Source organism: Phyllopteryx taeniolatus, unplaced genomic scaffold (genome assembly GCF_024500385.1).
Source record: "Phyllopteryx taeniolatus isolate TA_2022b unplaced genomic scaffold, UOR_Ptae_1.2 contig_28, whole genome shotgun sequence".
Classification (NCBI taxonomy): domain Eukaryota; kingdom Metazoa; phylum Chordata; class Actinopteri; order Syngnathiformes; family Syngnathidae; genus Phyllopteryx; species Phyllopteryx taeniolatus.
In genome coordinates this window covers 596,445-668,533 of record NW_026903206.1, presented here as the reverse complement: position 1 = coordinate 668,533, position 72,089 = coordinate 596,445, and the positions used below count along the sequence as shown (strand labels likewise).

Genomic DNA, 72,089 nt, shown 5'->3' with positions numbered 1-72,089 from the left:
CGCCCCATCCCCACAATACACAGTGTTGATGGTGCACTGCTTTCCCCTCCTGAGACGTCGGATGGTGGACCAGAATTTCCTCAAAGCCGTCCGGAAGTCTTTCTCCATGGCTCCTCCCATGCCCGAGTTTTTGCTTCAGCGACCACCAAAGCTGCATTCCACTTTGCCAGCCGGTACCCATCAGCTGCCTCAGGAGTCCCACAGGCCAAAAAGGCCCGATAGGACTCCTTCTTCAGCTTGACGGCATCCCTCACCATTGGTGTCCACCAACGGGTTCGGGGATTGCCGCCACGACAGGCACCGACCACCGTACAGCCACAGCTCCGGTCGGCCGCCTCAGCAATGGAGGCGCGGAACATGGTCCACTCGGACTCGATGTCCCCCGCCTCCCCCGGAACATGAGCAAAGTTCTGTCGGAGGTGGGTGTTGAAACTCCTTCTGACAGGGGATTCCGCCAGACGTTCCCAGCAAACCCTCACAATACGTTTGGGCCTGCCACGTCGGACTGGCATCTTCCCCCACCATCGGAGCCAACTCACCACCAGGTAGTGATCAGTTGACAGCTCCGCCCCTCTCTTCACCCGAGTGTCCAAGACTTGCGGCCGCAAGTCCGATGACACGACCACAAAGTCGATCATCGAACTGCGACCTAGGGTGTCCTGGTGCCAAGTGCACGTGTGGACACCCTTATGCTTGAACATGGTGTTCGTTATGGACAATCCGTGACGAGCACAGAAGTCCAATAACAGAACACCGCTCGGGTTCTGATCGGGGGGGCCGTTCCTCCCAATCACGCCCTTCCAGGTCTCACTGTCATTGCCCACGTGAGCATTGAAGTCCCCCAGCAGAACGATGGAGTCCCCAGCGGGAGCGCTCTCCAGCACCCTGTCCAAGGACTCCAAAAAGGGTGGGTACTCTGAACTGGTGTTTGGTGCATAGGCACAAATAACAGTCATGACTAGTCCCCCTACCCGAAGGCGTCGGGAGGTTACCCTCTCGTCCACCGGGGTGAACCCCAACGTACAGGCGCCGAGCCAGGGATCAAACATCAATATCTGAATCCTCGGGTTCGGGTTAGAGCGAACGTGGGCAATTCTTTTCACATGAAAACTCTGAAAATTCAAATCCGGCCTAGCCTGTGTGGAGTTTGCATATTCTCCCCGTACCTATTTGTGTACAGAAAATGAATATTCTATAATCTCAATAAATTAGAATAAATGTATGCTAATTTATTCAGTGGTACCTATATGAAATAAAACAGCCTGCCTCAAAGACTCTGCAGCCAGGTTGGCATTGCAAATGAGGATCAGTTCTCAGTTGCCTCACCTGGATAAATAAAGGGTTAGGTTTTAAAGGTATCAAAAACATTTAAAACTTAGACGAAGATATAAAATAAGCCTAACTTGAAAGTTTGAAAGACCAGCATTTTTGTATTGATCCAGTATGTGTCAGTGATGATCAACATCAGCCTCATTTGCTTCAGCTCCCCTGAACTAATAAGTGCGATGGAAACACAAACCACATGGGCCACAGGAACCTTTTGCTACCGGAAGCTCAAAGTTCCTGGGTTGGTTGGTGGAAAAGCCCTCAAGGTTATTTGGGGAGCCAAATGAGATAAGATTAATTGCAAATAATAATAATAGTCAGGTCAACAACAATAAAATGTGAAGTGAAAACGGTTTTTTTTGGGGGGGGGGGGGGGGGGGGTCATCTGGTGGTGCCATACTGAATATATTTTATTTTATTTTGAAGGTGGCTTTTCGCCGCTCGTTGGCGGTAAATTACCGTAATGCCGAGTTTGAACAAAATTAGGGGCGGCTTGCTTGATTTCATTTGGCTCGAGTCGGTGGCCTGTGGCTTTAAATGTTTCTGCCGTAAAGGATCATGGGTAATTCATCTCCTTTCCCTTCTCGCCAGGCGGGAGCAGGGACGATCGTGCGTCAGCCATCCATCCATCCATTTTCTGAGCTGCTTCTCCTTACGAGGGTCGCGGGCGTGCTGGAGCCTATCCCAGCTATCATCGGGCAGGAGGCGGGGTACACCCTGAACTGGTTGCCAGCCAATCGCAGGGCACATACAAATAAACAACCATTTGCACTCACAGTCACACCGCCGGGCAATTTAGAGTCTCCAATTAATGCATGTTTTTGGGATGTGGGAGGAAACCGGAGTGCCCGGAGAAAACCCACGCAGGCACGGGGAGAACATGCAAACTCCACACAGGCGGGGTTGGGGATTGAACCCCGGTCATCAGAACTGTGAGGCTGACGCTCTAACCAGTCGGCTTGACCCCCCGATCACGACTTTAGTGGACGAAAACATCATTCGTGCAATCTTCGTGTCCGGTTGGAGTCATCTCGTGCACGTTGAAGCTGCTCGGCCTAGCTTAGCTTAGTTTAGCTTGCGAACAAAGAGACACGTTTGTGATCAACACTTCGCTAAGCAGAGATCAAGCGTGAGGTAAAGTGTTCTTCTTTCCGCCACCTACTAGTATCTAATGCTAACACTTAAATGGAGTGAAAATAACACACACACACACACTAACTAGTACATTCTGTAAGCTTTTTCTGAGATACTAAAATAATATCATCATACAATTATTTTCTAAATCGTTATTTGTTATTATTATCTTCATCTGGATTCTGGATCCTTTTGTTGAATAATGTCTATCATGTTTCATCATTGTTTCTCCTGAAGTCTAAAATTAGCTGCCTTCTACATCTCTGTTATCTCTTCCAATACATAATTCCGTTTTACAGTTTCCTTTTGTTGACTTTGGTGCTTTGCGTACTGTTTAACTCACAATGTCCAAATCTTAATCTTTGTTTAATTGTTTCGCATGTTCAATTTGCACTTGCTTTTCTCATCCCTCCAACGTAGAGCGGCAACTGTTGTGATCGTCGTGCGAAAATGTGTGCAAGAAGGACAGCAGAGTACGAGGAGGAACTTTGGGGCCCAAAAGAGGAGAAGGAGCCACAACGTCAACTACTGGACGCTGTGTTCAATCTGCAACCTCAAACTGTGCCACGCAGAGCAGGTTGGTTCACTTGTTGCATGCATTCTAATTGTATTGCTATTCCTGTGTTTATTTACAGTCTCCGTTTGATGAAGCATTTAACTCATTCACTGCCAGCCGTTTCCTGAGCAGGGAACCCAAGACAGAATATTGTGTACTATGACGATGTAAACTGCAAAACCACCAAAAGAAAGATCAGACTCTTCTTTCATCAGTAAAAAAAAAACGTTTGTCTATACCTTATATTGTTCTTTAGTAATCAGCAGTCAAATATAGGTGACTTTCAGCCAAATCTGTTTCTGGAGGAAAAAAACTGAGAAAAACAGAGGATCAATGAGGCAGCCTTTTTGTGAAAGCAGAGACAAGCAGAACAATGACTTTGACACCAATATTTTTATTCTTTTGTGAAAACCTCAAACATCTGAAGAGAAAAATAATTATGTTCAGAATTTACATTAGACAAAAATGCATGAACACATGGGGCTCCCATACATGCACTTTCTCCCTCGTAATTCTCCTCCTCTACCTTTTGCTCTATAGTCCAGGTTTTTTTTTTTTTACCTTGCACCTAAAATCTAGATAAATTTTATCCACTCCCGGATTTTATTTTTTGGTGGCAGTGAATGGGATCTTGTGGTTGTCATTGTCCTTGAAACCAGTCCCTATTTCTGCTCAAAGCACAACCTGTGCAGTTTAGAAACATAAATATCAGTATAAAAATACATTGTTGAAATTGCTGTTGTGGGACATGGAGGAAAAAAAAGCTTTCAATTACCTTTTTTTGTCTGCACTGCATACTGGAATGGGAGTCGAACGTCTGCTGGATGCATAACCTGTAAGTTTAAAAAAATACATAGGATTACTAGAGAATGCTTTTTACTGATAACATGTTTTGCAAGGGTAAAAAATGAACAAAACATTTCAGTCACAATCCTAAAAGACATTCGACTCACGGGTCTTGATTTCCTCCAAAATGGACGAGCTGAAATTGGAAAATTCAAATCAGTACTGGCAACAGATGTTACATTGTAATGTGAACTGTCCGTCCAGCCATCCATTTTCAACACCACTTATCCTGGTAAGGATGGCGGGACGCTGGAGCCTATCCCAGCTGACTTTGGGGGAAAGGTGGACACCCTGAACTGGTCGCCAGTAAGTCGCAGGGCAAATATAGACACGGACAACCATTTGCACTCACATTCACGCCGTCACTGAGTGGGAACTGAACCCACGCTGCCCACACCAAAGTCAGGCCTGTCATGTGAATTAGTGGGACTAAATTATAGTTTTTATGTAACAAGGATTGAAGGAGCCTGTTTGCTCACTAAATGTAGTTAACGCTAGCTGCAAACGAGTTACCTTCGTCGGTCTTCATCGGAGGAAGCTCGGGATGAAGCTCGGCTAGCTATCCAGAGGGAGTTCACTATGTGACGATTCCGGATCCCATCCATCCATCCATCCATTTTCTGAGCCGCTTCTCCTCACGAGGGTTGCAGGCGTGCTTGTGCCTATCCCAGCTATCATCGGGCAGGAGGCGGGGTACACTTTGAACTGGTTGCCAGCCAATCGCAGGGCACACATAAACAAACAACCATTCGCACTCACATTCACACCTACGGGCAATTTAGAATTGTCAATTAACCTAGCATGCATGTTTTTGGGATGTGGGAGGAAATCGGAGTGCCCGGAGAAAACCCACGCAGGCACGGGGAGAACATGCAAACTCCACACAGGTGGGGCCGGGGATTGAACCCTGGTCCACAGAACTGTGAGGCAGACGCGCTAACCAGTCGCCCACCGTGCCGCCGATTCCGGATCCCAAGCGCCCGAAAGCATCTATCCATATGTATAGCCCGTCATCCTTTATTCTCTTGCACGATCTAAGGCGTCATTCCTGGCGGTTGCAGGAATATTTTTCTTGCCTTGGCGCAATAAATTTCCAGTCTTCTCTCTTTTCCGCCATTATCTTTGCACTATACACTATGTGTTCTCATTGTCTCTTTTACCCCTACCCCTTCTTCTTCTTCCTCTGAGCAAGGTACGTTCAGCTAAAGGCAGTGGTGCCCTCTACAGTGTGCCATTCATCAGCGCCGTTATCCAGAGGCTTGACGATCACACATAAACTGCACAAGACCCTCCACCGCTCATCCCTGTTAAAAAAAAAAAACCCATTGACGTCTTTAGACGGCATTGGCAGGGAACAGATGGATTCTGAATGACGTCTTTGGACGGCATTGGCAGGGAATGAGTTAAACAACATTTCATTGCAAACACGCACTTGTACAATGAAAAGGTTCTATCATTTCATCATCTATCTCACCCGTTTTTGGTGTGGGCAACAAATAATAGTGGGTACTAACAGTTATTATAAATGGAGTATATATATGGTGTGGTGCAGTTTTGTATGTGTTATTAAACGTAATAATCTGTCAACCAAATGTCTCTCTTTGTTTGCAGCTATCAAGCTAAGCGAGGATACACTATCTTGGGAAGATTCAAAATGCAGTGAGACAAGTTTACCTGGGCACCAATATTTGATGATGTTTTAGTACGGTAAAATAGTGATGGATGTCTGTCAAGCTTTCAATGCAGAACTAATTTGGAAATAAGTATATCTACAGTAGGTGGCATGGTGGACGACTGGTTAGCACATCTGTCTCACAGTTCTGAGGTTTGGGGTTCAAATCCCAGCCTCGCCTGTGTGGAGTTTGCGTGGGTTTCCTCTGGGAACTCCGGTTTCCTCCCACGTCCCCAAAAAATGTGTGGCAGGTTGATTGAAGACTCTAAATTGCTCGCAGGTGTGAATGTGTGTGTGAATGTTTGTTTGTTTCCATATGCTCTGCGATTGGCTGGCGACCAGTTCAGGGTGTACCCTGCCTCTCGCCCTAAGATAGCAGGGATCAGCTCCAGCTACGAAGCCACGCTGTTGTAACACGTACAGAATGTGGTTTGGCATTGTCTTGCTGAAATAAGCAGGGGCGTCCATGAAAAAGACGTTGCTTGGATGGCAGCATATATTTCTCCAAAACCTGTATGTACCTTTCAGCATTAATGGTGCCTTCATAGATGTGTAAGTTACCCATGCCATTGGCACTAACACAGCCCCATGCCATCACAGATGCTGGCTTTTCCAGTCAGGCAATGTTTAGTGACTCAGTGACGCGATGATTAGTGATGCTAGCAAGGTAGCTGGCTAGCCTGGCTAATCACAGTGCAGAGCCGCAGAGATGGCCACGTGACACAGTCTTTTGCCGCGCTGCTGTTTTGTATGTGTTATTGGATGTAATAATCTGGCAACTAGTGACGTTAGCTAGCTAGCTAGCTAGCCTGGCTAATCACAGTGCAGAGCCATGAGGAAGACAGACAAGTGGAGCTTTTTCTGTGTCTGTGCAGTTAGAGCTTGCATGTTTTATTTATTTATTTTTTTTTGGCGGGGGTTTCTTGTTTCATCTTCTTGAGCGGCCTTCCCAAGTAATGTTCCATCCCATCGTCTTGTCAACGTATTGTAGCATCAATGAAGTTGACGGCGACCCAGCATGCCTCACGGCTCAGGTTCTAAGCAGTTCCCCTCTTATTACTTGTTCTATTGTGTACAGTGTAATGTCTCAAGTCTTGAATGTGGGCCGTTAAGGGTGGGGCCTGTTGATTGGCGGTTGTGACATCAGCAAAGATGAAAGGACAAAGGAACATTTCAGCTGGAACGTTGGCTCAAGTTAGTCAATTTGAGTGCAGAGTGACTGAGCGCGAGTTAAGTGAGCTACCCCTCCACGTACTTTGCTGTCGTACTTGCACATATTTCACACAACAATCACAACACTTTATCCTCACACTTGATCTTTGCTTACAAATGTTTTGCAAACACATGTCTCTCTTTGTGTACGGCTAGCAAGCTAAGCTAGGCTAAACTAGCTTGGGAAGATTCAAAATGCATCAAGACAAGTTTACCCGGACCAAGTTTTGATGAATTATGTTTTAGTGTGGTAAAGTAGTGATGGGTGTACTCTGTCAAGCCTTCAATGCAGTATTAATTTGGAAAGAAGTAGATCTGCAGTGGATGTAGTACAGGAACCTGACTTAGACAAACTTTGTTTGGCCTCCATAGTCTGTGTCAACCTGTATTAATTTGGTCTCACATCATATAAAATACTTTTTAGGGTATTTTTTGGAATACATTTTTTTACATTTGAGGAATTTTGCTAATATTTTTGTCACAACAGATATTTATATTTGTACACTATAAAAAGTTTAGTTGCATGCCTGAGTAATCTAGTGTATGTATTCCTCAATCTTTTTTTATTTTACCAGATGCCACTATCAAGAAAATAAAAAGTGCCTTATCGCCCAGCCCTACAGTCTTACTTTTTACCCCAAATGTTTTGAGTTTTATCCCCTTAGATCGATTGAACCATTAATTCAGCCCTATGGGGGGCACAAGTCAGTGCAAACTGTAGGCCGGTCCTAAGCCCGGATAAATGCAGAGGGTTGCGTCAGGAAGGGCATCCAGCTTAAAACCTTGCCAAACAAATATGAGCATTCATCCAAAGAATTCCATACCGGATCGGTCGTGGCCCGGGTTAACAACGTCCGCCAGCGGCGGCGTCAACCTGCGGGGCACCGTTGGAAATTCAGCTACTGTGGGTCGAAGTCGAAGAAGAAGAGGTGGAAAGCGGGTTCTTCGTCAGAAAGAGAAGAGGAACGCACAGAGCCTAGAACTGAATGTGGGGACTTTGAATGTTGGGACTATGACAGGAAAATCTCGGGAGTTGGTTGACATGATGATCAGGAGAAAGGTTGATATATTGTGTGTCCAGGAGACTAGGTGGAAAGGCAGTAAGGGTAGAAGTTTATGGGAAGGGTTTAAATTATTTTACCATGGTGTAGATGGGAAGAGAAATGGAGTCGGGGTTATTTTAAAAGAAGAGTTGGCTAAGAATGTCTTGGAGGTGAAAAGAGTAACAGATCGAGTGATGAGGCCGAAATTTGAAATTGAGGGTGTTATGTGTAATGTGATTAGTGGCTATGCCCCACAGGTAGGATGTGACCTAGAGGGGAAAGAGAAATTCTGGAAGGAGCTAGACGAAGTAGTTCTGAGCATCCCAGACAGAGAGAGAGTCGTAATTGGTGCAGATTGTAATGGACATGTTGGTGAAGGTAATAGGGGTGATGAAGAAGTGATGGGTAAGTACGGCATCCAGGAAAGGAACTTGGAGGGACAGATGGTGGTAGACTTTGCAACAAGGATGCAAATGGCTGTAGTGAACACTTTTTTCAAGAAGAGGCACGAACATAGGGTGACCTACAAGAGCGGAGGGAGAAGCACGCAGGTGGATTACATTTTGTGCAGACAATGTAATCTGAAGGAGGTTACCAACTGTAAGGTAATGGTAGGGGAGAGTGTGGCTACACAGCATAGGATGGTGGTGTGTAAAATGACTCTGGTGGTGGGGAGGAAGATTAGGAAGACAAAGGCAGAGACGAGAACCATGTGATGGAAGCTGAGACAGGACGAGTGTTGTGCAGCTTTTTGGGAAGAGGTGAGACAGGCTCTCGGTGGATGGGAGGAGCTTCCAGAAGACTGGACCACTGCAGCCAAGGTGATCAGAGAGGCAGGCAGGAGAGTACTTGGTGTATCTTCTGGCAGGAAATGAGAGAAGGAGACTTGGTGGTGGAACCCCACAGTACAGGAAATCATACAAGGAAAAAGGTTGGCTAAGAAGAAGTGGGACACCAAGAGGACTGAGGAGATTTTCAATGTATTGAGATGCAACACAGGGCAAAGGTAGAGGTGGCAAAGGCCAAACAAGAGGCATATGATGACATGTATGGTTGGACACTAAAGAAGGAGAAAAGGATCTATCTAGGCTGGCTAGACAGAGGGATAGAGATGGGAAGGATGTGCAGCAGGTTAGGGTGATTAAGGATAGAGATGGAAATATGTTGACTGGTGCCAGCAGTGTGCTCGATAGATGGAAAGAATACTTCGAGGAGTTGATGAATGAGGAAAATGAGAGAGAAGGGAGAGTAGAAGAGGCAAGTGTGGTGGACCAGGAAGTGGCAATGATTAGTAAGGGGGAAGTTAGAAAGGCATTAAAGAGGATGAAAAATTGAAAGGCAGTTGGTCCTGATGACATTCCTGTGGAGGTATGGAAGCATCTAGGAGAGGTGGCTGTGGCGTTTTTGACCAGCTTGTTCAATAGAATTCTAGTGCGTGAGAAGATGCCTGAGGAATGGAGGAAAAGTGTACTGGTGCCCATTTTTAAGAACAAAGGTGATGTGCAGAGCTGTGGCAACTATAGAGGAATAAAGTTAATGAACCACACAATGAAGTTATGGGAAAGAGTACTGGAGGCTAGACTAAGGACGGAAGTGAGTATTTGCGAGCAACAGTATGGTTTCATGCCTAAAAAGAGTACCACAGATGCATTATTTGCCTTGAGGATGTTGATGGAAAAGTACAGAGAAGGTCAGAAGGAGCTACATTGTGTCTTTGTAGATCTAGAGAAAGCCTATGACAGAGTACCCAGAGAGGAACTGTGGTACTGCATGCGGAAGTCTGGAGTGGCAGAGAAGTATGTTAGAATAATACAGGACATGTACGAGGGCAGCAGAACAGTGGTGAGGTGTGCTGTAGGTGTGACAGACGAATTTAAGGTGGGCGTGGGACTGCATCAGGGATCAGCCCTGAGCCTCTTCCTTTTTGCAGTGGTGATGGATAGGCTAACAGATGAGGTTAGACTGGAATCCCTGTGGACCATGATGTTTGCAGATGACATTGTGATCTGCAGTGCAAGCAGGGAGCAGCTGGAAGAACAGTTAGAAAGATGGAGGCATGCACTGGAAAGAAGAGGAATGAAGATTAGCTGAAGTAAAACAGAATATATGTGCATGAATGAGAGGGGTGGTGGGGGGAGAGTGAGGCTACAGGGAGAAGAGATAGCAAAGGTGGAGGACTTTAAATACTTGGGGTCAACCGTCCAGAGCAATGGTGAGTGTGGTCAGGAAGTGAAGAAACGGGTCTAAGCAGGTTGGAACGGGTGGAGGAAGGTCTCAGGAGACAACAGGAAGCAGAGTTGGAGGTGGCGGAAATGAAGATGTTGAGGTTCGCTCTCGGAGTGACCAGGTTGGATAAAATTAGAAATGAGCTCATCAGAGAGACAGCCAAGGTTCGATGTTTTGGAGACAAAGTTAGAGAGAGCAGACTTCAATGGTTTGGACACGTCCAGAGGAGAAATAGTGATTATATTGGTAGAAGGATGATGAGGATGGAGCTGTCAGGCAAGAGAGCTAGAGGAAGACCAAAGAGAAGGTTGATGGATGTCGTGAGGGAAGACATGATGGCAGTTGGTGTTCGAGAGGAGGATGCAGGAGATAGGCTTACATGGAAAAGGATGACGCGCTGTGGCGACCCCTAAAGCCAAGCCAAAAGGAAAAGAAGAAGATCGCTGCACACATTTTTTTTTGCGCATGTCAGGTTAACAATCCTCCGTCATTGGCCAGAATCGGGATACACCCCAAGATTTATTTCATAAATGTTGTACGCTGTTGAAGCTGCTGACAGCAACCCACTCCAAGTAAAATTATCCAGGCTGAATCTATGCGAGAAACCACATAATAATTTCACTTGGAGCATCAGGTTTTCGTTGACTTGGAACTCTACTTGAGTAACTCGGTTAGCATATTACTAAACTTGATATTTCTTCTGACTTGTCATTCTTTCAATAAAACTGTCATTATATGACAGTAAATTAGAAAAGTGCCAAGACATGGTATTGAATAAATTAAACAAAAATGTAATAAAAAGGAACAAGTTGTCTGTATTTTGTCAGTTAAAATTATTCAGAGGGGCTGATTGAAAGTGAGTATACCAAATCAAAATAAAAGCAAATACAAGGAAAGTAAACTGTACAATGTGATATAGTTACACATTTACATTATGTGATATTCCCTCAAATCACAAGTTGAATACAGGGTTCATAACAAGCTATAAACAAATGCAGTGACCACGTACAGTCTCCCTCACAAACGTTTGAAAGAATGATGTTGGGATGAATGCGGTGAGGCTTTGTAAAATTATTTTTCTCTGTACGTTTGTATTTACTTCTGCTCCCCCACCAAAGACACAGAAAAGAGCCTTCTGACTTTCATTGGAAGTTTGGTTAAGAGAGGCTACATGTTGTATACAGACCGCATTTTGTATTTTGACATAAAAACGTATTTAAAAAAACACTGAACACTTCTTGTCACGTCACTGAAAAATGAGAATAGGCAAGTCTTTCCGTGACTGACCAAGGATTAACCCCCCTCCCCCCCCCAAAAAAAATCACAATCTTTATTAATCGTGAACATATACAAGTTTTTTCCTCTGCATTTTACCCATCACATTTGTGGATACAGCAAACACACGCACTTGTTCGTGGCACACGCTCAAGCAGAGGGCAACTTAAAGGTCAGATGACAAAGATGTTATGGGGTCAGTTAAAATTCATATTTGTTATGTAATACATGCACGTAACAGCAAGTTTTCAACCATAGCTGAGCTAAAAACAAGGTTTTTATGACGCATATCGAGTCTTCTCCGAACATACCCGACGCACCGGGGTGTGGTTACTCTATCCACCCCATGGGTTAACAGAAGTGACGTTACAATTGCAAAACACACTATACGCAATGGCGAGCAATATGTTGAGCTATGTGGAGGAGGAGGATTTTGACGTCCAGGAGCACCCAACTCAACTTGGCATCGTCAAAGCGTACATGTTTAAGCCGATCAGACAGTGGTGACGATGAGCAGCCAAGTAGTAGCTGTACAACAGAAAAAGAGAGTGGCCACTGGCTCCATGTGATGCTATGTCAAAAGCATGTCTTTTTATACACTCATGGCTTGAAATAATGCCACCACAACAGTGCCAATATTTTTTAGCACGACTATACCTATTATATATTCATATATGTTTCAGTGACACGGCACAAGCTTTTACATCGGATGCAGTATTCCTATATATTGTGTGCCCCTCGCTCAAGTTGCGTTATAACACGCCGCACAGAAAGTCTTTGCCGTGTGTCTGTTGACTTGTCATACAGGCAAAAGTACAGACAACCGTACTGAAAAGTACTGCGTGGGTCTTTTTTTCCCCTAGTGCATAGTTACCATAATAGAGTCGTAGGTATATACAAGGAAATGCTCACCTCTTGTTTGCGCCGCTTCGCTGCTGCACAGTGGCGGCAGCGAGATTTAGTTCTGTTGCTGCTGGTTGAGGTCCCGATGTCCGTGGGAAAAATAGTTGGCACCGCAGCTAGTTTCAGGTTCTGCCTCTGTATCCAATGCTTCTCAAAACACGCCAGTTCGAAGTGATCAGCACAGTTTGGAATGCTTGCTAGGCACCCATAGCTGAGCACGTTTCTTCCCCTGTCGATTGACTTTGGATATCCACTGGTCACATATTACTTTTTCACTTGGAAAGCCCAAAAAAATAACAAATCTCTTGCCACTGCCTGAACCATTTGTACAACCAAATGCCACACAATAAACCATCGTGACATTGTTAAATCATACGACAATAAATATACAAGGAAGGGAACAACAGCATGGAACAATAGCACACAACGCCGAATGAACAGGATGTTTGGCTTGTGTGACGTCACAGTGCCGGAAAGAGACGAAGACCGGAAGGCGTGGGATGCAAAACGCAGTAGGCGCATTCTGCATCATATTTATTAATTTAACTGATGTATATCTGCTATATAATCACTTCGCAATGGCAGTGGTGGTCTGGAAAAGGGTTCTAGAGTGATCCAGAAACATTTTAAAATCTTTTTCCTCTGACCTTTAAACAGTTCGGAGTATTGGTGTCTTGCTCAAGGACAGCACAACTGTGGGTCCGGGGAATGTTGGGGGTGGGTGGTTCTTGGTACTTCTTGGCCACGGTTGCCGAAATTATGTTTACAAGAGGACACTGTCACAAAGAAACAATACCAAAAAAGTGCCAAAATCGGGAATATGCAGGTGTCCATTGTATTACCTTTATTGTTACTTGTGTTTTTACGAACTTCATTATTTTACACTTTTTCACGTGGTGGTTGTTGTTGACCTGCCCAATTTTATTATTTCCAACATATCAAACTCATCTTGCTTTCATATTAACCTGAGACGATGTGACTCCTGGGATGGACATGTCATGGAAACAATGAGTCCCTGGAACTCATCACGGAATACAGATGCAGTAATCCGGCGCTATATCAAGGTTCTTGCTTCACGGTCCCGCAATATTGCAGAGTTTTATAACAGGTGTTACCCTATTTTTTTATACTGTTTGTCCAATATTTTTATGTTATCTATTGCTCTTGTTCTCTCTCAGTATATTAAATGTGTTTAGGCCTGTCCGAAGATGCAGATTGATCGTACTTTATGCGCCACTGCTAATTTTTGGGCATCTGAGACGCGATACGCACATCAAAGGAGATCCCTGCATAATACACAACATTAGTCCCGAACATGAGAAAAGATTCAGCAAACTATGTGTGTTTGTCTTTTTGTGTCTTGCAGACATCACTGAAGATCTTCGTACTGAGTGGGAGGAGCCAGAGCCCCCTCACATTAAAGAGGAAGTGAAGGACAAAGAGGTCCACCACATCAAAGAGGAAGAGGAGCCCATTTCAATTAAAAAAGAGGAAAAAGAACTGCACCACCACATCAGACAGGAAAAGGAGGAGGACATCACCAAGTTTCCATCGACTGGTGTCCCTTTGAAAAGTGAAGATGAAGGTCAAAGTGTGGAGAGCAGAGGGGTAGAGTCTCTAAGCAGCAGCTCAAGTCAACACATGACAACAGAAGCTGATGGAGACCACTGTGGAGGATCACAAGCAGACGGGCTCTTAGGTCCACTATCAGATTGTGACGTCATGATGTCGTACTCTACTCATGATGATGATGATGGACAGTCTGAAATTGATATGACATTTCAGACTGACAACAAAGGATGGAAATGTTCTCAGTGTGGGAAAACATTTGATAATAAGAGCACTTTTAAACAACATGTGAGAACACACACTGGGGAAAACCCATTTTCCTGCTCAGATTGTGACCAAAGATTCTCTATGAAGGGAAGCTTAAAAATACACACAAGAACACACAATGGTGAGAAACCTTTTTCCTGCACAGTTTGTGGCCAAAGATTTTCTGTGGAGAGATATTTAAAAATACACACAAGAACTCACACTGGTGAGAAACCTTTTTTCTGCACAGTTTGTGGTCAAAGATTTTCCGTGGAGAGATATTTAAAAATACACACAAGAACTCACACTGGTGAGAAACCTTTTTTCTGCACAGTTTGTGGTCAAAGATTTTCTATGAAGGGAGATTTAAAAAGACACACAAGAACCCACACTGGTGAGAAACCTTTTGTCTGCTTAGTTTGTGGTCAAAGATTCACTCGGAAGGGAAGCGTAAAAATACACACCAGAACCCACACTGGTGAGAAACCTTTTTCCTGCACAGTTTGTGGCCGAAGATTCACTCATAAGGGAACCTTGAAAATACACATGAGAATCCACACTGGTGAGAACCCTTTTGTCTGCTTAGAGTGTGGCCAAAGATTCTATAAGAAGGAACACTTAAAAATACACACAAGAACCCATACTGGTGAGAAACCTTTTCACTGCTCAGTGTGTGGTAAAATATTCACTCAGAAGGAAGGTTTAAAAATACACACACGCACCCACACTGGTGAGAAGCCTTTTTCCTGCACAGTTTGTGGCCGAAGATTCACTCATAAGGGAACCTTGAAAATACACATGAGAACCCACACTGGTGAGAACCCTTTTGTCTGCTTAGACTGTGGCCGAAGATTCTATAAGAAGGAACACCTAAAAATACACACAAGAACCCACACTGGTGAGAAACCTTTTCACTGCTCAGTGTGTGGTAAAAGATTCGCGAAGAAGGAAGGTTTAAAAATACACACACGAACCCACACTGGTGAGAAACCTTTTACCTGCTCTGTTTGTGATCAAAGATTCTCTGAGAAGGGAAGCTTGAAAAAACACACGAGAACCCACACTGGTGATAAACCCTTTTCCTGCTCAGTTTGTGGTCAAAGATTCTCTCGAAAGGGACCTTTGACAAGTCACACAAGAACACACACTGGTGTGAAGCCTTTTTCTTGCTCAGTTTGTGGTCAAAGATTCACTCAGAAGGGAACATTGAAAATGCACACCAGGACCCACACTGGTGAGAAACCTTTTTCATGCACAGTTTGCGGTCAAAAATTTCCTGTGAAAAGACATTTAAAAATACACACAAGAACTCACACTGGTGATAAACCTTTTTCCTGCTCAGTTTGTGATCAAAGATTCACTCATAAGGAAACCTTGAAAATCCACACGAGAACCCACACTGGTGAGAAACCCTTTTCCTGCTCAGATTGTGGCCAAAGATTCTCTCAGAAGGAAAACTTAAAAAGACACACAAGAACGCACACTGGTGAGAAAAATTTTTCCTGCTCAGATTGTGGCCAAAGATTCTCTCAGAAGCAACACTTAAAAAGACACACAAGAACACACACTGGTGAGAAACCTTTTTCTTGCTCCGATTGTGGTCAAAGATTCTCTCAGAAGCAACACTTAAAAAGACACACAAGAACGCACACTGGTGAGAAACCTTTTTCCTGCTCAGTTTGTGGTCAAAGATTTTCTGTGAAGGGAGATTTAAAAAGACACACAAGAACCCACACTGGTGAGAAACCTTTTTCCTGCTCAGTTTGTGGCCAAAGATTTTCTGTAAAGGGAGATTTAAAAAGACACACAAGAACCCACACTGGTGAGAAACCTTTTTCCTGCTCAGTTTGTGGGCAAAGATTCTCTTATAAGTATCAGGCTAAGACGCACAAGTGTGCTGGTGAGAATAGAAGTGATCAAGATTCTTTTAATGAAAATGTAAATGTTGAATCTAAAAAGTAATTATTATGTTACTGCTTAACAAAATCTACATTCTTGTATTCTGTGTACCAGCTTTTATTGTTATCTAGCTTCTTGTTGTCCATATATTTTCTAAAAGCCCCGCGAGTGTGAAGAATTAACATTGGTGCCAAAATACTTTCAAGGGACTAGTTAATGGTCTGAACATGGGAACTTATACTATCGTGCTGGACTCATAAATGATGTCTGCAGAAAAAATTCCCTCCAAAATAGATTCTGTAGTAATTTTAGAATCCTTTACTGATGAAATATTTGATTTTCAGCCAGATGTTGGCCCGCCCACATGTCAGCCTGTCACAGCCTGACACGTAACAAGCAAGAGCCGATGACATTTCCTCATTGAACTTCTATGTTTTCCATGGTGTAATTTTTGCCCATATTGAAAGTCTGGGACAATAATGATAATAAGAAGACAATAATGAGCGAAGATAGTGATCGTAAAAAATGTTTGGAAATTTTGTTGTTTAAAAAAATTAAATGCTTCCTCGAGGAAAGACGACAACCACGTCATCCCACGTCAAGTAATGCTTGCAGATTTATTTACTCATACGTCAGCTCAATTTTGAGTTGAACAAATGTACATGTGCGTATGTAAGTATAGATCAAATGTATGTATTGATCACAAAGACGGCATTTTGTGGACTTTGGCTGGCTGTCGTACCGTCAGATGACCCATGACGACGGTCTCCCGCCCGAACGTGTTACGTCATGTCCCGAAACTGCAGCTGATCTGATTTGATCTTATCCGATCCATAAAATCTAAAAAATTGGACTGATTGTTGGAATATTTTCAGAGGTTGAAGCTGCCAAGAGTAAAGATGTCCGCATAAATTTGGGTGATGATTGTTGACAGTTTTTGGATATTAATCTGCTTTTATTGTGTTCATGCATGAGGCCTGCAAGGATGTGGCACTCGCCTGCTCTGTTTGTATGATGATCAGCAAATTAAATTAGTGATTCAACATAATTTTGGGGTACTAGCTGTTGTTCATGTGGTGCAATGCTATATGACCGCAATTAAAGATATAATACCAGCTTGAACAAAGCGGTGTTTGCAAACTCAAGCAAGCTGTATTTTTTTTTCTTTTTTAAATTTCCTGAAAATTTGTCATTTTGAAGGTGACGGGATTGCACCTGACAGCTACGATGTTTAAAATATGACCAATTACTGCCATTTCATCGGTTAGTACATTGCTTTTTCCCCACACCAGCTATGCCAGTACTTTCCAATCTTCGATTTTGGTGGTGAGAAAGGGGCGTTCCAAGGAGAATTCGTTATTCACCAATTGCTCCAAAATGTATTGATATTGGAAATGACTGCCAATTTAATTTTCTTGAGCAAAAAATACATAAAACAAACTTGTTTGTGAACTTTGGAGCATTAAGAACCATACTTCCTTTTAGCAATGCATGCATTTTGTCCAATGTTTTCGTGATTACAATATCAAATAAGTGAATGATTGATTGACATAAGACTGGAAAGAAAATTTGACTTTTGGTGGTAAACTAACGTTTATTTGTGATCTTTAATAAAATACACTTCTTAAAACAGTGAGTGTGACTCAATTTGCTTGTATGTCAAATCCATTTCCCCCATTAAAAATAATTGAATGTCTTTAATCCATTGGGAACCTTCCAAAAACAAAATGCTCTCAACTTAAAGCAAATGCGGCCCAAGCGACGAGGCCTAAGTGGAAAAACTGCAAAGCTGGGGCACTGTGGAGGATCACAAGCAGACGGCCTCTTAGCTCCACTCCCAGATAGTGACGACATGACATCACACTCTCCTTGCTCTGATGACGATGATGATGATAAAAAGTCCAAAGCTGTTATGACATGTCACACTGACGATGGAAATGTTTTCAGTGTGGGAAAACATTCGTTTGTAAGAGCAAACGACACATGAGAAGACACTGGAGAGAAAGCTTTTGCTTGTTCAGTTTGTGGTCAAAGATTCTCTTCTAAGTATTGGCCTAATAAACACAAGGTGTGCTGGTGGAAATCGCAGTGATCAAGAAGCTTTCTTTGAAATTGTTAGTTTAATATCAAAAGTAAAGAATATCATACGGATTTACAAAAATCTATATTTGCGTATTTTATCTTCCACATTCATCATCGTGTTGTCTGTCTTTTCTAAAAACCTCCCGTGACGAATGTTCCAAATGAGCACTGGTACCAAAATCCACAAAGTAATGCATGTCTTGTTTTCCAATAATTTAGTGATGTCCATATCAAATAAATGAATGATTGATTGAACTCGACTGCCAAGAAGCAGTGACCTTTCGCGGTAAACTCGAAACTGTGCGGTGTATGTGATCATAATAAAATATGCTTCCAACAGTAAGAGGAACTCAATTTACTTGTATCTCAAATCCATTTTCTCCACTGAAAAGAGCTGAAATGCTTTTAGAGTGGCACGAAGCCAAAAAATGGCATGTAAATTCGACACACCACAGAGAAGGATAATGTTTACAAGCCTGCCAAATTTGAATGAATAAAACAAATTGCTAAGAATATAAAATCAGGCTTCAAAATTTGAATAAACCTCTCAGCTCAACGACGCTGTGGGCGTGTCGAATGGATGCGCCAAAGGAATTAAGTTTTACTTCCAAAGGGGTCACGATAACTTATCCCACAAAGCAATAAAGTTCTAGTTTTACACATAGGATGCAACACTACTGCCCCATAAAACACTCATATCTAATGTGCCATCAGAATCCGAATCTTTATTTGCCAAGTATGTCAAAAACACACAAGGAATTTGTCTCCGATACTTGCTCGAGTACGACAACAGACAGTCAATTGACAGAGAATACTTTTGAGACATTGTTCTCTGTATATAATGATTTCCTTTCCTCGTCATGTTTGCAGCTCGTGCTTTGTCTTGTTTGTCTTCTTTTCCTATATTATTTAGTTATCCTTTCACTCTCTTCTTTTTTTTTAGTTTGTCACTCCCCTCTAAAAACCTTGTTGTCTTTAACTGGACTGTGATTCTCAATAAATATCTATCAAAATACATGTACACAAGCAAAATTTAGTAAGTGTTGGACTTATCTTACCCAACATTATAAAAAATAGACACAAAAGGAATGAAGACACTGGTTTCTTTTTCTCATGAGGAGGGCGTATGGGAGATTGTTCAGATCACAGTCTCTGAACACGCTCTAACCAATCTCTCCCGTCGCTCCTGCATATATTTGAAAATAGGAGGGTTTTTCCCAGACATAATGTTCTAAACAATAAGACACAACACAAAACATTGGACCAACACCTGTCACGTCCCCGACCACATCCGATCACGTCCTTGGTCCAGGCGCCCTTCCATCGGATGATGCTGAGTCATCTTTTTGAAAACGAGACATCTAAAATCGTCCATAATACTAATGCAAGCTAAGCAAATGAATGATAACTTCCATCCATCCATCCATTTTCTGAGCCACTTCTCCTCACTAGGGTCGCGGGCGTGCTGGAGCCTATCCCAGCTGTCATCGGGCAGGAGGCGGGGTACACCCTGAACTGGTTGCCAGCCAATCGCAGGGCACATACGAACAAACAACCATTCGCACTCACAGTCATGCCTACGGGCAATTTAGAGTCTCCAATTAATGCATGTTTTTGGGATGTGGGAGGAAACCGGAGTACCCGGAGAAAACCCACGCAGGCACGGGGAGAACATGCAAACTCCACACAGGCGGGGCCAGGGATTGAACCAGGGTCCTCAGAACTGTGAGGCTGACGCTCTAACCAGTCGGCCACCATGCCGCTGAATGATAACTTCTAAAATATATTTAACATTTCCCTCCTGTTTATCATGTATTTGCACAAATTCTCATACCATCCCACAGTCACTTCATTTCGATTTTTAACTGTAGAATAATTTTTATGAAACAAATACATTTACACTCAGAGTAAACTTGTCATACATGAATGTTGTAGTTTAAACATCGTAATCATCTGCATCAGGAAACAAATCAGTTAAAGCAAAATCATCATTTTCATCATTATCATCATACAGTAATGGATACATCAGCTCCATACGGTTCTTCATGTGGGTTATGGCTGTGGTGATTAATTTACTGATTAATGCCCGAATGCATGGGATACAACAACATCCACACAATGTCAGAATGGCTGCAAAAACAGCAATTGATATCAATATTGGTGAAATTAGGGTTTTATATTTACCAAAAACGTCCATTCAGCTGTCCCACAAGGAGTGTTGATTGAGGGTCCGTAGACCATCGATGGCTCTGGTCAAGCTGCCATCTGAAGCAGTATTGTTTGTTCTCATAACATACCGCAAACACCTCCCTCTCTTGCGAGGAGCATGTCGACAGCTATGCGGCCTTGGAACGTCCTTGAGCTGCTCGTGCACAGCTTCCAACCCACTCTGAGTCCAATTTCCTAATCTCTGTACATTGAAGTGGATATAGTTTATCCCATCAACATTTTTATTAATCGTACACCAACAGCATATGAAGTATTCAAATCCTCCTGCAACTTGGTCAGCTAATTTGTATTGATTAGGAACCCCACGAGGAACACCATGTATGTTTTATGTTGGATAATTTTGCCTCTGCCAGGATAAATCTCTTTTTTGTCAAGTATGTCCAAAACACACAAGGAATTTGTCTCCGGTAGTTGGAGCCGCTCTAGTACAACAGACAGTCAATTTACAGAACACTTTGGAGACATAAAGACATTGACAAAAAACAATTGTGCAAAAAGATGCAGTCCTCTAGCAGCAGTTTGAATGACTAATATCGCAATAGTCCGGTGCAATGACCGTTGTGCAAAGGGCGCTGAGACTTCAAGGAGTGTATGCGGTTTAAAGTGACGAGTAGTGCGATAATCTGGGACAATGGTTGTGCAGATGTTGCAGATGCTCCTCAATCAGTGTGCAAACGGAGCAGATGCTAATCTGGCATGAGTGGCCAGTATATGCAAATACTGCAGCATGGCGGGACAACTACAGCGAGTGCACGAGTAATACATAATTGGCCCCACAGAAATGTGACAACAAACTCAAGTCAAAAAATTGCCAGCTTGTTGTAATGGAATAATACAATTTTGTGATAATTGTGCCGAAACTATGCGCAACAAAGGCCTGGGACCCATGCAAACAACACAATCTTTTCTCGCTACATTTGCTGCTTGTTCCATCAATAGTAACCAATTGTTATTTTGTCCTGAAACTCCTGTGACAACAAGGAACCAATCATCAGTAGTTATGTTGTTAATCATTAAAATTTGTCCACCTTTCTTTGAAGTTTTCAATGGCATTTCTGGTTTAACACGGTTCCTATAACACAATACTACTTGGAAGTGGGGATCTTTTCCGCCAGAATAGGCCCACAAGCTCACTATCAAACACATTGGGTGACTTGATTTGTATTTCAATATTAAATTATGGGCCGTTTTGCTTAGGTTAAACTTCTTTCTGTTCTTTTGCTGTTTTTTTTTTTTTGACCAACTGGACCAATCATAACCTGTTTCACCAATAAGGTGTTCCCATTCAAAGCCTGTAGTAGCATACCAGTCATATCCAAATCCCCAATTCTGCCCATTCTCTTGAGCATCATTGGTGAGGAATTAGGATTAAAGCAGCTTGATTTTGGGGGGCACAAAATATTAAACCGTTTTGCCGCGTTTGGAGGCCATGCCCACAGTTCTGATCATCAACTGTACTCCTTTTGATACGAGTTAATGATTAAAAAATTTTTATTATTGGGTTCGTCATATTGGTCCAGTTGGTAGGTGATTTTCTATCTAAAAAATTGGTTGTATCATTTAGGGTGGGACGTCCCATGTACCACAAAAACAAAACCAACACCATAGTAGCCAAAGCTGCTACGTACAAATCATATCTTAATATAAAATACTGTCAACTTTGTATTCTTTCCTAACAGGTCAAGCCTATAGAGTGACAGTTTAAACTTTAGTCTTGGCAAATCAACTGCTTGTGATTCAAATCACATTTCATGCCGCTTGGAGTCAAATCGAGACAAACAATTCTCAAAATCTCGTAATTGCGCTTGTAAAGTTGACACATTGACACAGACATCAAGGCATACATTTGGAATAATTCTGCAGAGTTCGTCAAATACCAAGACAGACATTTATCCTTGGTTAAACATCACATGAGAGTTCACGGGTTACAGTTCCTTTCAACGCCAGCGGGTGTCGCCCTGTTCCAGCATGCGTTCCTATTCAGAGACAGGTGGTCCGGTGGGGGCCTTTGATGCTTGGAAGTTCAGACTTGGAGGGTAGATGTCAATTAGTTTAGGGTCCACGAGGTGTCTCATTGGGGAAGTCTCACAGCAGGGCTTCGAAGAATGCCGTTTATCGAGCCGTGGGGAGTCACTGTGTCACCTCAGTTTGCGGGAAGCATGTCCGCCACACACGTCATCCCACATGAAGTCATTGTTGCAGATTCATTTCCTTATACAGTACATCAGCTCAATTTCGAATTGATTGCACCACAGATGTATAGTATATGTGTGTGTATATATATATATGTACATGTAGATCACAAAGGCGTTTCTGTCGGTGGCATTTTGTGACAGACGTGGACTTTGGGCGGCTGTCATAACTTCGGCTTACGCATGACGAGGGTCGGAACGCGTTACGTCGCTTAATATCCCAAAACTGCAGCTGATCTGATTTGATGTCATCCATAAAATCTAAAAAAATTGACTGATTGTTGTCATATTTTCAGAGTAAAGATGTCCGCATACATTTTGGTGATGTCATAGTATACATGCGATGTCATAGTATACATGCGAGGAAAAAGCGGCGTTCCAAACGGAATTAGTTATGTACCAATTGCTCCAAAACATTTGGATATTATTGGAAATGCCTGCCAGGCGGCACGGTGGCCGACTGGTTAGAGCGTCAGCCTCACAGTTCTGAGGACCAGGGTTCAATCCCCGGCCCCGCCTGTGTGGAGTTTGCATGTTCTCCCCGTGCCTGTGTGGGTTTTCTCCAGGCACTCCGGTTTCCTCCCACATCCCAAAAACATGCATTAATTGGAGACTCTAAATTGCCCGTAGGTGTGACTGTGAGTGCGAATGGTTGTTTGTTTGTATGTGCCCTGCGATTGGCTGGCAACCAGTTCAGGACGTACCCCGCCTCCTGCCCGATGACAGCTGGGATAGGCTCCAGCACGTCCGCGACCCGAGTGAGGAGAAGTGGCTCAGAAAATGGATGGATGGATGGATGACTGCCAGTTTAATTTTCTTGAGCAAAACATACATAAAATGAACTTGTTTGTGAAATATGGACCATGAGGACCCATACTTCTTTAAAGCAATGCATACATTTTGTCCAATGTTTTAGTGATGTCAATATCAAATAAGTGAATGATTGATTGAAATAAGACTATAAAGAAACTTTGACATTTGGTGGTGAACTGTAAAGTGTATTTGTAATCCTTATTAAAATACATTCATTTAAACAGTGACGGTGACTGAATTTGCTTGTATTTCAAATCCATTTCCACCATTAAAAAGAATGGAAATGTCTTTAATCCATTGGAAACCCACCAAAAACAAAATGCTCTAACTTAAAGCAAGAAATGGACGTGCTTGCTTGTGGACTCTTGGGATTTTTTTTGTCAAAAAAGGCATTGAAAGCATTGTTCTATGATTGCTTTGTAATTCCGATTGTCTTTGAATTGAATTTTTATATTGTTGTGAACTTTAAAGGGACATTTGTATGGTCGATTTGAAGTGTCGCTACAGATTTCGCAATGTGATTTTGGTTAATTTCATAAACCTACAATTTCGCTTGAGCCAGAAAATTGAGCAAATAATAGGTTTATTATCCAAAATTAGACAAAACGACCAGTCAATAAAATAAAACAGAAATAAAATAGGAAAAAGTGATTGAACTTAAAACCTTTTGTCTCAGTCCTTAAGTCAACAATAAGGTGTAATATAACAGGAAACGTTTTTTTTAAGGTGGATATGCCAAATGATGTGCCCAAAATTATATGTTAACTGTCGTTTTGTCCACTGTCTTGTTTGTTGATATAAGTAAACTGCCGGCTTCATGTTCAATCTGCTTCGACTCTGGCACTTATCGAATCTAGAGCTAGCCCAGTAGCTTATCTCCCTCTGCCCAACAGCACATGTGCTGCAATTGGCAAGTGTGCTGGTGAGAATCACAGTGATCAAGAAGCTTGCATTGAAAATGTCAATGTTTAATGTAAAAAATAATGACTATCATACGGATTTACAAAAATCTACATTCATGTAATTTATTGACTGCGTTTATCTTTATGTTGTTTTTGTCTTTTCTAAAAGCCTCCTGTGGACAAATGTTAAGAATTATTTTCCAATAATTTATCGATGTCCATATCAAATAAATGAAGGCTTGATGGAACTAGACTGTAACGAAGCATTGACTTTTCATGGTAAACTGTAAAGTGTACAGTACATGTGATCCATAATAAAATACGCCTCTTCGAACAGTGAGAGTGACTCAATTTACTTGTATCTCAAATCCACTTTCCCCATTGAAAAGAAGTAAAATGCCTTTAAAGTGGCACTAAGCAGGCTTAAAAAATGGCATGTAAATTCGACACACCACAGGGAATAGTAATGTTAACAAGCCTGCCAAATTTGAATGAATAAAACAAATCGCTAAGTATATGAAATCAGGGTTCAAAGCTTGAATAATAAGGAGCACCTCTCATCTCTCAGACGCTGTAGGTGTGTCGAATGGATGAGCCAAAAGGAATTAATTATACTGCGGGGGTGATAACTTCCATTTCCATTTTCAACACCGCTTATCCTGGTTAGGGTCGCAGAACGCTGGAGGCCATCCCAGCTGACTACGGGCGAAAGGCGGACTACACCCTGAACTGGTCGCCAGTCAGTCACAGGGCACACAGAGACAGGGACAACCATTCGCACTCGCATTCACACTGTCACTGAGTGGGAACTGAACCCACGCTGCCTGCACCAAAGTCAGGCGAGTGTACCACTACACCATCAGTGACGAGTGACAACTTATACAATATAAAATCATGTGAGGAGGCTCAACTTTAAAAAATTAATGCTTATTGACTGTAATCATTAAAATAAGCACACAAGTCAACTTAATCTCGTTGTTAGTGATATAATGTCACAGCCGAACACGGCACCTGACAACAGCGGGACGGTAGGAGGAAGCCCGGGTAGTTAGACAGTCGGCAATGCCCCATTCACTAGTATCAAGTTACCCACGAAGTCATGTTGTCTCTGTTGAAAGTTTGCAAAACTATATGACGTATCCATAAGCGTCTTCAAAATGTCAATGCATCGCTTGTTTATTTGCAAATTTTTTGGGAGCTTAAATAACAGCACTAAGCTGTTCTGTAAAATCGAGGCATCCGGCAAAGACACATCATCGGGGCGGAGCCATCGTTAGCTTGCTAACTGCATGCTAGAGTGGTAAATGGGCCTTGTTATGGAAGCTAAGCGCAGCTAACTCACAACTGAGCAGCACAGCCAAACGAAACAACGTAATTAGCTATTATTAAATTATTTTATTTATATATATATATATATATATATATATATATATATATATATATATATATATATATATACAAGTCTGAACTCCCAATATATATATATTATATTATATATATATATATATATATATATATATATATATATATATATATATGATATAATTTTATATTATTTATTATAAATCATTACACAACATTATTATTTTTATTTCTATTACTTTTTATGTTTCAGAAAAGAAGAGCCATGATCCCCTACATCAGGGATGGGCAAACGTTTTCACTCAGGGGCCACATTGACTTTTAAAATTTGACAGGCCAGATGCTTACATATAAAAAATAAACAACAACAAAAAGGCATTGTAGTGTGAATACTTAGATTTACTTTTAATGGGAACAGTGTTGTTTTGTTGATCACCTTTTTTTTGCCAGTGCATCAAAGTCTGCTGTTAGTTTTGTTGTGGCAATTGTCAGAACGCATCTGAGGTGTTCGTCACTCAGCTGGGATCTGTAGGATGTTTTGTTGGGGTTCATCACACTAAAAGTCTGTTCACACACATATGTAGAGCCAAAAACCACCAGCATCCTCTGTGCCATCTTCTGGATTTTTGGAAATTTGTCTGCGCTTCATGAAGCATAAAACCCATCCAGTTTGGGAGTTGAACTTCCCTTTTAAGACAGTATCAGATTGGAGATCAATCCGTTCCATCTGCAGCTCCCGTGGCGTTGTTTCACCGGTCTTGTGTGACTGAATCTTGGATGGCAGTTTGTCAGATAAAGTTGTTTTGCTGAGCCTGCAAGCTTGATTTTAACCGCTGAGCCGTAGCCATCAGTTCCTGCGTTGATTGGCTGTTAGCATAATCAGCATGCTTGGTAGAAAACTGAAGGCTGATGTTATATTCCTCTAAAACTGCAATGCTTTCTTAACAAATTAGACATACAGCCTTTGACTGGACTTGAGTGAAAAAGTATTTAGTAGTCCATTCTATATTAAAGACACGGCACTCAGTCGACTTTTCCTTTCTTTGGCCCACTCATGGTTGAAGAAGGGTTCAGAACAGTAGCAGAGTAAAAACAGACAAGCCAAAGTCAAGTCAATGTATCACTGTATCTGCATCAAACTCCTGCACCAGAAGCAGAGGTCTAGGTGGATGAAGTCCCTGGGACTGATGTCCAGACAAACGAGACACAGATTGTGTCGTTCCATGAAGAGATTCAAACATTAAACACTGAATTGTTCAACTCCTGGGCCCGAACCTGCCTCTCGATTGAGTGGGTGGGGTCCTCAGCCCCCGTGGTGCATGCAAAGCAATTACAGGACACTTCTGATGGTCATTGTGCATGCAAAACGATGTCAATTCACTTGCAAGTGTCCGCAGACACCTGGGACTTATTTGCTGGGTGTGGGGCCACTCACTCATTGGGACAAATAACTTGTGACTATGCAAATTTATTGGGTATCCTCTCACTCACACTGGTCCAATAGACATTTACAATTTACATATCCACTCCCACCACACTTCAGTTGTACAGCCGGGTTCACGACCCTTGTCCTGCATGCTTCCCCTCCTGTCCTTGTCCTGTTCCATCTTGTCCTGTCCTTCCCTCACAACAATCATATCTAATGTGTCGTTGTTCTAGGTACTGTAGATAATGATTTACTATCCCCATCTTGTTTACAGCTCGTGCTTTGTCTTTTGTTGTCTTCTTTTCTTACTCCCTTCAAGAAACGTTCTGTTCGACTTTGATTCAAAATAAATACCCATTAAAATACTAAGAAACCACAGCGGTAGCTTGAAAAGTCTACTGTGACACAGTAAAACTGTTCCGGCATAAAAGGGATATAGATCCTCCTTTCTGCTTGACCAAACAGCCGCACAAAAAAAAGAAAGAAAAAGCACTCATGCTAAATCAAAGTAATGCATCTGTTTGCAGGGAAGCTGCCAGCCGGCAATTTTCATGTAACCCGAAAAAAACTGCATTTGACTTTTTGGAACGTAAATCATGGCGTAATCAATCACCTGAAAACATTAAAACAAAAAACAGAGACAAGGACAAAAGGAACAAAGCAACGATTACCATCTACCATCCTGCAGACCTCAACCTCCACCGTCAGGCCCGGAACGAAGGAGAATAATTTTAAAATAAAATTGCTTCCATTTCCGGTTTCAGCGTTATCGTCCTTAATGTACAGCACTGCATACTTCATTTATACACTTCTTTCATTCCTGGGTTAAGCATGTTATTCTTTTATGTATTATTCACTGAATACTTTATTTAAAAAGTGAAACCTGGTAGATTAACTCTTTAGGATGAAACGTATTTCAAGAAAAAAAATTCTGATGCTGATATAAAAACGAACAACAGGCGCATCAAGATAAGAGTTCAGCATCATCCCATATCGGTTAATTACCAACAGAAAGCTCTGCGATTCCTCATTAAGTTTAATATACTTTGATAATTGTCAGATTTACTTTTCGACAGAAATGTTTGTTTTGCATTTCAGCAATGAGACACACAAATAAAGTATTCTCTTCTCTCTGGTGCATCATAGAACAGTATGCAAACCTATTTTTTTCTTGGTATTTAGTTACCTTTTGAAACTTAAATTTAGAAGTGATGGGTCAAATGTTTCAATTTCCTCAGCAACTACTAAAGAATGTGTTGAACACAGGCATGTTTTGCCACTCAGTCCGAGTGGCACCTCAATGAGGTGGCGTGTTCCAGTGGGAATGTGACATCAGTGCATACCCTCGATACTAACGAGGAGTCCCTTGTACTGCATTCACCGAGTGTCGAGCGCGTCAATTCACCTGAATGCATGGCAATGCCAGCTCGCGAGCCAGTTTGCTGGTTCTGCGAACACATAGGATGAGCGTAACAGTTTCAGTTGTGTAGTGGTTGTTATGTTCGCCAAACACGCGTAAGGTCCCTCTTTGGAAATGAGGATGATGGGCTATTTTGTTTTCCCGCAAAGAAGAGCCCCACCAAAAGCTAAAGAGCACATGAACTCAACTCCCCGTCAGGGAATTGAACCCAAGTCTTCCGTGTGACAGGCTTATATACTGTCCACTGTACTAACAAGGAGTCTTTCAGATAGGAAGTTAGTACTAACAAGGAGTGCACCTCGCAGACCATGCATTTGTTATCCAAATAATTTTTGCAAAATTGTGAAATACTTCGTCCTTATGTATCGCAAGCATCTTTGACTCTTGTTGACTCTGTGATTTACAATTTCAGCAATTAAGAGATACTTACATATTATTTGATATGTGAACAAATGAGCAGGTTTACTTTGATAAAATAAAGCATAAACCCTCCAAGTGGATGTGTGTGTTATTTATGGCATTTTCTTGAACGGGTTGCTTTTATGTATTAATAACAAAACTCTTGCTCTCTATTCCAGCTATCTTCGGGTGGGAGGCAGGGTACACCCTGAACCGGTCGCCAGCCAATCGCAGGGCAGATAGAAACAAACAACCATTCGCACTCACATTCACACAAATGGGCAATTTAGAGTCTTGAATCAACCGACCACGCATGTTTTTGGGATGTGGGAGGAAACTGGAGTGCCTGGAGAAAACCCACGCCGGCACAGGTAGAACATGCAAACTCCACACAGGCGGGGCCGGGGATTGAACCTGGGTCCTTAGAACTGTGAGGCTGACGCCCTAACCAGTCGGCCACCGTGCCAAATGTAAACCCTATTGTAGCCAACCTTGACATGAAAAATGTGGAAAGGAGGGCTGAAATCATTTCAGCCATCCATCCATCCATTTTCTACTGCTTATCTGAGGTCAGGTCGCAGGGGCAGTTTAGCAGGGACGCCCAGACTTCCCTCTCCCCAGCCACTTCATCCATCTCTTCCGGGGGGATCCCGAGGCGTTCCCTGGCCAGCCGAAGGATGCAGTCTCTCCAGCGTGTCCTGGGTCGTCCCCGGGGTCTCCTCCCGGTGGGATGTGCCTGGAACACCTCACCAGGGAGGAGTCCGGGAGGTATCCGAATCAGATGCCCCAGCCATCTCATCTGGCTCCTCTCGATGTGAAGGAGCAGCGGCTCAACTCTGAGATCCTCCCGGATGACCGAGCTTCTCACCCTATCTCTAAGGGAGAGCCCGGACACCCTGAGGAGGAAACTCATTTCGGCCGCTTGCATCTGGGATCTTGTTCTTTCGGTCACGACCATGGGTGAGGGTAGGAACGTAGATTGACTGGTAAATCGAGAGCTTCGCCTTTCGTCTTAGCTCTTTCTTTACCACAACAATAGAAGTTGTTGGCTTAAATGATTCAAGTATCTTGTATCATTTAAGCCAACAACTTCAATTCGTTGGCTGAGAGAATAATCGTCTTATGCCTAGATCAAACAAAAGGATTTTAGCCCCAATATTGGCCCGATTACCTATCGCAGCCGATTTCCCAGATCGGGTCCCGACATATGTCGGAAATGACAAAACGTCTTGTTGTGTGACATAAGCCACGACAAACGATTTGGCCCTACGACGCCAAAATGATGTCTGGCAAATTTGATTTTTTTTTTATATCTTCCGTGTAGTCACTAATGGTGTAGTGGTACACCCGCTGACTTTGGTGCAGGCAGCGTGAGTTCAGTTCCCACGGTATGAATGTGACTGCGAATGGTTGTCAGTGTCTATATGTGCCCTGCGACTGACTGGCGACCAGTTCAGGGTGTAGTCTGCCTTTCGCCCGAAGTCATTTGGGATAGGCTCCGGCGCCCTACGACCCTAACCAGGATAAGCGGTGTTGAAAATGGATGGATGGATATCTTTCGTGTAGTGTGACATGTCAAGGACAACTCTCCGACAGCGCAACTTGACGGAGACCAGTAGTATTGCGTCTTGTGACCGGCACATCGCCTCCCGTGCTTGCCGTTGTCAACATACTTGTGCACCGTTGTTAACATTTATTCTCACGCACAAACCAATGTTTACCGAAGCTTTCGAGTATGATTCGACGGAACGCCGGTATGTTTACGTGCACCCGTATGTGCTTGCGCTTGCTATGGTACATAACGTTTTGTTGCCTGCTTGCGAGCCGTATCGTATGAAAAGTATGTGAACATACCTCAAGCAATCCTTCAATGAACATTCTCTCCCAAGCACCAGTGACGAACACGTTTTTCCTCATTTTGTCCCCCCACAGTCACTCACATGCACACGCACACACATAAACAAGACATTGGTGTGGCGCATTGTTGTTGTCGCCACCATCGTAATGAGTGTGTCCCGTCGCGTTGACTGGTGACACGTTTTCTGCTTCCACCTCTCGGACAGTGTTTGATTTGACAAGATAGAGCCCACTGATGGTAAAAGACGGGATAGGGTGCTATCGGAATAAATGTCGAGCAGTGTTGCCACTGTCTGCCCCAGAAAGTTTGATGGCAGTAGTCTGACATAGTGTCATCGGGAAAGACCAAATGTGTCTTGTTGCCTGATCCAGCCATGAGACAACCCGAACCGCCCTGTTGCACATACCAACTACAATGACCATAGAGCAGAGTGGTACAGCGGAAGCGTGCTGGGCCAATAACCCAGAGGTCGATGGATCGAAACCATTCTCTGCTATATGGAGCTCGTTCTCTGTTATCGTGTGTCTGCTCATAGGATGTTGTGGAGCTGCTATCAATTAACGTCTTACTCTTCGTGAGAAATATTGTGCAATTAAGACTTGTCAACTCATTGGCTGAGGCCCACGGGTATTGACCCTTTCCTCAATTCACTTCGTACTGACAAAAAAAATTCGTCCTTTATTCACTGTTCTGTCAATTTAAAATCACTGTGTAAGTACCCATAAAGTTGGCACGACAGTTCAGCGTGAAAGACAAAGGTAATGACATTAAGGCAAACACTTTCGGGCAAGCTAATATTTTACGGCGACAAACAGTCCAAACAGAACGGCAAAGAGCTCGACTTTTTTGTGGCCAAAAATATCTATTATCCCAAACGCCTTGTCGGAGCCAATGACAATAGTTAAGACATTCACTATATTGACAAGGAACTGGCAGTGGTGGGATTTGAACCCACGCCTCCTGAGAGACTTGAGCCTTAATCCAGCGCCTCAGCCACACTACCAGAAAAGCCCACCTTTGTAAGTGGAATTTTATTGGGAGCCCGACCAAGGAAGTAAAGGGATCCCCGGCATTCCCAATCCTAGCCAACCTTGACATGAAAAATGTGGAACGCAGAGCTTTGAAATCATTAAAGCTAACAACTGCAATTCATTGGTTGAGAGAATAATGTTCTTATGTCTCGATCAAACAAAAGGATTTTAGCCCCGATATTGGCCCGATTAGCTATCGCAGCCGATTTTCCAGATCGGGTCCCGACATATGTCAGGAACGACAAAACTTCTTGTAGTGTGACATAAGCCACAAACAGTTTGGCCCTACGACAATGAAGTCTGGCAAATTGAATTTTTTTTGGATATCTTCTGTGCAGTGTGACATATCAACAACAACTCTCCGACAGCGCAACTTGACGGAGACCAGTAGGATTGCGTATTCTGATCGGCGCATCGTACTTGCCGTTGTCAACATACTTGCGCGCCGTTGTTAACACTGATTCTCACGCACAAACCAATGTTTCTCAAAGCTTTAGGGCATGACTCCACGGAACGCCGGCATGTTTACGTACAACCAAACGATTGTGGTTGCTAGGGTACATAAAATTTGGTTGCCTGCTTGCGAGCCGTATCGTATGAAAAGTATGTGAACATACCTCAAGCAATCCTTCAATGAACGTTCTCTCCCGAGCACCAGTAACGAAGTTTTCCTCATTTTGTCCCCCCACAGTCACTCACACGCACACACAGAAACAAGACACTGGTGCGGCGCATTGTTGTTGTCGTCACCATCGTAACAAGTGTGTCCTGTCGCGTTGACCTGTGACACGTTTTCTTCTTCCACCTCTCGGACAGTGTTTAATTTGACAAGATAAAGCCCAGTGATGGTAAAAAACGGGATAGGGTGCTATCAGAATAAATGTTGAGTAGTGTTGCCACTCTCTGCCCGAGAAATGGCAAGATTTGATGGCAGTAGTCTGACATAGTGTCATCAGAATCAGAATCAGAATCATCTTTATTTGCCAAGTATGTCCAAAAAAACACACAAGGAATTTGTCTCCGGTAGTTGGAGCCGCTCTAGTACGACAACAGACAGTCAGTTGACAGAGAACACTTTTGAGACATAACGACATTGACTAAAAAAACAGTCACTGAGCAATAAAGGGTTGCTATTTGTCTGGTCATGCCGGTACATTTTTTATTTTTTTTGACAATTGTGCAAAAGATGCAGAGTCCTCTAGCACTTAGGGCAGTTCGAATGACTAATATTGCAATAGTCTGGTGCAGTGACCATTGTGCAAAGGGCGCCGAGACTTCAAGGAGTGTATGCAGTTTAAAGTGACGAGTAGTGCGATAATCTGGGACAATGTTGATTGTGCAAATGTTGCAGATACTCCTCAATCAGTGTGCAAATGGAGCAGATGCTACTCTGGCATGAGTGGCCAGTATATGCAAATAGTGCAGCATGGCGAGACAACTACAGTGAGTGCACGAGTAATACATAATTGGCCCCACAGAAATGTGACAACGAACTCAAGTCAAAAAATTGCCAGCATGTTGTAATGGAATTGTAGTAGGTTAGGTGTTTAAGAAGTTGATCGCAAGAGGGAAGCTGTTGGAATGTCTGCTAGTTCTAGTTTGCATTGATCGGTAGCGCCTACCTGAGGGAAGGAGCTGGAAGAGCTGGTGACCGGGATGTGGGGGGTCCGAGAGGATTTTGCACGCTCTTGTCTTAGTTCTGGCAGCGTGCAAGTCCTCAAGGGTGGGTAAGTGGGTACCGACAATTCTTTCAGCAGTTTTTATTGTCCGTTGCAGTCGGAGTTTGTCCTTTTTTGTAGCAGCACCAAACCAGACTGTGATGGAAGAACACAGGACTGATTCGATGACCGCTGTGTAGAACTGCCTCAGCAGCTCCTGTGGCAGGCCATGCTTACTCAGAAGCCGCAGGAAGTACATCTTCTGCTGGGCCTTTTTGAGGACGGAGTTGATGTTGGTCGCCCACTTCAGGTCCTGAGATATTGTAATTCCTAGGAACTTGAAGGTCTCGACGGTTGACACAAGGCAGCTGGACAACGTGAGGGGCAGCTGTGGCGAAGGATGCCTCCTGAAGTCCACTATCATCTCTACAGTATTGAGCGTGTTCAGTTCCAGCGTGTTCAGACAACTGGAACAGCCCTGTTGCTGGCGGCTGCCTGATATTTGGGAGACGGTAAAAGAGTACATACCAACTACAATGACTAGAGAGGAGAGTGGCGCAGCAGAAGCGTGCTTGGCCCATAACGCAGAGGTCGATGGATCGAAACCATCCTCTGCTATATGGAGCTCGTTCTCTGTTATTGTATGTCTAAGACTTGTCAACTCATTGGCTGAGGCCCACGGGTAGTGACCCTTTCCTCAATTCACTTTCTTACTGAAAAAAACAAAATCCCACCAAAAGCTAAAGACCACATGAACTCAACTCCCAGTCAGGGAATCAAAACCCGGTCTTCCACGTGACAGGCGGAGATACTGTCCACTATACTAATGAGGAATCTCTTGCCCGACCTTCACCTAGTGTCAAGCACACGTCAATGAACCTGAACGTATCGGCAATGGCAGCAAGCGAGGCGTTTGTCTGGTCCTTCAAACAGATGGCACGAAAGCAACCGTTTCAGTCGTGAAGTGGTTGTTACGTTCGCCAAACATGTTTTAGGTCCCTCTTTGGAAACGAGGTTGATGGGCTTTTTTGTTTTTCCACAAAGAGCCCCACGAAAAGCTGAAAAGCACAGGAGGTCAACTCCCCGTCGGGGAATCGAACCCCGGTTCTCCGTGAGACAGGCAGAGATACTTTCCACTAAACTAACACAGATGGATTTTGATACTCTCCCCGGATGAGGAGACTCACATTATTCATGTCCGCTCGCAGCGGTTACTGCAGAATGAACTTTATGGCAAGGCTGAGAAATGTGAGTTCCACAAGGCGTTTGTTTCTTTTCTGGGTTACATGCTGGCTCAAGGTGAAGTCAAGATGGACCCTTGCAAAGTCGATGCCGTGATTAATTGGCCTACTCCCACGTCACGCAAAGATGTACAAAGGTTCTTAGGGTTCGCAAACTTCTACCGAAAATTCATCAGAAATTTCAGTTCAATAGCCTCACCTTTGCATGATCTTACCTCGCCACACAGACCCTTTGTGTGGAACCCGGTTTGTCAGTCAGCTTTACAGAAACTAAAATCGAGCTTTACCTCCGCTCCCATCCTTTGTGGTAGAAGTTGATGCGTCTGATGCCGGTATAGGAGTAGTGCTCTCCCAGAAATGTGTCAAGGATGGTAAGTTACATCCTTGTGCTTATCTCTCCAAAAAACTGACTCCAGCTGAGAGAAATTCTGACATAGGTGACCGTGAACTGCTGGCGGTCAAGGTGGCTTTGGTGGAGTGGAGACACTGACTAGAGGGGGCACATACTCCGTTTTTAGTATGGACCAATCACAAGAACCTGGAATATCTTAAAACTGCTAAGAGATTATAAGCGAGGCAGGCTTGATGGGCTCTGTTCTTCACTAGATTCAATTTCACATTATCCTACCGACCTGGTTCTAAAAATGGTAAGCCAGATGCTTTATCGCACATTTTCTGCGCAGAGAATTCTTTGTCCAACCCTAAAACCATTTTGCCCAAGTCATGTTGCGTTTCTGCTTTTGTTTGGGACATTGAGACTGTGGTAAAGGAGGCTCTGAAGAACACTCTTAGCCCTGAAAATTGCCCTGAAGACAGGCTTTATGTGGTTCCAACCTTAAGGGGAAGAGTCATTCACTGGGCTCACACTAACCGGACTGTATGTCACCCAGGCATTGACTCAATCTGTAGTCGAACAGCGCTTTTGGTGGCCCAATGTTAGAAGGGATGTTACCATATATGTCAACGCTTGCCAGGTATGTGCTGCTAATGAGTCCTCTCGCAAACGTTCTTCTGGGGAGTTGCAACCCCTGCCAATACCACAACGTCCTTGGTCAGACATTTCCATAGACTTTGTAACAGGATTACCGGCCTCTAAAGGAAATACCACCATTCTCACAGTTGTGGACAGGTTCTCTAAGATGGCACACTTCATTGCACTCCCGAAACTCCCCTCAGCTAAAGACACTGCCGAGTTAATGATACACCAGGTGTTCAAGTTCCATGGTTTCCCCAAGAATGTGGTGTCTGATCGGGGTCCCCAATTCATTTCACAATTTTGGAAGGAGTTTTGCCATCTCGTAGGTGCTACCGTCAGTCTGTCATCTGGGTTTCACCCTGAAACCAACGGACAGACCGAGAGGCTGAACCAGGACCTGGAGACTGGGCGCCGATGTCTCGCTTCACAGGAGCCACAATTCTCTCACAATTCCCTCCCCTCTGCATCCACTGGTCTATCGCCTTTTCATGTTGTGCATGGTTACCAACCATCTATTTTCTGCCGTAGGCCCAGAGTCCACAGTTCCAGCAGCATTGACCTTGGTGAGATGCTGCAGGAGGACCTGGGAGTGAGCCTGCCAGGGACGGTCCTACAAAACCGCAGCTGACCGTAGGAGGACACCGGCCCCGACCTACAAAGTGGGTCAGAGAGTTTGGCTCTCCACCAAGCATATTCCACTCCGGGTGGAGTCCTGGAAGCTCGCTCCCAGGTTCGTTGGGCCCTTCCCCAACACAAAGATCATCAACCCTGTCACCGTGATGCTTAGGCTCCCAAGGTTGATGCGGGTCCACCCTGCTTTTCACGTCAGCCTGCTCAAGCCAGCCCGGGAGTCCGCTCTGGTCCCGCCTTCCAGGCCCCGTCCTCCCCCTTGGTTCGTGGATGGGGGCCCTGTCTTCACTGTGAGGCGGCTGTTGTCGTCTCGTCGGAGGGGGTTTCAATATCTGGTGGACTGGGAGGGCTACGGGCCTGAGGAACGTTCATGGGTGCCGTCTGCATTTATCGTGGCTGACTCGCTCATTTGGGACTTCCAGTTGCGCATCCACGGGCTCTGGGGCCATCTGGGGCCTGCCGTTAAGGGGGGGTACTGTCATGGGTGTGTGTCCCGGTTTTTGTCTTCCCCCTGTTTCATACACACCTGCTCCTGAGAGCATATTCCCCACCTGTGCCTCCTTTACCCTAATTACCCCTTGCATTTAACCTCGTGTCTAATTCTTTCTCGTCGCCAGTTCGTTGTACCTTGTCATCGCGTTCCATCATTCCTTGTTTCCACGTCAAAGACTCACAGTAAGACTAGACCCTGTTCCGATTATCGACCTTGCCTTTTTGCCTCACGTTTTTGGATACTGTTGCCTTTCTTGGATTGCCTGCCTGTGTTCCGACCTCTGCCTGTACATTAAACCTCTTTTTGAAACTGTCCATTTGTTTTGGAGTCGTGCATTTTTGAGTCCTATCCTCTGTTCCGTTCATGACAGTCAAAGGTTTCAGCAGCCAACTGAGAGCAGAGATCATCAAAAGTGTCCTCGGATATGCCAAAATTGTTCATCCACTGGGTCGGAACTACGGCTTCCCACCATTTTGTTGCTCTAAGGTGCTTCGGGGAACACCCCCCGATCAGTCGTAAGTGCGTATCCAAAACACAAAACGGTAAAGAAAAATTAAACTGTCAAAACTATTCAAAGAGCAAACTATTGATACTTGTTGTTTCATGCATGTTATTATTTTACACTTGTTCACATTTTATTGTTAATGTTGACCTGCCTATTTTTATTATATCCAATAAACCTTAACTCAACTGACTGTCCTAATAAACTTAAATATGAATATAAACCATATGACACAACATTTAAGTCAAACATGACAATTGACGTGACCAAACCATGTGTGTTTGTCTTCTTGTGTCTTGCAGACATCAGTAAAGATCTTGGTCCTGAGGGGCAGAAGCTAGAGCCCCCTCACATTAAAGAGGAAGTGGAGGATGAAGAGGTCCACTGCATCAAAGAGGAAGAGAAATTGGAGCCCACTCCCATTAAAAAAGAGGATGAGGAAGAGCGCCATCACATCAAACATGAAGTGGAGGAGTACATCACCAAGTTTGCAGCGACTGGTGTCCCTTTGAAGAGTGAAGATGAAGGTCAAAGAGCAGAGGGGCGGAGCCTCCAAGCAACAGCTCAAGTCAACACATGACAACAGAAGCTGATGGAGACCACTGTGGAGGATCACAAGCAAATGGACTCTTAGCTCCACTATCAGATAGTGACGACATGACGTCACACCCTCCTCACGCTGATGATGATGATGGACAGATTAAAGGTGATCTGACATGTCACACTGAAAACAAACGACGGAAATGTTCTCAGTGTGGGAAAATATTTGCTTAGCTTGCATTAGTATTATGGACGATTTTAGATGTCTCGCCTTCAAAAAGATGACTCAGCATCATCCGATGGAAGGGCGCCCGGACCAAGGACGTGATCGGATGTGGTCGGGGACGTGACAGGTGTTGGTCCAATGTTTTGTGTTGTGTCTTATTGTTTAGAACATTATGTCTGGGAAAAACCCTCCTATTTTCAAATAAATGCAGGAGCGACGGGAGAGATTGTTTAGAGCGTGTTGAGAGGCTGTGATCTGAACAATCTACCATACGCCCCCCTCATGAGAAAAAGAAACCAGTGTCTTCATTCCTTTTGTGTCTATTTTTTATAATTGTTGGGTAAGACAAATCCAACATTAAATTGGTCCTTCGAGCTGGATGTCAACACACCCGAGGATTCCAGTTGTGGAGCCGACTTCCAGTTAAGAGACCGTGGCCACGGCAAGTAAGACCCTTTACGGGACTGGTCTTCGTCCTCCTCAACTGGGATCTGAAGGTTGACGACAATCCACAGGATTGAAGACGACTGGTGAGTTAAATTTTAAAAAAATTTTTAGGAAAAAGGACGGCGGAGTCCGACATATTCCGCGAGGACGGCGGAGTCCTGTACATACTTAAATTCCGTGTTTAATAAACCTTGTGTAATACTAGTCACTGGCAAGTAATGGAGGGACGGCGCAGTCCGACAAATTCCGCGAGGACGCCGGAGTCCTGTACGTACTTAAATACCGTGTTTAATGAATAAAGAAACTAGGAAAGTTTCGTGGCGTCGTAGTTAAATTCCGTATAGGACGGCGGAGTCCTCTAATGAGCTGTTGACAGACGTAGTTAAATTCCGTATAGGACGGCGGAGTCCTCTGACGACCCAGTGTGAATGAAAACTGTTTGAATGAGAGTGTAAATGGGAAATGGGAAACCACTAGGTTTTTCATTCCATACCAAAACAGTGGGAAAGTAAACGGTGGACTTTTGTGGATGCAAAGGCAAGAATTCTCCACTCGAAAGAGTTGAAGTGAGAATTACCACAGAAAGTAAATTTGAATCACCGTCCTACTGAAAAGAAACAGTGTTCTAGACTACCCTAGTTAGTATTACACTGAACCAAATTCTTTCAAATGGTGAAAGGAAGTAGTAAAATAAAAAACAGGAATACACTGCAGTGTAAAGGTTGGAGGTTCATTAAATTAAATTTAAAAGAAAAAAAAAACAGGATCCTGATAAAATTTAATATTTAGAGACAGGGATAACCGAACACGGCTTTAATGGTTGGTTAAATACACAAAAAATAGCCGCGTTACAGGAATCAAATTATATAAAAAATAAAAGACAAACCACCGTTAAACGTGGGAAAGGCCCTATTGTATGCAGCCTTGCAGTTTATCACAAAAATAGAAGATAAAAAAAAAGAATGTGATGAGCTGCAGTAATACAGAGAGCAGCATGCGTACCAAACCCACGCACATTGTTAAATTCATTAAGACCAGACGCTACTGTGTTTACAGTAGTGGACATAGGTAATGCATTCTTTTCAGTACCAATAGAAAATAACAGTCAATTTTGGTTTGCATTCACATTTGAGAAAAAAAAAATATATACATTTACTAGATTACCGCAAGGTTACTGTGAAAGTCCAACTATTTATTCACAAGTTATGACAACACACGTCTTCTGCCATCTACAGATGGAGAGACATGCAAAGATTCATTGACCTTACTGCATCATCTAACAGAAGAGGGACATAAAGTTAACAAAAATAAATTGCAATGATGTAAAAGGCAAGTCAAATATCTAGGCCATAATTTAAGTATAGGAGGAAAGACTATATTAGAAGACAGGAAAGCTATAGTCTTAAAAAAATCCTAAACCACAGACGAAGAAACATATAATAATCATTTTTAGGTCTGACAAATTATTGTAGAGCATGGATTCCAAACTATGCAGAAATTGTTGCACCATTGTCAAAATTAATGTATGAAAACAACCTTAAAATTACATCACCTGTTTAATGGAGTACAGAGGCAGAAAAGGCCTTCTGTGACATTAAACAACATTTGGTGTCGAGTGCTGCGCTAGGCCTTCCAAATTTAATGATAAAACATTCATTCAAATGGTAGATTGTAAAAGCTATTGCATGACCTCCGTACTTACACAACAATACGGTGATAAGCTAAGACCAATAGCTTATTTTTCAACTAAATTGGACAACGTAACGTGTGCATTACCACATTGTGTCAGAGCATTTGTGGCAGCCTTGACGGCAGTAGAGAGCAGTTCACCCTTAAGGTCCCACATACAGTTTCTGCTCTCCTATGGCAAACCAATATGGCGTTTTTATCACCGGCAAGACATTTATCTTGCATTGCCATCTTGCTGTCACAACCACATTTGACTATTGAGCGATGCACAACCTTAAATCCAGCCACACTAATACCCTTACTTAATGAAGGCACGCAGCATGATTATAGGGAATTGGCTGAACAAGCTGCTGAATTAGTAGCATTAACCGAGGCATGCAAACTAATGATAAATAAAGATGGTACAATCTATACTGATAGCCAATATGAGTATTCCACAACAAAAACGCAATTATTGGGAAAAACAAAGTGAAAAACTACAAAATGAAATTTACATTAGCACAGGAAAAAAACTATTCAAATGGGCTGCTATATTGAGCCATGCTGTGTCACATGTCTCAACCGGAGGGATGGTGGCACAGATAGATTGACACTTTACAGCCCTAAAAAATAGCAGAAAGAAACACGTGGGTTCATTTAACACACTGTAAAAGAGTCATTTCAGCTGAGTACTCAAATAGGGAAGGTGAGCAAAAGTCTGATAACGGAGCGGGAGCAGATGTGTAGATTCTGAAAACGCTTGCTGGTCAGTGAAGAAAAAAGACACCAACCCGTTTAGTGAGAACTCAGCAGAAAGGCACACCCACGTTGGTTATGAGATTCGATAAGTTGTTACGTAGCAACTTTGGCTACTATGGTGTTGGTTTTGTTTTTGTGGTACATGGGACGTCCCACCCTCAATGATAAAACCCATTTTTAGATAGAAAATCACCTACCAACTGGACCAATATGACGAACCCAATAATAAAAAATTTTTGAATCATTAACTTGTATCAAAAGGAGTACAGCTGATGATCAAAATTGTGGGCATAGCCTCCAAATGCGGCAAAACGGTTTAATATTTTGTGCCCCCCAAAATCAAGCTGCTTTAATTATAATTCCATATGCGGCTCTCACCAATGATCCTCAAAAGAATGGGCAGAATTGGGGATTTGGATATGACTGGTATGCAACTATAGGCTTTGGATGCGAACACCTCATTGGTGAAACAGGTTATGATTGGTCCAGTTGGTCAAAAAGAACAGCAAAAGAACATAGAAAGAAGTTTAACCTAAGCAAAACGGCCCATAGTTTAATATTGAAATACAAATCAAGTCACCCAATGTGTTTGATAGTGAGCTTGTGGGCCTATTCTGGTGGAAAAGATCCCCACTTCCAAGTAGTATTGTGTTATAGGAACCGTGTTAAACCAAAAATGCCATTGAAAGCTTCAAAGAAAGGTGGACAAATTTTAATGGTTAACAACATAACTACTGATGATTGGTTCCTTGTTGTCACAGGAGTTTCAGGACAAAATAACAATTGGTTACTATTGATGGAACAAGCAGCAAATGTAGCGAGAATAGATTGTGTTGTTTGCATGGGTCCCAGGCCTTTGTTGCGCATAGTTCCGGCATAATTATCACAAGATTGTATTATTCCATTTGCACACTGATTGAGGAGCATCTGCAACATTTGCACAACCATTGTCCCAGATTGTCGCACTACTCGTCACTTTAAACCGCATACACTCCTTGAAGTCTCAGCACCCTTTGCACAACGGTCATTGCACCGGACTATTGCGATATTAGTCATTCAAACTGCTGCTAGAGGACTGCATCTTTTTGCACAATTGTTTTTTGTCAATGTCTTGTTGTTTCCAAAGTGTTCTGTAAATTGACTGTCTGTTGTACTAGAGCAGCTCCAACTACCGGAGACAAATTCCTTGTGTGTTTTGGACATACTTGAAAAAAAAGAGATTTATCCTGGCAGAGGCAAAATTATTCAACATAAAACATACATCGACGCCATAGGTGTTCCTCGTGGGGTTCCTAATCAATACAAATTAGCTGACCAAGTTGCAGGAGGATTTGAATACTTCATATGCTGTTGGTGTACGATTAATAAAAATGTTGATGGGATAAACTATATCCACTTCAATGTACAGAGATTAGGAAATTGGAGTGGGTTGGAAGCTGTGCACGAGCAGCTCAAGGACGTTCCAAGGCAGCATAGCTGTCGACATGCTCCTCGCAAGAGAGGGAGGTGTTTGCGGTATGTTATGAGAACAAACAATACTGCTTCAGATGGCAGCTTGACCAGAGCCATCGATGGTCTACGGACCCTCAATCAACACTCCTTGTGGGACAGCTGAATGGACGTTTTTGGTAAATATAAAACCCTAATTTCACCAATATTGATATCAATTGCTGTTTTTGCAGCCATTCTGACATTGTGTGGATGTTGTTGTATCCCATTCATTCGGGCATTAATCAGTAAATTAATCACCACAGCCATAACCCACATGGAACCGTATGGAGCAGATTTATCCTTTATTGGAGGTTGATAATGGCGGCCCGGTGGACGACTGGTTAGAGCATCAGCCTCACAGTTCTGAGGACCCGGGTTCAATCCCTGGCCTCGCCTGTGTGGAGTTTGCATGTTCTCCCCGTGCCTGCGTGGGTTTTCTCCGGGCACTCCGGTTTCCTCCCACATCCCAAAAACATGCATTAATTGGAGACTCTAAAATTGCCCGTAGGCCTGACTATGAGTGCGAATGGTTGTTTGTTTCTATGTGCCCTGCGATTGGCTGGCAACCAGTTCAGGGTGTACCCCGCCTCCTGCCCGATGATAGCTGGGATAGGTTCCAGCACGCCCGCGACCCTAGTGAGGAGAAGCGGCTCAGAAAATGGATGGATGGATGGATGGAGGTTGATAATAATGACGATGATGATGATGTTGTTTTACCTGATTTGTTTCCTGATGCAGGTGATTACGATGTTTAAACTACAACATTCATGTATGACAAGTTTACTCTGAGTGTAAATGTATTTGTTTCATAAAAATGATTCTACAGTTAAAAATTGAAATGAAGTGACTGTAAGATGATATGAGAATTTGTGCAAATACATGATAAACAGGAGGGAAATGTTAAATATATTCTAGAAGTTATCATTTATTTGCTTAGCTTGCATTAGTATTATGGACGATTTTAGATGTCTCGCCTTCAAAAAGATGACTCAGCATCATCCGATGGAAGGGCGCCTGGACCAAGGACGTGATCGGATGTGGTCGGGGACGTGACAGGTGTTGGTCCAATGTTTTGTGTTGTGTCTTATTGTTTAGAACATTATGTCTGGGAAAAACCCTCCTATTTTCAAAAAAATGCAGGAGCGACGGGAGAGATTGTTTAGAGCGTTTTGAGAGGCTGTGATCTGATCAATCTCCCATACGCCCTCCTCATGAGAAAAAGAAACCAGTGTCTTCATTCCTTTTGTGTCGATTTTTTATAATGTTGGGTAAGATAAATCCAACAGAAACCATTTACCTGCTCAGTTTGCGGTCAAAGATTCTCTCGTAAGTATCCGTCTAAAACACACAAGTGTGCAGTGAGAAAAGCAGTGATGAAGAAGCTTTAAATGAAAAACTAAAATTTTAATTTCAAAGGAAATTTCTATCATACTGATTTACAACAATTTACAATCTTGTATTCGGTCTACCATCTTTTATTTTTTCAATCTTTTCATTTTCTTTGTATCTTCTAAAAGCTTCCTGTGGACAAATGTTGAGAATTATTACTGGTGCCAAAATACTTTTGTCTAATGTTTTAAAATGAGCAAATGATTGATCGAACTAGATTGTGATTAGATGTTTGACTTTTGGTGAAACGGTTGAAAAGTGTCAATGGGATCCTTAATATAAAAACAATTCTTCAAACAGTGAGAGTCACTCAATTGTCTTGCATGTCAAAGACATTTTTCCCTTTGAAAAGAATTGAAATGCCTTTAATCCATTCAAAACCCTCCCAAAACAAATGCTGGCAACACAAAGCAAAAAATTGGCACAAGCAACAAGGCCGCAGTGGAAAACCCGCTAAGCTGGGGCACTGGTAAGTCAAGGTAGTGTTGTACTTGGCTGACTTTAACTACAATAAAAAAATTCTGCATATTAAATAATGGAGTGAGACTTTGGAACAGATTGAGCATGGAACTGAAACAAAGTCCCCCCCCCATACACCAAATAAAAAACAAATGCCAACAAATGACCTCGACAAAATATGAGTAAATGTATCACCAGGACTGTCCAGTTTGCAGGAATTTATTTCACAGTCACACTGGTTGAATTTTTGACTAAAGATTTACTGAATCGTTTTCCAAACACTCCAATATCATCCTTGAATTGAATCAGAAACCATGAATCATGATACTATGTAATAAAAATAGTATATAAAAATAAGTCAGGAGATTATCTCAAATGCTAACAGTTAGGATGGTATTTGAAGTTGGAATGGTAAATGAATGATGTGATAGTGTTCAATGTGGGAATTGTTGGAGGCCCATTAATTCTCAATGGAAGTTTATCCGTAGGTTTTGGGGAATTGCGTCATGATGGTAATGCAGAATTTAAAATAAATAAGGTCTGATTAAAGAATGGCCGAGACGAAATAGCATTTCTTATTATTATTAAAAAAAAGCTTATAAACATTTAAAACAAAGAGAAAAAAATTAACGTACAATTAAAACAGCGCACGTTCTACTGTTTCCTCTTGTTGACATAATCTCATAGGATAATCTTTTAAAACATAATCAGTCTGGCGTTTGATGTCCTCGGTCGGGACAGGGCAAAACTGGGACAAAAACAATCTGATTGTCTTTGTGTGTACCAGGCCTAACATGATCTTTTCTTCACCTCAAGTATTGTCTTCATTTCCCAAATTCTCTCTTCATTGAAACGATCTTCTCTTGCTAAATGGAGGACACCGACCTATACCTCCTCGTTTTTATTTACAATTTAATAAAAACTCAATTTAGATGGTGCTGGACCACCATCGCAAACGTCCGCCTGTTCTGCCCACATGGTTCGTTTGAACTGCCCCGTTATTACCCACAGCCCCCCGTCAGGCCTGTCGTACTCCAAATTGGGAAGGGCGATTTTGAAAAAGACTCCGCTGATACAAGCTCAATTAACAAAGACAACTTTATTGGTTAAGCAATATACAGTATCCACCAACAACTGCGGCAAGTGAGAGAGTCCCATTCAATATTGGTGGCTCCCAAATCTGGAGGGACACCATGCCTTCTTCTAACGCCGTCATGCGGTCAGCTCCTTCCTGAGTCCTAATATGGCCGACTATCTTCTCATAATCTTTGAAGCTCCTGAGGTTACGATCACTGTGTGAAAGGTATCCATTATTTAATATGTTTAAATTTGAATTTATTTTACTTTATTTTATTATTATTTATTATTTTATTTTTTTATTTATTAATTGTATTTACTTTATTTATCAAGGCAAGGTGATTGAGAACAGATTCTCATTTGCAAGGCTGACCTGGGAGCAGACAGTATAGTTAAACAAAGCAAAATAAAAGCAAATACAAATACATAGATGAGAAACTGTCGAGTGTGATAGAGTTACATAATATATTACATTACAAAACGTATGTCCATTTTATTCAGGATCACATAGTATGCAGTTTTTCATCTTACCCAAAGAGAAAAAAGTTTTTAAAAAAAGTGAAAGTCGATTTCAATGAATCATTTGCTTGTTTGAAATGAATATCACAAAGACATTGGACAAAGCAATGTTTTAGCACAAGTGCTAATTCTCAACACTTGTTAACAGGAAGGTACACTGAATATAGATTTCAAATAAGAGCCAAAGTCGTTTGTTTTAAGATTAAACATCATGCCAATGTGAATATTCTCTTTCATCAGGTCCAGGGCTTCACATGAACTTTTTGCTCACCAGCCACTGCGGCTCGTGGCTTCGCAGAGTTACTAGCCACTCACTATTTTCACAAGACACAATTTTGTGTTGGATAGATATTAAAATTTTCTGAGACTATGATTTTTGGGTTTTCATTATTAGTAAGCCATTATCACCAGCTTGCAAAAAATAAGGGCTTGTAATACCTTTATTTTACATGAGTTTCACTTTCTGAAATGAATGACCAAAAAAATAACTATATCAAGATTTTATTTTTTATTTTTTTTAGATGTTCCTTTAAGACCCGAAATATCTCAATTAATCGAGACCTCAACCGTCAATGACTTTACCGCTCCCTTTTTCCATTTTATTTAAACAATCGATCATCCATAGAGGTTGAAAAAAGTAGTTATTTTTGACAAAGTAAGGAAGAGAAATTACGGTTTGTTTGTTTTTAATTTAAAGAGTGAAAGTAAATTGTCGACAGTAAGATAAAAATCTTTACACACACCTAAAAGTCTTCTCAAGTACAGTAAAGAATGTAATCCCCACTCCACTGCTGGGGTTAGTTTCCAGACCCCCATCTCTCATGTGGGTGGTTCTAGCTCAGTAGGAAGAGCGGGTCATCCATCCGAAGGGTCGCTGGTTCAGATCCTGCTGTCCGCATGTCGAAGTGTCCTTGGGTAAGACTGAACCCTAATTTGCTTCCAGTGGGCCTGGCAGCACCTTACACGGCAGCAGCCGCCCATTGGTGAGTTAATGTGGGTGAATTTTGTAAAGCGCTTTGGGTACTGTGATGTTGTAGAAAAAGCGCTATACAAGTGCAGTCCAAAACTGTGCACGAGCTAGCCAGGAGTTGACCCTAGAATCTTCTGATCTGTAGTCACATGCGTTATTATTAATATTAATCAACATTGAAGACAGATTACCATTTCAACTGCTTTTACGATCACATCTTGTGTGGTGATGAAATGCGACACTCATGTCACTCTCCACTTTATCAAATTTTTTTATTTTATAAATGATGAGCTCATCAGAGGACAGCCAAGGTTTGATGTTTTGGAGACAAAGTTAGAGAGAGCAGACTTTGATGGTTTGGACACTTCCAGAGGATAAATAGTGAGTATATTGGGAGAAGGATGATGAGGATGGAGCTGCCAGGCAAGAGAGCTCGAGGAAGACCAAAGAGAAGGTTGATGGATGTCGTGAGGGAAGACATGAGTGCAGTTGGTGTTCGAGAGGAGGATGCAGGAGATAGGCTTACATGGAAAAGGATGACGCGCTGTGGCGACCCCTAAAGGGACAAGCCCAAAGGAAAAGAAGAGGCGCGCATGCGCACACACACACACCCACACACACATGCGCGCGCTCACACACACACACCCTTGGGACTCGTTCACTGGGTGTGGGGCCACTCACTTATTTAAGACAAATAACTTGTGAATATGCAAATTGCTTGTGTATCCCCTCACTTATACTCTCGTCCTGTAGACTTTTATAATTTACATAATTCATGCCACCACACTGCAGTTGTACAGCCGGGTTCACGACCCTGGTCCTACAAGCTTCTTCTCCTGTCCTTGTCCTGTCCTATCTTGTCCTGTCCTTCCCTCACAGAGTGTAGCGCTACAGCCTCAAGCAACACCCATATTTAATGTTTCATTTCCTCCATTCTGCTTGACCTAACAGCCGAAAAGGACAAAAAAAAGGAGAAAAAAAGAGAGGAGGATTACATGGAAAAGGATGACATGCTGTGGCAACCCCTAATGGGACATGCCCAAAATGAAAGATCATCTCATCAAAACACTATGACAAGAAAATATTAATTTTGAGAATGAGTCATATCAACCATATTTGCCATTCTATTGTATGATTTTGTAGCAAATATGTATAAAAGTTTTCTAAAGGTTTTTTTTTTTTTTTACCCCAGAGGAAGTCCATCCATTTTCTGGACCGCTTATCCTCACAAGGGTCGCGGGCCTGCTGGAGCCGATCCCAGCTATCATCGGGCAGGAGGCGGGGTACACCCTGAACTGGTTGCCAGCCAATCGCAGGGCACACACAAACAAACAACCAGTCACACTCACATTCACACCTACAGGGAATTTAGAATCTCCAATTCATGCATGTTTTTGGGATGTGGGAGGAAACCGGAGTGCCTGGAGAAAACCCACACAGGCACGGGCACGGGGAGAACATGCAAACTCCACACAGGCGGGGTCGGGGATTGAACCCCGCTCCTCAGAACTGTGAGGCCGACGCGCTAACCAGTCGGCCACCGTGCCCAGTTAAGCTCATCAGACTTTATTTTAGAAATTTAGAAATTTTAGAAAATCAGCCTTTGAAATTACTTGTTTAACATGTACATCGGTTGCACATGATTAAAATGTGGTAAACATTTGTATTTTCTCCTCTTCTCCTCACTTAACTAATGTTTGTAAAACCAACACAAAGGAATCATTAATTTTATGTTTTATTTGTCAGCGTATGTTACACCTATTCATTATGTAAAGGGAAAGTAATTTAGGCATGTCCAGGCTCCATGACCTCAAATGTGTCTCTAAATTGATTTCTCAATGTTAATTTCTATTGAAGGTATTACATAGCATTAAAGTAATTTCATTATGTCCCTGCACTCCCAAAAAAGAACTTTGAATGTATTAAATTTGAACATGTACATCGGTTGCACATGATTAAAATGTGGTAAACTTACGTCATTTTCAAAAAGAGGGGGAAATTACATCATTTACCACATTTTAATCAAGTGCAACCGATGTTCAAATTCAGTAAATTAAAACAACTTTCTATTCAGTATTGTACCCCGTTTAGCTCTGTAAATATATTTTTAAATTTGCTTTCCCAAAATGTGTTGAAGCCACACATTATAACTCAACTGATTTGGACGAAACTGAGAAATAAAACTTATGTATTTATTTTAATATTTAACCTTGAAACATCTTTTAAATTCCAGTTTGAAACTGAGAAACGGTGCAAATAAGTACAATTGTCTGCTACTTCACAGGTTACATTGACAGTAATAAAATAAATATGAAAGAGGTCAGTAGAAAGTCATACAAATCAAATCCATCCATCCATCCATTTTCTGAGCCGCTTCTCCTCACTAGGGTCGCAGGCGTGCTGGAGCCTATCCCAGCTATCATCGGGCAGGAGGCGGGGTACACCCTGAACTGGTTGCCAGCCAATCGCAGGGCACATACAAACAAACAACCATTTGCACTCACATTCACACCTACGGGCAATTTAGAGTTTTCAATTAACCTACCATGCATGTTTTGGTGATTTGGGAGGAAACCGGAGTGCCCGGAGAAAACCCACGCAGGCACAGGGAGAACATGTAAACTCCACACAGGCGGGGCCGGGGATTGAACCCCGGTCCTCAGAATTGTGAGGCAGACGCTCTAACCAGTCGTACACCGTGCCGCCACAAAAAGAAATGATTACAAAATTAAACGATCTACAAAATACAAGTCGCAGTACCAATTTCTACTTAACTCACAAACGGCAACTTCATGTAAAAAATTCAAGAAACATTTAACATTTTTCTGTTGGCAGCACATTTACGACTCCGAGAACAGGAGCAGACTGTTCTTCAGTCCAAGTGCTCTGTTGAAGAGTTTACGCCCATCCATGTCCATAATAATCTTTTGCACGACCTCAAAGGTGTCACGTAGGTCACTGGGATATCTGAGATTGAGCACATAAATGAGTCCAAAAAGCATAGCAACGGCTAGTGCTACATTACAGTATGTAGGTTTTGCAAAACCTTGATGACTTCAAGGACAACTCCAGCATGCAGTCATCACTTGAGGCATGTTCTTTGAGGACATAAATGCCCATTGTCGAATGAATTCTGCTTACTTTTTTGACTTTCTTCTACATTCACAATTTTCATTCAATTCACACCGTTCTAATTTCGACACATTCCCAAAATTAACGCCAAATGTGCTTGCATTTTTCCCATTCAAAAACTCTCATCAAAACACTATGACAAGACAATATAAATACAAATATTCTGTTTGAGAATGAGTCATATCAACCTTATTTGCCATTCTATGGTTGTAGGATTTTGTGGCAAACATGTATAAAAGTTTTCCAAAGGTTTTTTTTTTCTTCCCCAGTGGAACTCCTCAGCCTTTATTCTAGACTATTGTAATTAAAAGTCTTTATTCTATCTCGGCTTCATTGCAACAAATAGCCTTTATGTTAGGCTTAAAGTGATTGCACATCAAAAAGAAAACAGGAGGAAAATTCTAATTCAAGTTTCAAGTTCACAAATTTGTATTTACACAGGTCATCTACTTTGCCTCACTCTTCTCCGATGAACATGACATTTAACCACAATTTAAGCGAAGACTGAAAAAAAAAGTCCGTTGAATTTACTTATTTTGAACATGTACATCAGTTGCACATGATGAAAATGTGGTAGTTTCATCATGTCCAGGCTCCATGACCTTAAATGTGTCTCTAAATTGATTTCTCAATGTTCATTTTTATTGACGGTATTACATAGCATTAAAGCAATTTCAGTATGTCCCTGCACTCCCAAAAAAGAACTGAATGTATTTAATTTGAACATGTACATCGGTTGCACATAATTAAAATGTGGTAAACTTACGTCATTTTCAAAAAGAGGGGAAAATTACATCATTTACCACATTTTAATCAAGTGCAACCGATGTTCAAATTAAGTAAATTAAAACAGCTTTTTATTCAGTATAGTACCCCGTTTAGCTCTGTAAATATATTTTTAAATTTGCTTTCCAAAAATGTATTGAAGCCACACATATTATAACTGATATGGACTAAACTGAGAAACAAAACATTTTAATATTTAACCTTGAAACAACATCTTTAAAATTCCAGTTTGAAACTGAGAAACGGCGCAAATAAGTACAATTGTCTGCTACTTCACAGGTTAAATTGACAGTAATAAAATAAATATGAAAGAGGTCAGTAGAAAATTATACATCAAATATGAAATTTTTTTTTTTATAAATTATACAATTACACAAACCATACAATTATTACAAAATTAAACGATCTAAAAAATACAAGTCGCAGTGGCAATTTCGACTTAACTCACAAACGGCAACTTCATGTAAAAAATTCAAGAAACATTTAACATGTTTTTCTGTTGGCAGCACATTTACAACTCCGAGAACAGGAGCAGACTGTTCTTCAGTCCAAGTGCTCTGTTGAAGAGTTTACGCCCATCCATGTCCATAATAATCTATTGCACGACCTCAAAGGTGTCACGGAGGTCACTGGGATATCTGAGATTGAGCACATAAATGAGTCCAAAAAGCATAGCAACGGCTAGTGCTACACGACAGTATGTAGGTTTTGCAAAACCTTGATGACTTCAAGGACAACTCCAGCATGCAGCCATCATTTGAGGCATCTTCTTAATGGACATAAATGCCCATTGTTGTGTCTTCTTCTTCTTCTTCTTTTCCTTTCGGCTTGTCCCGTTAGGGGTCGCCACAGCGCGTCATCCTTTTCCATGAGAGCCTATCTTCTGCATCCTCCTCTCGAACACCAACTGCCATCATGTCTTCCCTCACGACATCCATCAACCTTCTCTTTGGTCTTCCTCTAGCTCTCTTGCCTGGCAGCTCCATCCTAATCATCCTTCTACCAATATACTCACTCTCTCTCCTCTGGACGTGTCCAAACCATTGAAGTCTGCTCTCTCTAACTTTGTCTCCAAAACATCGAACCTTGGCTGTCCCTCTGATGAGCTCATTTCTAATTTTATCCAACCTGGTCACTCCGAGAGCGAACCTCAACATCTTCATTTCCGCCACCTCCAGCTCTGCTTCCTGTTTTCTCTTCAGTGCCACTGTCTCTAATCCATACATCATGGCTGGCCTCACCACTGTTTTATAAACTTTGCCCTTCATCCTAGCAGAGACTCTTCTGTCACATAACACACCTGACACCTTCCTCCACCCGTTCCAACCTGCTTGGACCCGTTTCTTCACTTCCTGACCACACTCACCATTGCTCTGGACGGTCGACCCCAAGTATTTAAAGTCCTCTACCCTTGCCATCTCTTCTCCCTGTAGCCTCATTCTTCCCCCACCACCCATCTCATTCATGCACATATATTCTGTTTTACTTCGGCTAATTTTTATTCCTCTTCTTTCCAGTGCATGCCTCCATCTTTCTAACTGTTCCTCCAGCTGCTCCCTGCTTTCACTGCAGATCACAATGTCATCTGCAAACATCATGGTCCACGGGGATTCCAGTCTAACCTCATCTGTCAGCCTATCCATCACCACTGCAAAAAGGAAGGGGCTCAGGGCTGATCCCTGATGCAGTCCCACGTCCACCTTAAATTCTTCTGTCACACCGACAGCACACCTCACCGCTGTTCTGCTGCCCTCGTACATGTCCTGTATTATTCTAACATACTTCTCTGCCACTCCAGACTTCCGCATGCAGTACCACAGTTCCTCTCTGGGTACTCTGTCATAGGCTTTCTCTAGATCTACAAAGACACAATGTAGCTCCTTCTGACCTTCTCTGTACTTTTCCATCAACATCCTCAAGGCAAATAATGCATCTGTGGTACTCTTTCTAGGCATGAAACCATACTGTTGCTCGCAAATACTCACTTCTGTCCTGAGTCTAGCCTCCACTACTCTTTCCCATAACTTCATTGTGTGGCTCATCAACTTTATTCCTCTATAGTTGCCACAGCTCTGCACATCACCTTTGTTCTTAAAAATGGGCACCAGTACACTTTTCCTCCATTCCTCAGGCATCTTCTCAAGCACTAGAATTCTATTGAACAAGCTGGTCAAAAACTCCACAGCCACCTCTCCTAGATGCTTCCATACCTCCACAGGAATGTCATCAGGACCAACTGCCTTTCCATTTTTCATTCTCTTTAATGCCTTTCTAACTTCCCCCTTACTAATCATTGCCACTTCCTGGTCCACCACACTTGCCTCTTCTACTCTCCCTTCTCTATCATTTTCCTCATTCATCAACTCCTCGAAGTATTCTTTCCATCTACCTAGCACACTGCTGGCACCAGTCAACATATTTCCATCTCTATCCTTAATCACCCTAACCTGCTGCACATCCTTCCCATCTCTATCCCTCTGTCTGGCCAGCCTGTATAGATCCTTTTCTCCTTCTTTAGTGTCCAACCTGCCATACATGTCATCATATGCCTCTTGTTTTGCCTTTCCCACCTCTACCTTTGCCCTGTGTCGCATCTCAATGTATTCCTTTCGCCTCTCCTCGGTCCTCTCAGTGTCCCACTTCTTCTTAGCTAACCGTTTTCCTTGTATGATTTCCTGTACTGTGAGGTTCCACCACCAAGTCTCCTTCTCTCCTTTCCTGCCAGAAGATACACCAAGTACTCTCCTGCCTGCTTCTTTGATCACCTTGGCTGCAGTGGTCCAGTCTTCTGGAAGCTCTTCCCGTCCACCGAGAGCCTGTATCACCTCTTCCCGAAAAGCTGCACAACACTCGTCCTGTCTCAGCTTCCACCACATGGTTCTCTTCTCTGCCTTTGTCTTCCTAATTTTCCTCCCCACCACCAGAGTCATCTTACACACCACCATCCTATGCTGTCTAGCCACACTCTCCCCTACCACTACCTTACAGTTGGTAACCTCCTTCAGATTACATCGTCTGCACAAGATGTAATCCACCTGTGTGCTTCTACCTCCGCTCTTGTAGGTCACCCTATGTTCGTGTCTCTTCTGGAAAAAAGTGTTCACTACAGCCATTTGCATCCTTGTTGCAAAGTCTACCACCATCTGTCCCTCCTTCCAGAATTTCTCTTTCACCTCTAGGTCACATCCTACCTGTGGGGCATAGCCACTAATCACATTACACCTAACACCCTCAATTTCAAATTTCAGCCTCATCACTCGATCTGATACTCTTTTCACCTCCAAGACATTCTTAGCCAACTCTTCTTTTAAAATAACCCCGACTCCATTTCTCTTCCCATCTACACCATGGTAAAATAATTTAAACCCTGCCCCTAAACTTCTAGCGATACTGCCTTTCCACCTGGTCTCCTGGACACACAATATATCAACCTTTCTCCTAATCATCATGTCAACCAACTCCCGAGATTTTCCTGTCATAGTCCCAACATTCAAAGTCCCCACATTCAGTTCTAGGCTCTGTGTTTTCCTCTTCTCTTTCTGCCGAAGAACCCGCTTTCCACCTCTTCTTCTTCTTCTTCTTTGACTTCGACTTCGACCCACAGTAGCTGAATTTCCAACAGCGCCCTGCAGGTTGACGGCGCCGGTGGCGGACGTTGTTAACTCGGGCCACGACCGATCCGGTATGGAATTCTTTGGATGAACGCTCATATTTGTTTGGCAAGGTTTTAAGCCGGATGCCCTTCCTGACGCAACCCTCTGCATTTATCCGGGCTTGGGACCGGCCTACAGTTTGCACTGACTTGTGCCCCCCATAGGGCTGCATTGCCCATTGTTGTGTCTTCAATGGCAAAAAAGAAACAAAGTCAAGAAAAATTATTACCAACCAAAGCCGAATGAATTCTGCTTACCTTTTTGACGTTCTTCTACATTCACAATTTTCACACGATTCACACCATTCTAATTTCGACACATTCCAAAAATTCACGCCAAATGTGCTTGCATTTTTCTCACTCCAAAAACTTTGTGGAATTTTTGGAAAACTCAGTTTTCATCACTAAAATCCCAATGCATTGCGGGAAGGCTGTGTGAAAGCGAGGGCTGTCAGGTCCTTGTTTCAGCACGTGACGGCTCCATCACCGCTGGAACGCTGGCCGTCCGGCTGCCCTCCAGTCTCCAGCCTCTCAATCCTGATTCCCCTTCACTGACAGAACGATTCACGGTGTCCGCGCAGGAGACTGGGATTCGATTCCCCCACGGTGAGAAGGCTTTTGTCAGCTGGTGAAGCTGTTTTACATGACAGATTTATAATAATAATTTAAAGAAAAGGCCTTGTTCACACCCAGTTTTAAACCAGGGACCTTTCACATGTGAGGTGCACATGATCACCACTAAACTACAGTAACTTCCACTCCACTTGAAATTTACGTGACCAGCAAACCACGTACAACTGCTCTCACGAGAGAGAGACAAAAAAAAATAACGTGTTTCCACCCGGTCTCAAACCAGGGACCTTTCACGTGTTAAGCGAACGTGATAACCACTACACTATGAAAACTGTTGGGATTGTAGTGCCCAAGAGTGGACATGGAGTGAATGACAGACCGGGCCAGCGTACAATTGAATATTTTCAAATGATAAGTCATACTAAATCCACATAAAAAAAAAAAAAGTAAATCGCAGATATATTTGTGGATCTGACAAACATGTAAATCGCAGATATATTTGTGTAAATAATTTTGAGACAAATCTCTCCCCTTAGTTTTTCATGTATGATTAAAAAAGAAAAAGAAAAAAAAGCTTTGTTTCTACCCATGGACCTTTTTCATATGAAGGGAACATGATAGCCACTACACTACAAAACTGCTACTTATGCCGCATTCACACAGGATGCTACAGCGACTTGTCGCTGTGCGTCACTCGTGGCCGTTTGATCGTGGGTGGTCATCGCGCACGCAGCCTACCAGAGAAGAGGGGAGGGGCCTTACCTGTTGGAGGTGTAAACAACAGAAGAACAACCACACATCCTCATTATGCAATAGTGATGGGCACGGCAGTTCTTTTGAGTGTACTGAATCATTCAAAGCATCCATCCATCCATCCATTTTCTGAGCCGCTTCTCCTCACTAGGGTCGCGGGCGTGCTGGAGCCTATCCCAGCTGTCATCGGGCAGGAGGCGGGGTACACCCTGGACTGGTTGCCAGCCAATCGCAGGGCACATAGAAACAAACAACCATTCACACTCACAGTCATGCCTACGGGCAATTTAGGGTCGCCAATTAATGCATGTTTTTGGGATGTGGGAGGAAACTGGAGTGCCCGGAGAAAACCCACGCAGGCACGGGGAGAACATGCAAACTCCACACAGGCGGGGTCGGGGATTGAACCCGGGTCCTCAGAACTGTGAGGCTGACGCTCTAACCAGTCGTCCACCGTGCCGTCATTCAAAGCAGTTCTTTAAAAAGATTCGTTCACCGAATCGTGCAGTTCATTTACAGAGAATCATTCAAGTGCTTCCTCATTCCGTTAATGATCCATCCCTGAGGTTCATGTTCACTCAACACGTTCACCGAAGGACGATGCGTTGTTGTTGTCACGTATTGTAAACGAGGAAAGGCGGGTAGATTTTTAAAAAACAAACAAACAAAAACCTTCACCTACCTATCTGTCTCGGCAAGCTCTCGAACACCCGGCTTCGGTTGTGACTCATGAACATGTGTGCAGCGAGCTCAGCTACCGAACATCCTTCCGCATAACGGTAACTGTGTTTCTTGCTTTAGTAACAATGGCATTTATCCTCAAATATGGGGAATGCCTGTCTCTTCTTTTAATGCCACACATAGTTATACATGTGTAGTGTTTTTGGTAATTATTTTTGCGACGTGATGGTGTTATTGGGAGGTGGATTAGATCATTGAAGAACGAGGTCCCAAACTCACAGCCCGCCACTGGAATTTTGTCAAGATAACCACTCCGTTGTGTCATGACCTTACTACCAAAAGCTTATGATACAAGCAAAACGACTCCGGTTGGTGTGTGTATTGTGACGCTTATAGTCGAACCACATCTGTGCACGTCCTGTTAATGCACCAGGATTTTGAATACTGTAACGACTTTAAAACAGTCAATTATGCTGGTGCACTTTGGGTAGGATTGTTTGAATACAGTTGCCATATTGCTTCATAAGCAATCCTTTTCTGGCCACTGCATTAAGAAAGCCAGTTTCTCTGCTAAATTTTATGTTTTGAAGCAGTATGTTAGGTCTTTGTGGCGTATAGCTTTAGTTTCAACTTCATGTGAATGCACAGAAAGATGCGATTTGGTGTCATTACATGTTAGCAACACACAACAACAGAATGAAGAATAACCACATGTAACGAGCTCTCGATGGTAAACCAGTATAAAGTTGTAGCTTTCGGTCTAAACTGTCAACTCTTTTCAGCTGGGATGCAAGATGTACATTTTTTGTGTAAAGTCTACCAAGTTCTTCTTAAACTTGTTGGTTTTCAAAATTCAGTTCTGCTATTTTTTCCTGCAAAGATCATGACAGTTAGTTTGCATTGGATTCTTTTGTAAAAGTTTAAGCGCAGTATCAGAATGTTTCCTTTAAACACTGTACACTTTTAAAATGCTCTGCTCTTGTCATTCATATCTTGTATACTGCACAGTTTTTTGTTTAGCATGGTCATCCCTATTTACGGATGGCGCGTCTGGACTGCTTTTGTCATTGTTTTTTGCGCCGAATATGGAAATTATTCAGTAGAATAGAATAGATTTGAATCAAAACTTTATTCGTCTGACACCAGAGCATGACAGAAATTTGTCTTTGACAGGTCTCATACATTAAAAAGGGGCAAGACAACAGCACACAGGAAGAATAGGTACAGTTGAACAAAATACAAATAAATAAAACACGTACTTTGATACTTAAAGGACAAGGAAAAGGACCCAGAGCAGATCATTATATTTAGATTTAATAGCAGCTATATTATACTGCTTCCCATGGGCCCACCACCTGTGGGAGGGGCCATAGGGGTCAGGTGCATTGTGAGCTGGGCATTGACCAAAGGTAGGGACCTTGGCAATTCGATCCCCGGCAACAGAAGCTGGCTCTAGGGACGTGGAACGTCACCTCTCTGCCAGGGTAGGAGCTGGTGTGCGAGGTCGAGAAGTTCCGACTAGATCTAGTCGGACTCGCTTCCACACACAGCTTGGGCTGTGGTACCAGTCCTCTTGAGAGGGGATGGACTCTCTTCCACTCTGGAGTTGCCCACGGTGAGAGGCGCCGAGCAGGTGTGAGTATACTTATTGCCCCCCGGCGCGGCGCCTTTACATTGGGGTTCACCCCGGTGGACGAGAGGGTAGCCTCCATCCACCTTCGGGTGGGGAGACGTGTCCTGACTATTGTTTGTGCCTATGCACTAAACAGCAGTTCAGAGTACCCACCCTTTTTGGAGTCCTTGGAGGGGGTGCAGGAGAGCGCTCCCGCTCGGGACTCCCTCGTTCTGCTGGGGGACTTCAATGCTCACGTGGGCAATGACAGTGAGACCTGGAGGGGAGTGATTGGGAGGAACGCCCCCCCGATCAGAACCCGAGTGGTGTCCATAACAAACACCATGTTCAAGCATAAGGGTGTCCACACGTGCACTTGGCACCAGGACACCCTAGGTCGCAGTTTGATGATCGACTTTGTGGTCGTGTCATCGGACTTGCGGCCGCATGTCTTGGACACTCGGGTGAAGAGCGGGGCGGAGCTGTCGACTGATTACCACCTGGTGATGAGTTGGCTCAGATGGTGGGGAAGATGCCGGTCCGACGTGGCAGGCCCAAACGTATTGTGAGGATCTGCTGGGAACGTCTGGCAGAATCCCCTGTCAGAAAGAGTTTCAACTCCCACCACCAGCAGACCTTCACCCACATCTCGGGGAACGCGGGGGACATTGAGTCCGAGTGGACCATGTTCCGCGCCTCTATTGCCGGAGCTGTGGCCGTAAGGTAGTCGGTGCCTGTCGTGGTGGCAATCCCCGAACCCGTTGGTGGACATCAACAGTGAGGGATGCCGTCAAGCTGAAGAAGGAGTCCTATCGGGCCTTTTTGGCCTGTGGGACTCCTCCGGCAGCTGATGGGTACTGGCTGGCCAAGCGGAATGCAGCTTTGCTGGTTGCTGAGGCAAAAACCCAGGCATGGGAGGAGTTCGGTGAGGCCATGGAGAACGACGTCCGGATGGCGTAGAGGAAATTCTGGTCCACCATTCGGCGTCTCAGGAGGGGGAAGCAGAGCACCATCTACACTGTGTATAGTGGGGATGGGGCGCTGCTGACCTCGACTCGGGAAGTTGTGAGTCGGTGGGGAGAATACTTCGAAGACCTCCTCAATTCCACCCACATGCCTTCCCATGAGGAAGCAGAGTCTGGGGTCTCTGAGGCGGGCTCTCCTATCTCTGGGGTTGAGGTCACCGAAGTGGTTAAAAAGCTCCTCGGTGGCAAGGCCCCAGGGGTGGATGAGATTCGCCCGGAGTTCCAAAAGGCTCTGGACGTTGTCGGGCTGTCCTGGTTGACATGCCTCTGCGACATCACATGGACATCGGGGACAGTGCCTTTGGATTGGCAGACGGTGGTCCTTCTTTTTAAGAAGGGGGACCGGAGGGCGTGTTCCAACTACAGGGGGAATCACACTCCTGAGCCTCCCTGGTAAGGTCTATTCAGGGGTGCTGGAGAGGAGGGTCTCAGGAGAGTCGAATCTCAGATTCAGGAGGAGCATTGTGGTTTTCGCCTTGGCCCTGTAACAGTGGACCAGCTCTTCACCCTCGGCAGGGTCCTCGAGGGTGCATGTAGTTCACCCAACCAGTCTACATGTGAACTTGGAGAAGGCGTTCGACCATGTCCCTCGGGGAGTCCTGTAGGGGGTGCTTCGAGAGTATGGGGTACCGAACCCCCTGATACGGGCTGTTCGGTCCCTGTACGAGCGCTGTTAGAGTTTGGTTCGCATATCCGGCAGTAAGTCGGAATCGTTTCCGGTGAAGGTTGGACTCCGCCAAGGATGCCCTTTGTCACCGATTCTGTTCATAACGTTTATGTACAGAATTTCAAGTCGCAGCCGAGGTGTAGAGGGGTCCGGTTTGGTGGCCTCAGTATTGCATCTCTGCTTTTTGCAGATGATGTGGTTCTGTTGGCTTCATCAGGCTGTGATCACCAACTCTCACTGGAGCGGTTCGCAGCAGAATGTGAAGCAGCTGGGATGAGAATCAGCACCTCCAAATCTGAGACCATGGTCCTCAGTCGGAAAAGGGTGGAGTGCACTCTCCAGGTTGGGGATGAGATCCTTCCCCAGGAAGAGAAGTTAAAATATCTTGGGGTCTTGTTCACGAGTGAGGGAAGAATGGAACGGGAGATCGACAGGCGGATCGGTACAGCGTCTGCAGTAATGCGGACTTTGTATTGGTCCATTGTGGTGAAAAGGGAGCTAAGTCGAAAGGCGAAGCTCTCGATTTACCGGTCAATCTACATTCCTACCCTCACCTATGGTCACGAGCTGTGAGTCGTGACCGAAAGAACAAGATCCCAGATACAAGCGGCCGAAATGAGTTTCCTCCGCAGGGTGTCCAGGCTCTCTCTTACAGAGGTTGAGAAGCTCGGTCATCCAGGAGGGGCTCAGAGTAGAGCCGCTGCTCCTCCGCATTGAGAGGAGCCAGATGAGGTGGCTCGGGCATCTGTTTAGGATGCCTCCAGGACGCCTCCCTGGGGAGGTCTTCCGGGCATGTCCCACCGGGAGACACCGGGGACGCCCCAGGAGAGGCTGGAGAGACTATATCTCTGGGCTGGCCTGGGAACGCCTCGGGATCCCCTTGGAAGAGCTGGAGGAAGTGGCTGTGGAGAGGGAAGTCTGGGCTTCCCTGCTAAAGCTACTGCCCCTGTGACCCGACCTTGGAAAAGCGGAAGAAAATAGATGGATGGAAAATCCCCTCACATTCAAAATGATAACCTTTCAGGAAATAATAATAAAAAATACAGCTTGTTGTAATGTACTGAAAAATGGTGAATTTAATAGGATGTCATCATTAAAGTTATACAAACTAAGCTAAAAAGCTAAGCTCAACGGTTTATAACCAGTGTGGATTCTTGTGTGTGTTTCTAAGCTTCCCTTTACAGAGAATCTTTGATCACAAACTGAGCAGGCAAAAGGTTTCTCACCAGTGTGGGTTCTTGTGTGTCTTTTTAAATCTGTCTTCTGAGAAAATGTTTTAGCACAAACTGTGCAGGAAAAAGGTTTCTCACCAGTGTGGGTACTTGTGTGTTTTTTTAAATCTCCCTTCTGAGTGAATCTTTTACCACAAATTGAGCAGGAAAAAGGCTTCTCACCAGTGTGGGTTCTTGTGTGTATATTTAAGCTTCCCTTCACAGAGAATCTTTGACTACAAACTGAGCAGGAAAATGGTTTCTCACCAGTGTGGGTCCTTGTGTGTATTTTTAAGCTTCCCTTCACAGAGAATCTTTGACCACAAACTGAGCAGGAAAAAGGTTTCTCACCAGTGTGGGTTCTTGTGTGTATTTTTAAGATTCCCTTCACATAGAATCTTTTACCACACACTGAGCAGGAAAAAGGTTTCTCACCAGTGTGGGTTCTTGTGTGTCTTTTTAAATACGTCTTGCGGGTAAATGTTTGACCGCAAACTGTGCAGGAAAAAGGTTTCTCGCCAGTGTGGGTTCTTGTGTGTATTTTTAAGCTTTCCTTCACAGAGAATCTTTGACCACAAACTGTGCAAGAAAAAGGTTTCTCACCAGTGTGGGTTTTTGTGTGTTTTTTCAAGTTTCCCTTTTCAGAGAATCTTTGATCACAAACTGAGCAGGAAAAAGGTTTTTCACCAGTGTGGGTTCTTGTGTGTATTTTGAACTTTCCCTTTTCAGAGAATCCTTGACCACAAACTGAGCAGGAAAAAGGTTTCTCACCAGTGTGGGTTCTTGTGTGTCTTCTTAAATCTGTCTTCCGAATAAATGTTTTACCACAAACTGTGCAGGAAAAAGGTTTCTCACCAGTGTGGGTTCTTGTGTGTTTTTTTAAGTTTCCATTTTCAGAGAATCTTTGACCACAAACTGTGCAGGAAAAAGGTTTCTCACCAGTGTGGGTTCTTGTGTGTTTTTTCAAGTTTCCCTTTTCAGAGAATCTTTGACCGCAAACTATGCACGAAAAAGGTTTCTCACCAGTGTGTGTTCTCATGTGTTCTTTTAAAATGCTCTTATAACCAAATGTTTTCCAACACTGAGAACATTTCCATCGTTTGTTGTCAGTGTGACATGTCATATCACCTTCCATCTGGTCATCATCATCATCATCATCATCATCATAGTCAGAAGAGTGTGACGTCATGTCGTCACTATCTGATAGTGGAGGTAAGAGTCCGTCTGCTTCTGATCCTCCATAGTGGTCTCCATCACCTTCTGTTGTCATGTGTTGACTTGAGCTGCTGCTCGGAGGCTCCGCGCCTCCGCTCTCCTCACTTGGACCTTCATCTTCACTCTTCAAAGGGACACCAGTCGCTGGAAACTTGGTGATATCCTCCTCTTCCTCTTCCTGTTTGATGTAGGGGGGCGCTTCTTCCTTCTCTTTCTTAATCGAAATGGTCTCCACTTCCTCTTTAATGTGAGGGGGCTCTGGCTCCTGCCGCTCAGTACGAAGATCTTCAGTGATGTCTGCAAGACACAAGACAAACACGCATGGTTTGGTAAATCTTTTCTCATGTTGTGAGTTTAATGTTGTGTGTTACAGTTTAGATATATATTTAGGGTAATGTGAAAGACAGATGAGTTTTATATATTGGAAATAATAAAATTGGGCAGGTCAACAACAATAAAATGTGAAAAAGTAATGTAAAATAATAAAGTTCATAAAAACAAGTATCAATAAAGGTAATACTGCATACTCCCGGGTTGGCATTTGCAAATTATTCTGTATAGGTTTTTTTATGTAACAGTGGCCTCCTGTAAACATCAGCAGCAGTGAATACAAAAATATACATCCATCCATCCATCCATTTTCTGAGCCGCTTCTCCTCACTAGGGTCGCGGGCGTGCTGGAGCCTATCCCAGCTGTCATCGGGCAGGAGGCGGGGTACACCCTGAACTGGTTGCCAGCCAATCGCAGGGCACATAGGAACAAACAACCATTCGCACTCACAGTCATGCCTACGGGCAATTTAGGGTCACCAATTAATGCATGTTTTTGGGATGTGGGAGGAAACTGGAGTGCCTGGAGAAAACCCACGCAGGCACGGGGAAAACATGCAAACTCCACACAGGCGGGGCCGGGGATTGAACCCGGGTCCTCAGAACTGTGAGGCTGACGCTCTAACCAGTCATCCACGGTGCCGCTCAAAAATATACAGTTCAAAATAATTTTACAAAGCCTCACCGCATTCATCCCAACCGCCGTTTAAAAAGTATGTGAAGGATACTGTACATGATTGCGGCACCTGTTTTTAGCTTGTTATGAACCCTTTATTCAACATGTACTTTTATGGAATGTCATATATTTTGTAAAATAATGACAACTTTTTTTATTTCAGTTTTGATATTTATTCACTGCGATTGGCTGGCAACCAGTTCAGGGTGTACCCCGCCCGCCTCCTGCCAGATGATGGCTGGGATAAGCTCCAGCAAGCCCGCGACCCTAGTGAGGAGAAGCGGCTCAGAAAATGGATGGCTGTTTATTCAAAGCACATCTGCCTCACAGTTCTGAGGACCGGGGTTCAAATCCCGGCCCCGCCTGTGTGGAGTTTGCATGTTCTCCACGTGCCTGCGTGGGTTTTCTCCCGGCACTCCGGTTTACTCCCACATCCCAAAAACATGCATACATTGAAGACTAAATTGCCCGTCAGTATGAAGGTGAGTGTGAATGGCTGTTTGTTTCTATGTGCCCTGCGATTGGCTGGCGACCAGTTCAGTGTGTACCCCGCCTTTTGCCCGAAGATAGCTGGGATAGGCTCTAGCACGCCCGTGACCCTAGTGAGGATAAGCGGAACGGAAGATGAATGAATGAATGAATATTCAAGACCATGTCTTGGCACTATAATCGCTATTCTCACATACAACAGTGTAGTCACAGTTTTATTTACAGAATAACATGTTTGAAGAAATATCATGTTGAGTGATATTTTAAGCAAGTTACTTGAGTAGTTTTTGAAGTCAACGAAAACATGATACTTCAATGAAATTAAAGTGGTTTCTCACATAGATTAATTGAGGATAATTTTACTTGGAGTGGGTTGTTGCAACACCCTCGACAGCAAAAACATTTGTATGATAAGTCTAGGGGTGTATCCCTATTTTGGCTGATGAGGGAGGATTGTTTACCTGATGTGCAAAAAATTTGCTCATTGCAGTAACATTGCTCGATCGATTTACTGTAGTAGTAGTCGTCGTCGTGGTGGTGGTAGTCGTAGTAGCAGTGGTATCAGTCGGACTCATGATAGTAGCAATCGAAGTAGTAGTTATTGTAATCGTAGTGATGGTGGTGATAGACGTCGTGGGAGTAGTAGTTGTGATATTGGTGTTAGTATTGGTGGTGGTGTAGTGATTGTGAAACATGTTGGAAGGGTTGTTGTTAAAAAAAAAAATAATCAACCGTTGAAATGTTTCCTTGAGGCAAGAAGCTATAGCCACTTCCTGCCACATGACATGCGTTAAGTCACTTTATGCCAAAAAATGCCGGCCGATCACCAAAATGTATAAAGCACATTCCTATTTATGTTCACATACACCTTCTGAAAATATTAGGCCTATAGCTTTCAATTAGTTTCGTATTCGAGTAGCCTACTAAAATTGTTATTAAATAATCTGGTATTCAGATCAAATTTTGCTTAGTTAAAAGCGCAATTATGAATATACAAGAAAGAAAATAAGCCATTTCACCGAAAAATGAACAACCATTTTTGGAAAATCAACTTTTCTTTCTGAAATTCACCTTGGGCAGAAAACTTTCATTTCTAGAAATATTTTCAGTGAGGCAATTTCAAACAAAATAAATATATCCTTCCATCCATCCATCCATCCATCCATCCATTTTCTGTACCGCTTTATCCTCACAAGGGTTGTGGGGGCGTGCTGGTGGCTATCCCAGCTATCTTCGGGCAAATGGCTATCCCAGCTATCTTCGGGCACCCTGAACTGGTCGCCAGCCAATTGCAGGGCACATAGACACAAACAACCATTCACGCTCACCTTCACACCTACGGGCAATTTAGAGTCTTCAATTAACCTACCATGCATGTTTTTGGAATGTGGGAGGAAAGTGGAGCACCTGGATAAAACTGGTAGGATTGTAATTGCACAAAAGGAAAGTACAATATTTGCTGCTTTCAAAAGCTTCAGAAGTCACTCAAATTAAATCACAATAAAGGATTATTCGACCTTTATGTTACCAAAGTTTTATCTTCAGAAAGAGAACACAGGTCATTTTAAAATGTGTTACCTTTGCAATAAAAAAGGTGAAACCAGCCTGTTTAAAAGTGACACACTTATGAATATTGTTTACCTTTGTTCATATTTACAGATCTTTACAATTTGCATGATTTAAATTAGCATGGGTCTCCTGTTTTCACACTGAGTGGCAAAATGTGTGACAATCTTTTTCCATCAAGAGGTTTTGCCCTCCTACACTTAATATGTTGTATTCCTAAACTTTTGCTTGGTTTAAGTATACAGAGAAACTTCTTTCACGGGAGTCACAACTAACTAGTGTAATTCATTCATTTCAATTTTGGAAAGCCTAAATTGTTAATGAAAACACACAATAGCTAGTTTTCATGTCACAACAAAATTGATGCAAGAACCTCTTGACTGTTAATTCTACTATCCAGTTGACACATTTCATTAGATTCACAACCTACTTATTGATATAACGTCAACAAAATGCCAAACGATGAGCTAAAAGATAATGGCTAAAACTAGAAGTTAAAACATATGTAACTCGTTTGTGTTAAACTTACGGCATGCTTGAATTTGTCTCCCACTCTCCGGGGGTCTCGGTGTTGTGTCGTTCAACAATGACTCGTTCAAACGAACAAATTGCTTGTGTGAAAGTACTGAATGGGGTCACTGGATGAACATTTGTTCCTTTCAGTTCAGCTAACCCACGCGTTTGTGCCACAGTGGAATAGCGCCACCTCGGAGAAATGTCTCGTCATTGGTTCGCAGCTAGGTGCGTGAGCTGATGTTTACAGCGCAGCTCTATGAGGTGGGGTGAGGGGGAAACAGTTGCAGTGTTTGGAAACGAGAGCAGCCGGAATATAAACAAGTGCACCGCTTCTTGCTTCCGGCCAGGCAATAGCTTTGCTCAAAATAAATAAATAAAAATAATTGTTGCTTGGTGCTCATTTTTTCATGACCCTCCCCGACCTCAATGGATGAGCTTATGTTTGTAGACATTAGTCATACTTGTTACTTATTTTCTGTACAAACAAAGGACTAAAACTTTTTTGGTTAATGACCTAATAACCCTTTCTTCTCCTGTGAGATCTTTTTACATGTGCTTAACATTTTATTATTAGTCTTAGTCTGGGCCAATTCACAGGTAGTACAGGAGGTAGTCTGTACATGCATACCAGTAGAAATAGACATTCATTTAAACACTTTGTATATTATTTCATACCTTGCATTCTGTATATACACCTATGTAATAACAGATAGACTTAATTCATTATTAATTACAGATATTTATTTTACAATCCCATAAGAAAATGGTCCTGTTATTTATTTCTCATTTATGGCAAAAAAGGGAGACCGTGGTTGTGCCAGACTATACTACGCCATTCGCCAGGATGATGGGGGGCATCAAAGGGTCTCGCACAGGACACCATTCAAGCGAGCACCGCCCCTGACTTGCAGTGTGGGATCCCGTAGTCAGCTGATTTTGCACTTTTCTCAGACTGCGACCCTGAATCGTTTTTGCACCACAGTCCGGTTGCACGTAAAGACTTTTGATGGAGCGTCATAGCTTCTGTCCAGCAAAACACAGACGCCTGCACGCCCCACGAAGCCCGCCGCGGAGCCGCCTCGTCGGCGATTGCTGCGTGCACCTCAGACACGGTTCTCGCGAATGTGGCGCCGTTTCTGGGAAACTTTCGTGTGCGCCGCAGGCTCGCGGTTGTGCTCAACTAAAGTGAGGAAGGAACGAATCAATTCATGACTGATTCTTCACTATCTTCAGTGAAAATATTGGATTGTTTGAACGAGGCGTTTACGAGACTCCGGCGGCGTCTACCGCTGGGCTCTGCCCCAAAAATGAAAATGATATGTGGTGCGGAAAAATGCGCATTAATACAAATTAATTGTGTGCACATTTAATCTTTTCAGTGCGCATGCACCCCTGCCTATAACCAAATAAATAGCAGCACCATCAAAAAATTGTTTTAAATAAAAATAATTAAAATTGTAGTTTTAAGTTTTAATTAATTTTTAATGTAATTAATTTAGTTTTAATTTTATTTTTTTCTTCCCCTAAAAAGCTATAAACTGAACTGAATAGATAAACTGAATAAACTGAACTCCTGCAAAGCAAATATGTCTTCAAGGGATTTGACACTCGTCTTCCTCTTCTTCGAAGTGAGCATACTTTTGATGATCATTTTTTTGACAAAAGTTTTATATTATTTAAATTGCAAAGCTTTTACTTCTCGTGTATTTCACTTATTTGAGTGCTTTTATAAAAAAAATTAATTGCATCATAAAGAGTTGCTTCTAATTCAAACTACTATGCAGCCTTTCAAGACACCTGGCACCTTTACTCAGAATAGTTGGAAAGATGGAGCCGATTAATACCACTTGCAGGCCAAGAATTCCATGGATGTCAGCTGGTCCCCACGTTGTGTAACCTGCTTAACGTGCGTGATGGCGTCTTTACTCCTGTTAGGGTTGGCTAACAGGACTGTTAACCGTTTTATGATTTGGGGGTTTGCCGTGTCTAGGGTGCCAGCGGCCACCACGTAGCTCCGCCCCTCCCGCAGACCCACATAGTACACATTATAAGATGTTAATAATATTATGTTAAATGCATCATCAAACGGGGCCTGTGAATAAACACAAGAACATCATTCAAATTAGAATGCAAGCAACAAGTGAACCAACCTGCTCTGCGTGGCACAGTTTGAGGTTGCAGATTGAACACAGCGTCCAGTTGTTGAACTTGTGGCTCCTTCTCCTCTTTTGGGCTCCAAAGTTTCTCTGCTGTCCTTCTTGCACACATTTTCACACGACAATCACAACACTTTCTGCTCTACGTTGGAGGGATGAGAAAGGAAAGTAATAATCGGACATGAGAAACAATTACATGAAGATTAAGATTTGGACATTGTGGGTTAAACAGTACGTCAGGTAAAATGGCAAAGCACCAAAATCAACAACAAGAAAAGAGCAGAATGTGTAAATATGCATTGTAAGAAACATGAGACAGAAAGAAGGCAGCTAATTTGTGTGTGTGTGTGGGGGGGGGGCGGGGGGGGGTATTGTGTTGAGACATTTTTGACATTATTCTTCAAAAGGATTCAGATTTCATCCATCCAATTTCTGAGCCGCTTCTCCTCACTAGGGTCGCGGGCGTGCTGGAGCCTATACCAGCTGTCATCGGGCAGGAGGCGGGGTACACCCTGAACTGGTTGCCAGCCAATCGCAGGGCACATACAAACAAACAACCATTCGCACTCACAGTCACACCTTCGGGTAATTTAGATTCCCCAATTAATGCATGTTTTTGGGATGTGGGAGGGAAACGGAGTGTCCGGAGAAAACCCACGCAGGCATGGGGAGAACATGCAAACTCCACACAGGCGGGGCCGGGGATTGACAAACAAAGCTGATCGAATTTAGTTGTTTCTTGTTTTTTTTTAAAACCACAGTTTAGTGTTAGTATTAGATATTGTGGTCCCCACAACTTACTATTAGGTGGCGGAAAGAAGAACACTTTACCTCAGGCTTGATCTCTGCTTAGCGAAGTGTTGATCACAAAAGTGTCTCTTTTTAGCACGCTAAACTAAGCTAGGCCGAGAAGCTTCAACGTGCACGAGACGACTCCAACCGGACAAGATTGCACGAATGATGTTTTAGTCCACGAAAGTCGTGATCAGGGGCGTCAAGCGTCGAGGATTCACAACATTCGGTCCAAATTCAGGAAGATGGGTTGAACCACGATCGTCCCTCCTCCCGCATGGCGAGCAGGGAAAGGAGCTGTATTACCCATGATCCTTTACGGCAGGCCACCGATTTGGGCCGACTGAAGTCAAGCCAGCCGCCCTAATTTTGTTCATACTCGGCATTACGGTAATAAACCGCCAACTCGCAGCGAAAGCCACCTTCAATATAAAACTGCGGTCAAGCCAGCCTCCACTCGTAAAGTACCAGTTAAGCCAGGCGCCCCTAATTTTGTTCATACTATGCATTACGGTAATAGGTCGTCAACTCGCGGCGAAGTCACCTTCAAAATAAAAGCTTCCCAATAATACGGACGTCAGTGCTCTTCGGTTAAGGAATGCAACCAGCAAAGTTAATTTGAATCTTGAGATACATTAAAAAATGTACTTTATTTTATATTTTAGGGAAAATTAATGGTAATGGACTGCACTTATATAGCGCTTTATCTACATCATCACAGTTCCCAAAGCGCTTTACAAAGCTTCACTTTCACACACACATTCATAAACCATGCGAGGTGCTGCCAGGCCCACTGGGAGCAAATTAGGATTCAGCGTCTTGCCCAAGGACACTTCGACACGCGGACAGTCGTAGCAGGGATTTGAATCTGTTCTATCTACTGAGCCGAAGCCACCCCAACATAACCCCATTGGTATCGCAAGACAAGTCCAGATCTGTGTGACAGACCACCAAGGACTCCACGAAAAGAGGTTTGATGAAGATCTGATATTGTATTTCAAAATAAAAATCTCTGCATATTTTGCTGTAATTACCCCTGACAGAAAAAAATCTGTTAAATCTTTTTAATGAGATATCGCAACACTGGTTCAGTTCTGGGGGACATTATACCTCCCCATGTCTCCAACAAAAGAGGTCCCATCCAAATCTGATGTGGCATTTCAAAATAAAAGTCCCCTGAAATTGGTATATTTCATTGTCATGCACACGGATTTAAAAAATTCATTAAAAAAATCTATGAGTTATCACAACACCAGTCCAGTTCTGGGGGACACTACAAAACCCCACGTCTCCAAAAAAAAGAGGTCCCATCCAAATCTGATGTGGCATTTAAAAATAAAAGTCCCTGAAATTGATATATTTCACTGGCATGGACACAGATTTCAAAAATTATTTTTAAAAAATCTGTGAGTTATCACAACACCAGTCCAGTTCTCGGGGACACTACACCTCCCCAGGTCTCCAACAAAAGAGGTCCCATCCAAATCTGATGTGACATTTCGAAATAAAAGTCCCTGAAATTGATATATTTCACTGTCATGGACACGGATTTCAAAAATTCATAAAAAAAAAATCTAGGAGTTATCACAACACCAGTCCAGTTCTGGGTGACACTACACCACCCCAGGTATCCAACAAAAATGGTCCCACCCAAATCTGATGTCCATCCGTCCATCCATCTATTTTCTACCGCTTATCCGAGGTCGGGTCGCGGGGGCAGTAGCGCCCAGACTACCCTCTCCCCAGCCACTTCATCCAGCTCTTCCGGGGGAATCCCGATGCGTTCCCAGGCCAGCCGAGAGACGTAGTCTCTCCACCGTGTCCAGGGACGTCCCCGGGGTCTCCTTCAGGTGGGACGTTGCCGGAACACCTCACCAGGGAGACGTCCGAGAGGCATTCGAATCAGATGCCACAGCCACTTCATCTGGCTCCTCTCAATGCGGAGGAGCATCGGCTCTACTTTGGGCTCGAGCTTCTACTTTGACCGAGCTTCTCACCTTATCTCTAAGGGAGAGCCTGGATACCCTGCGGAGAAAACTCATTTCGGCCACTTGCATCCAGGATTTCACTCTTTCGGTCACGACCCACAGCTCGAGACCATAGTTGAGGGTAGGAACGTAGATCAACCGGTAAATTGAGAGCTTCGCCTTTCAGCTTAGCTCATTCTTTACCACAACGGACCGATACAAAGTCCGCATCACTGCAGACGCTGCACCGATCCGCCTGTTGATTTCCTGTTCCATTCTTCCCTCACTCTTGAACAAGACCCCAAGGGACTTGAACTTCTCCACTTGGGGCAGGATCTCATCCCCGACCTGGAGAGGGCACGCCACCCTTTTCCGACTGAGGCCCATGTTCTCAGATTTGGAGGTGCTGATTCTCATCCCAGCAGCTTCACACTCAGTTGCGAACTGCTCCAGTGAGAGTTGGAGATCACGTCTTGATGAAGCCAACAGAACCACATGCTCTCCAAAAAGCAGAGATGCAATACTGAGGCCACCAAAACGGACCCCCTCTACGCATCGGCTGCGCCTCGAAATTCTGTCCATGAAAGTTATGAACAGAATCGGTGACAAAGAGCAGCCTAGGTGGAGTCCAACTCTCACCGGAAATGAGTTCGACTTACTGCCAGCAATGCGGAACAAACTCTGACACCGGTCGTACAAGGTCCGTACAGCCCGTCTCAGGGGGTTCGGTACCCCATACTCCCGAAGCACCCCCCACAGGACTCACCGAGGTACATGGTTGAACACATTTTCCAGGTCCACAAAACACATGTAGACTGGTTGGGCAAACTCCCATCCACCCTCGAGGACCCTCCCGAGGTTACAGAGCTGGTCCACCGTTCCACGGCCAGGACGAAAACCACACTCCTCCTCCTGAATCTGAGATTCGACTTCAGGATGAACCCTCCTCTACAGCACCCCCGAATAGACCTTACCAGGGAGGTTGAGGACTCACAACGTCCCGAGTTGAGGTGAGTTGTGGGAATTATTGGAGGCCCATTCATTCTCAATGGAAGTTTAAATGTAGGTTTTGGGGAATTGCGTCATGATGGTAACGCAGAATTTAAAATAAAGAAGGTCTGATTAAAGAGTGGCCGAGACGCAACTTTTGATACCTCATTTGTGGGTAGAAAATGGTTGTTTACGTTCCTTTATGTTTGCACATGCGTGGAGAATTAAATAGCATTTCTTATTATTATTACTATATTTTTTGCCTTTTTAACAGCTTTTTCTGCCAGCGAGTTGAATTTGCTTCTGAAATGGAGCAGCTGAATATCTGAAGCTGAAATGTTTGGATTGGATATTTCGATGTCCATCCATCCATTTTCTGAGCCGTTTCTCCTCACGAGGGTCGCGGGCGTGCTGGAGCCTATCCCAGCTATCATCGGGCAGGAGGCGGAGTACCCCCTGAACTGGTTGCCAGCCAATCGCGGGGCACATACAAACAAACAACCATTCACACTCACAGTCACACCTACGGGCAATTTAGAGTGTCCAATTAATGCATGTTTTTGTGAGTTGGGAGGAAACCGGAGTACCTGGAGAAAACCCACGCAGGCACAGGGAGAACATACAAATGCCAAAC

General features: G+C 43.3%; 2 protein-coding genes and 1 non-coding gene across 5 annotated transcripts; 1 reads left to right on the top strand and 2 right to left on the bottom strand.

Annotated features, from left to right (window-relative positions):
- The first annotated feature begins 1,956 nt into the window (after positions 1 to 1,956).
- Positions 1,957 to 17,694, top strand: LOC133473526 (oocyte zinc finger protein XlCOF6-like). Of its 2 annotated transcripts, XM_061765198.1 has the most exons (4): positions 1,957 to 2,460; positions 2,881 to 3,037; positions 5,474 to 5,521; positions 13,560 to 17,694. In XM_061765198.1, the coding sequence occupies exons 2-4, from the start codon at positions 2,911 to 2,913 to the stop codon at positions 15,968 to 15,970; spliced, it is 2,586 nt and encodes an 861-aa protein (XP_061621182.1). In that variant the 5' UTR covers positions 1,957 to 2,460; positions 2,881 to 2,910; the 3' UTR covers positions 15,971 to 17,694. The 2 variants fall into 2 exon arrangements, with proteins under 2 accessions (XP_061621182.1, XP_061621184.1); XM_061765200.1 differs by lacking the exon at positions 5,474 to 5,521 and having other exon boundaries at positions 13,560 to 17,692.
- A 37,374-nt stretch (positions 17,695 to 55,068) lies between these two features.
- On the bottom strand, positions 55,069 to 55,141 carry trnav-aac (transfer RNA valine (anticodon AAC)). The gene has a single exon. It is a non-coding gene; the product is annotated as a tRNA-Val (tRNA).
- A 2,212-nt stretch (positions 55,142 to 57,353) lies between these two features.
- On the bottom strand, positions 57,354 to 68,965 carry LOC133473525 (gastrula zinc finger protein XlCGF57.1-like). Of its 2 annotated transcripts, none has more exons than XM_061765196.1 (3): positions 68,538 to 68,965; positions 67,701 to 67,848; positions 57,354 to 62,270 (listed from the first exon to the last, which is right to left on the bottom strand). In XM_061765196.1, the coding sequence occupies exons 2-3, from the start codon at positions 67,816 to 67,818 to the stop codon at positions 60,661 to 60,663; spliced, it is 1,728 nt and encodes a 575-aa protein (XP_061621180.1). In that variant the 5' UTR covers positions 67,819 to 67,848; positions 68,538 to 68,965; the 3' UTR covers positions 57,354 to 60,660. The 2 variants fall into 2 exon arrangements, with proteins under 2 accessions (XP_061621180.1, XP_061621181.1); XM_061765197.1 differs by having other exon boundaries at positions 67,701 to 67,843.
- Positions 68,966 to 72,089: the final 3,124 nt, after the last annotated feature.

Excerpts from the sequence above, each read along its gene's own strand:
- LOC133473526 (XM_061765198.1), top strand. The coding sequence starts at position 2,911 with ATGTGTGCAAGAAGGACAGCAGAGTACGAGGAGGAACTTTGGGGCCCA. Across the intron at positions 3,038-5,473 it reads AACTGTGCCACGCAGAGCAG|CTATCAAGCTAAGCGAGGAT; the intron begins GTTGGTTCACTT and ends CTTTGTTTGCAG. Across the intron at positions 5,522-13,559 it reads TTGGGAAGATTCAAAATGCA|ACATCACTGAAGATCTTCGT; the intron begins GTGAGACAAGTT and ends TGTGTCTTGCAG.
- LOC133473525 (XM_061765196.1), bottom strand. The coding sequence starts at position 67,818 with ATGTGTGCAAGAAGGACAGCAGAGAAACTTTGGAGCCCAAAAGAGGAG. Across the intron at positions 62,271-67,700 it reads AACTGTGCCACGCAGAGCAG|ACATCACTGAAGATCTTCGT; the intron begins GTTGGTTCACTT and ends TGTGTCTTGCAG.